A 62,883-nucleotide genomic window follows, 5' to 3' on the forward strand; every position below is an offset into this window, starting at 1 on the left:
CTGCAGTAGCTGTGGTAGCTGCAGTAGTTGTGGTAGCTGCAGTATCTGTTGTGGTTGTGGTAGCTGCAGTAGTGGTAGCTGCAGTAGTTGTGGTAGCTGCAGTAGTTGTGGTAGCCGCAGTATCTGTGGTAGCTGCATTAGTTGTGGTAGCTGCATTAGTTGTGGTAGCTGCAGTATCTGTGGTAGCTGCATTAGTTGTGGTAGCTGTGGTAGATGTGGTAGCTGTGGTAGCTGTGGTAGTTGTGGTAGCTGCAGTAGATGCGGTAGCTGTGGTAGCTGTAGTAGCTGTGGTAGCTGCAGTAGTTGTGGTAGCTGCAGTATCTGTGGTAGCTGTGATAGCTGTGGTAGCTGCATTAGTTGTGGTAGCTGCATTAGTTGTGGTAGCTGCAGTATCTGTGGTAGCTGCATTAGTTGTGGTAGCTGTGGTAGATGTGGTAGCTGTGGAGTTGTGGTAGCTGTGGTAGCTGTGTTAGACATGTTAGTTGCGGTAGACATGGTAGCTGCAGTAGACATTGTAGCTGTGGTAGACATGGTAGCTGTGGTAGACATGGTAGCTGTGGTAGACATGGTAGCTGCATGGTGGTAGCTGTGATTGCAGCTGTGGTAGACATGGTAGCTGTGGTAGACATGGTAGCTGCGGTAGCTGCGGTAGACATGGTAGCTGCGGTAGACATTGCAGCTGTGGTAGACATGGTAGCTGCGGTAGCTGTGGTAGACATGGTAACTGTGATAGCTGCGGTAGACATGGTAGCTGTGGTAGACATGGTAGCTGCGGTAGACATGGTAGCTGCGGTAGACATGGTAGCTGTGGTAGACATGGTTGCTGTGGTAGCTGCAGTAGCTGTGGTAGACATGGTAGCTGCGGTAGACATGGTAGCTGTGGTAGACATGGTTGCTGTGGTAGCTGCAGTAGCTGTGGTAGACATGGTAGCTGCGGTAGACATGGTAGCTGTGGTAGACATGGTAGCTGTGGTAGACATGGTAGCTGCGGTAGACATGGTAGCTGTGGTAGACATGGTAGCTGTGGTAGACATGGTAGCTGCGGTAGACATGGTAGCTGTGGTAGCTGCAGTAGCTGTGGTAGACATGGTAGCTGTGGTAGACATGGTAGCTGTGGTAGACATGGTAGCTGCGGTAGACATGGTAGCTGTGGTAGACATGGTAGCTGTGGTAGCTGCAGTAGCTGTGGTAGACATGGTAGCTGTGGTAGACATGGTAGCTGTGGTAGACATGGAAGCTGCGGTAGACATGGTAGCTGTGGTAGACATGGTAGCTGTGGTAGCTGCAGTAGCTGTGGTAGACATGGTAGCTGTGGTAGACATGGTAGCTGCGGTAGACATGGTAGCTGTGGTAGACATGGTAGCTGTGGTAGACATGGTAAGCTGCGGTAGACATGGTAGCTGTGGTAGACATGGTAGCTGTGGTAGCTGTGGTAGACATGGTAGCTGTGGTAGACATGGTAGCTGTGGTAGACATGGTAGCTGTGGTAGCTGCAGTAGCTTCATTTGTTTTACATTGGCTGTATTTTGATAGAAATTGTTCTATCAGCAAAGGGAAAGGGGGATACCTAGTCAGTTGTACAACTGAATGCATTCAACTGAAATGTGTCTTCTGCATTTAACCCAACCCCTCTGACCGTTTGATAGAACCATTTTAAATAGCTGTGCTTCCGGAGCGAATCGATTTTGAGAGTATAGAATCATTTATCTCCCAAAATACTCTATTTGTAAAATAAATATCCAACCACCTAGTGTAGCGCTGGCTAAATTCTGCTACAGTAAACAAGACTAAGGTAATACTGAGAAAACAATGGAGAAAATATGCAAGTAATTGAAATAAGGGTCCTCTTTCTTGCTCACCCACCAACCGTTGATAATGAACCAGATAACACATGATGGAGAGGTGAAAGAGGAGGCACAGTAGATCAAATACAAATGAAAGCCAGAAAGTGCTTCAACACCACCTGAGGTTACAACCTGAAACGGCCTAAGCTTTGTCGTTAGAAAGTGGACCTGCGTACTAGGCTACACTAAGAAAAATCTCCTTTACAAACAGGACATAGAGTTGGGGGATTTTTTTTCACATTATGCCCTTTGTCCGTCCTTTTCTTCCCCAACTTCTCCTCCCCTCCTCCTCCTCCCCTCCTTCTCTGACTTCTCTTCCCCCTCTCTCGCTCTTCTTTGTGTTTCTCCACTCTCCTCTTGCGGCCCCTCGGGCCCTCTCTCTCTCGCCAAGTTCACCAGGCCTCTCCAGCGTATTTCACTCATCTTTTGTGAAATATTATCCAGAGAGCTCAGGGATCCCTTTCATGTTACTTGTACGCCAGCTCCGGAGCTCCATCAAGCTGTCAATGGCTCTTGATGAATTTATGAACACGTCGCCTTCCACATCCGCCCGCAACACCAAACTCGCCACATAATTAAATCAGAGGTAATGACCGGCGCCAAACGGAGAGGGAGCAGACCTGAGATTACAACTTCTCCAGTGCCATTTTCAGTTTCCAGTCGGCTGGCCGGTCTCTCTCCCTCTTTCTCTCTCCGCCGGCTCGCTTTAAACAAACAAGTGGGCATAAATCGAGAACGAGCTCGAATCTCCACCACACCAAGAATGATTGTGTTTCAGTTATTCATTCCCCTGTTGTATATTTGACGAGAGTGGCCAAAGGATGCCCTCCTGGCCATGCAGATGTAACCTGTGTTCAGGAAATTACTATTAGGCTACGGACACACAGATGTAACCTGTGTTATTTTTATTTATTTATTATTTTATTTTATTATTTTATTATTATTTATTGAATATTCGAAACATACAATATACTTGCAGTGAGGCCGCTCAATAACTTCAACATACCAGTCATCCAAAAGAGCGACACACACAAGCATCCAGGGTCAATGCCCTGCTCAAGGGCATGTTGGCTGATCTAACACCAGGCCAAAAAACATGAACCTGAACCATCTAAGATCCCCCCACAGTTCCCCAATAGCTGTCCCTCAACCATTCGAGACCCCTCCCACAGTCCCCCCAGGGGATAAAAATACAATGAATTCCATTCCCCACCCCCAAGAACCCCCCAATGCACCAACAAACAAGAGAATGAACTGAAGAGAAAAAAGGGAAAGACAGAAGAAAACAGAAAACAACAAAGCCACAAGGACATCAAGGACAACTAAAATCATAACAGCAATGCCAACTGTATATGTTTGTGTGGGTGTCTGGCACTATTACAGTATGTGTGTGTTCTTGTATGTGTTTATTTGAATGAGAGCGTGTGTTTAAGCACGTGTACAAACACCTGCACGGCATCAGCCTCAGGAAAACCGGCATTAGTTGTAAAAACACTGCCACTTAGTGTCATTCAAATGTCATTCAAACTTATTATGTTTTATTTTGACTTTAAAAAACAACAACTTTATCTTTGACCATCATTATATCTCTCACACAGCAACTCTACTCCCACTTGTCTCCAATTCCACATACCAACACTTCCCTCAGCCCATCCCATCTATCTCTGCTGGCCACCCACTTCGGGTTTTTACGCAACACATATCTTTCAACTATGCTGTCATGTTTAACATACAATTTCAATCTATCTAATCAATTAGAATCCACAGATTGCGAGTTGAAGATAAATACTTTTACTAAGAGTATTAGTATATTAGTAATTGACTGACCCGGTCTCTCCAGATCTCCTATTTCTAGGGTCAATTTTAGATCAATGCTATGCATTTTCAGCCATTCCTGAACCTGGGACCAGAACCAGGCTACCTGAGGGCAATACCAAAATAAATGGTCTATTGATTCTGTATCCTCACAACAAAATCTGCAGAGCTTCGGTGATTTTATGCCCCAAATATTCAAAATTTTGTTGGTGGCAAGAATTCTATATAGTAATTTTAGCGTTGTTTTATATATCAACTCATACACCCTGTACCATGGAATCGGTACATCAAAAATCTCTTCCCAGCTAAACTCCATGAAGGACATAACTCTACCATTCCAATTTACAATATCATTTAAGAACAAAATACCATTTTCAAACATCTTTCCCATAAATACAGGTATTTTATCAACCAGCACATTTGAGTTCAGCCATAATATTTGTTGTAATATTTGTTCTATCTTTTCAGGGGGATGAAATTGAAATTGTAGCCAGCTCTGCAATGCTTGTTTGAAAAAGAGAGACACTTTGAAAAAAAGTATAATTTTCAATTAATCAAAAATGAGACATGGCAATCTGCACAAAGGCAAAAAGGCCTTTCATATTCAAAAGAATCCACCTTCCTTGCGAATCATTCCTGACTATTTGCACATTCAGATCGAAATGTAACCTGTGTTAATTTTTGATAATTGTCCCTAATTTTTTACGACACAAAATCTCTGTGTAGTCAATGCTTTATGTGAAACATTTTCGGGTTCAAACAGATGTTTTGAAATCTGTGTGTAGCATGTGCGGTACCTACCCTATCTACCATGACTCAATAAGACGGGACGTTCCCAACAGCACTCTGCACTCTGCATCATCCTCCTCAGCCACCATCAGTACCACTCAACAAAACACCATAAAACCATAAGTCCTCCTATTCAACCAGCAAGCCTCACTGTCTCTCACTGTGCAGGTCTAAACTAGCTTCGACTAGCTGCCTTCCACTACATCCATTAGACTTGTTTTATAGTCCACATTGACAGATCTTTATAACCTCTTCAATCCTCCAGGGCCACAGTGAACCTTGTAGTTTTCTCTTCTTCCCTGACACACAATAGAACAATGACAGAAGTTCCACACTCATTTTCCCAGAAGTTTCCCCAAGGTGAAAGAAGTCACTGATTAAAGGGGATGGATGCTAACCGGCTGACAATGCTACTGCCCTTAAGGACTGGAATGGAGGCTATGTTCCGCTGTCCACACTAGCTTCACATTATTAGAACGCATACCCATGCTTCATTCTGTGGTCATGTTAAAGTGGATTTTGGAACAAAGCCAATTCAGTGGCCAATCCAGCTATCCCTGATCCTGGAGAGCTGCAGAGTGTGTGTAGGCTTTTGTTCTGGCCCAGCACTGAATGACTGGCCTGCTTCCACTGAGTAAACGGCAGTCAAGACCTTGACTAGTGCTGGGCTGAAACAAAACCATGCACAGCCAGCGATCTAGATCACGAAAGTCGATGAATGTGCTTGTGAAATCCAAGGTAATGCCTTAGTAGTTCTGAGGTTCTGTCCAGGAGTTGTACTTGGAGCTGTACTTGTAGGTGTATTTGAAGATGTACTTGTAGGTGTATTTGAAGATGTAGTTGTAGGTGTATTTGAAGATGTAGGTGTATTTCAAGATGTAGTTGTAGGTGTATTTGAAGATGTAGTTGTAGGTGTATTTGAAGATGTAGGTGTATTTGAAGATGTAGTTGTAGGTGTATTTGAAGATGTAGTTGTAGGTGTATTTGAAGATGTACTTGTAGGTGTATTTGAAGATATAGTTGTAGGTGTAATCAATCAATCAGTAAAATGTATTCAGCCCTTTTTGCATCAGCAGATGTCACAAAGTGCTATACAGAAACCCAATGCAGATGCAGAAGGTATACTTGGAGATGTACTTGTACATCAAGTTGCCTCAAACACTACAGAAACAGTAGATAGGTTTTCTGCTCCATGGGCCTTTCTGTCTTACTTATTTTACTTTGTTTTGAGATAATATTTCTGAACATGAACTGTTGAAAGGACTACTTGTGTTAATAATTAATGTATCAGAATCTCCTGTTCATAGAAAAGAATCCCAAGAGTATGTTAGTTTGTCCTAATTCTGAACAACTTGATACCAATAACACAGGTATTTCGAATGATTTTCAATAATCTTTTTGTGCTTAAAGCATAGAGTACTCTCCATCATGACCAATGTCTCTGTTAATGTTTTTGAACATACAGACTGTGCAGCACCTGACTTTAAGTGTGTCTCTGTGTATGTTTGTGTGTGTGTGTGTGTGTGTGTGTGTGTGTGTGTGTGTGTGTGTGTGTGTGTGTGTGTGTGTGTGTGTGTGTGTGTGTGTGTGTGTGTGTGTGTGTGTGTCTGTGTCTGTGTCTGTGTGTGTGTCTGTGTCTGTGTCTGTGTCTGTGTGTGTGGATCAGCCAACCAGAGAGAGATGATAGGCCCATTATAAACATCATCAAAGGCAAACATTTACTCAGCATCTTCAGTGCCAATAATGAAAGAGAAAGTATAAAAGAGCCCCTCTCCTTGGATTGTAATTGGAGTATGCTCTCATGATACATAAAATAAAGAGCCCCTCTCCTTGGATTGTACATTCTCATGTTACATAAAACATTTGCTTGATGGAGAGACGTCAGAGCACAGTCCATCACCCAGCTGCTGAGTGCTTTGTTCCCTCATCGCTCACTTTTTCCACCTGCCCGCATGGAGCTGAGCAGTTGGAACCGGTTTGTTGCTAGCCGTATGTTCGGTACAGCCCTGGGTGTGTTCATTGGGCACCAAACGGAAGAAAAGGGGGCCAAACGAGGAGGGACTACCTGGACTACAAGAAATGCACATTTTTGTTTTCCTTTGTAAAACCTTTTTTAAATGTTTTCCACTGCTTAGTTCCCTAATGATCATAACCGATGTCAAAGCAGGGCAGTTGTGGAAGCTCTTACTCAGACAGTCTCGGTTTAAAAAATATACCATAAATGGGAGAGGGACATTCGTTGATTTATTAAATTGCCTGGCTTGGTTTAAAAATAATGACTATGCAATCATTAGAAGGTTCTTGTGTGATCTGCAGGTACTACGTCTGAGTCCCAAATGACCTCCTATTCCCTATACAGTGCATTCCTTTTGATCAGGGCTTGTGTTTAAATGTGTACGCTGTGAACATTCTGATGCTGTGAATGAAAGGCCTCTGCTGGTCCCCGAGGCGTCACCAGCTCTGGTTGGGTTCCTGTGTAAGTCATGATGAGTCTTTGTGATGCACTTGTTTTTGTGGTCCCACTTTCTTTCCCCACGAGGCCGTTATGTGTCAGCTTGTTTGCTGCGATAAGTCAATATTTGCTGTCTGTTGTTCCATATGCATGAGCTTTAAGCCATAGCTCTAAGTCTAGGCCATAGCTCTAAACCAAAGCTCTAAGCCGGACCTCTAAGCCAGGGCTCTACGCCATAGCTCTAAGCCATAGTTCTATGCAGAATCTCTAAGCCATAGGCCATAGCTCTAAGCCGGAGCTCCTAGCCATAGGCCATAACTCTAAGCCGAAGCTCTAAGCCATAGTTCTAAGCCAGAGCTCTAAACCATAGCTCTAAGCCATAGTTCTATGAGCTCTAAACCATAGCTCTAAGCCATAGTTCTATGCCATAAGCTCTAGGCCATAGCTCTAAGCTAGCCAGCCATAGGCCATAACTCTAAGCCGAAGCTCTAAGCCATAGTTCTAAGCCAGAGCTCTAAACCATAGCCCTAAGCCATAGTTCTAAGCTGAATCTCTAAGCCATAGGCCATAGTGCTAAACTGGAGCTCTAAGCCATAGCTATACGTCAAATCTCTACTCCATATCTCTAATCCATAGTTTTATGCAGAATCTCTAAACCATAGGCCTTAGCTCTAAGCCATAGCTCTAAGCCAATCTCTAAGCCATAGCTCTAAGCCATAGTTCTAAGCCATAGATCTATGTCGAATCTCTAAGCCATAGGCCATAGCTCTAAGACATAGTTCTAAGCCATAGTTCTAATCAAGAGGTTCCCAAACATTTTCACTCTGGGCCCCCATTCCAGCATGTCTATTTCTATGGGCACAAGCACTTTTCATGACACACACTGTTCACACCCCTCTTGTTGGTGCAGGCTTATTTCCTTATTGCAATTCTATACATTTTGCCATGTCTAATGTGTATTCGTGATATTTGAGTGACAAAAAAAATTACAACAATAGTTATGGGCAAAAAACAAAAAAACAGCTGACATGGGCTAGTTGATCTGGACTTTTCTGACAAGTACTAAATAGTTCTCAAAGGTATGCAATGACTAATATGACAAGGTGAACTGATGATGCACCTCCCGATTTCAAAATTGCACCTTGTGCATTGTACTATCAAGAGTAAGTTTAAAGCCGACTGATTTACTGTATGTCCTATAGAATTTATACTGAACACAAATATAAATGCAACATGCAACATTTTAAAAGATTTTACTGAGTAACAGTTCATATAAGGAAATCAGTCAATTGAAATTTAATTCAGTAGGCCCTAATCTATTTTTATTTATTATATTTCACCTCTATTTAACCAGGTAGGCTAGTTGAGAACAAGTTCTCATTTGCAACTGCGACCTGGCCAAGATAAAGCAAAGCAGTGTGACACAGAGTTACACATGGAGTAAACAATAAACAAGCCAATAACACAAACAAATCAATGATACAGTAGAAAAAAGAAAGTCTATATACAGTGTGTGCAAAAGGCCTGAGGAGGTAGGCAATAAATAGGCCATAGGAGTGAATAGTTACAATTTAGCAGATTAACACTGGAGTGATACATGAGCAGATGATGATGTGCAAGTAGAGATACTGATGTGCAAAAGAGCAGAAAAGTAAATCAAATTAAAACAGTATTGGGATGAGGTAGGAAGATTGGGTGGGCTATTTCCAGATGGACTATGTACAGCTGCAGAGATCAGTTAGCTGCTCAGATAGTTGATGTTTAAAGTTGGTGAGGGAAATAAAAGTCTCCAACTTCAGCGATTTTTGCAATTCGTTCCAGTCACTGCCAGCAGAGAACTGGAAGGAAAGGTGGCCAAATGAGGTTTTGGCTTTGGGGATGATCAGTGAGATATACCTGCTACGGGTGGGTTTTGTTATCGTGACCAGTGAACTGAGATAAGGCGGAGCTTTACCTAGCATAGGCTTATAGATGAGCCGGAGCCAGTGGGTCTGGTGACGAATATGTAGCGAGGGCCAGCCAACTAGAGCATACAGGTTGCAGTGGTGGGTGGTATAAGGTGCTTTAGTGACAAAACGGATGGCACTGTGATAAACTGCATCCAGTTTGCTGAGTAGAGTGTTGAAAGCTATTTTGGAGATGACGTCGCCGAAGTCGAGAATCGGTTGGATAGTCAGTTTTACTTGGGTAAGTTTGGCGGCGTGAGTGAAGGAGGCTTTGTTGCGGAATAGAAAGCCGACTCCAGATTTGATTTTGGATTGGAGATGTTTGATATGAGTCTGGAAGGAGAGTTTACAGTCTAGCCAGACACCTAGGTACTTATAGATGTCCACATATTCAAGGTCGGAACCATCAGGGTGGTGATACTAGTCAGGCGTGCGGGTGCAGGCAGCGAACGTTTGAAAAGCATGCATTTGGTTTTACTAGCGTTTAAGAGCAGTTGGAGGCCACGGAAGGAGTGTTGTATGGCATTGAAGCTCGTTTGGAGGTTAGATAGCACAGTGTCCAAGGACGGGCCGGAAGTATATAGAATGGTGTCGTCTGCGTAGAGGTGGATCAGGGAATCGCCCGCAGCAAGAGCGACATCATTGATATATACAGAGAAAAGAGTCGTCCCGAAAATTGAACCCTGTGGCACACCCATAGAGACTGTCAGAGGTCCAGACAACAGGCCCTCCGATTTGACACACTGAACTCTATCAGAGAAGTAGTTGGTGACCAGGCGAGGCAATCATTTGAGAAACCAAGGCTGTCGAGTCTGCCAATAAGAATGTTGTGATTGAGTCGAAAGCCTTGGCCAGGTCGATGAATATGGCTGCACAGTAATGTAATGGTTATGATGTCGTTTAGAACCTTGAGCGTGGCTGAGGTGCACCCATGACCAGCTCTGAAACCAGATTGCATAGCGGAGAAGGTATGGTGGGACTCGAAATGGTCAGTGATCTGTTTGTTAACTTGGCTTTCGAAGACCTTAGAAAGACAGGGTAGGATAGATATAGGTCTGTTGCAGTTTGGGTCTAGAGTGTCACCCCCTTTGAATTGGGGGATGACCGAGGCAGCTTTCCAATCTTTGGGAATCTCAGATGATACGAAAGAGAGGTTGAACAGGCTAGTAATAGGGGTTGCAACAATTTCGGCAGATAATTTTAGAAAGAGATGGTCCAGATTGTCTAGCCCGGCTGATTTGTAGGGGTCCAGATTTTGCAGCTCTTTCAGAACATCGGCTATCTGGATTTGGGTAAAGCAGAAATGGTGGAGGCTTTGGCGGGTTGCTGTGGAGTGTGCCGGGTAGTTGACCGGGGTAGGGGTAGCCATGTGGAAAGCATGACCAGCCGTAGAGAAATGCTTTTTAAATTAAAAAAATAATAATATGTTCATTAATTTACAAAAAAAAATCAAATAAAAAAGACAGCAATACTAACAATGACATTCATTGTACTGTTGAATGGGATGGCCAATTTAGATGACAAAACAAAACTTAACTCACACATACACAAAATAAAACAAAATCCTATTAGGTGGTACATGTATAAGAAGACAGCATATAGTCATTACAAGCAGTGTAGTTAAGCCAAAAATAAATATTGAGTGGAGTACAGCACAGAGTAGCAGCAGAGCGTCAGCCCAGTTATGAAGCGGTACTAGACCATTTATCCAGTATCGGCTGCCATATTTTGTAAAACATTGGACTTCTATTGGAGGTATTGTATTGAATCTTTTCCATATGTATTACATTCCCTAAATCCCGTAACCACATTTCAAAGGTAGGTACAGTCTCCAGTTTCCAAAATTGCAATATGAGCCTTTTGGCTAATAGAGTACAAAGAGAGACAGCTTTCCCTTCGTGGTTATTCCCATCAACTGTACCAAACAGAGCGGTCAATGGGTCTGGGGCTAGAACTCTATCAAAGGCTCTAGATAAGTAATCAAAAATGAGAGCCCAATAAACATGTAACTTAGGACATGTCCAGAATAAGTGGGTCAACGTCCCCTCATCCTGCTTGCAACTCTCACACAGTGGTGAGGTGTCCGAGAATATTTTATGCAGTTTCACTTTTGAGTAATGTAACCTGTGTATCACCTTAAACTGTACAAGGTTGTGTCTGGCATTCACTGAACTGTGGTTTATATTCCTGAGAGCTTCTACCCAGTCCTCATCTGAGCTTTCTGAACCAAGTTCTTGTTCCCAAGCCCTTTTAATGGTGTCTGTGGATACCTCTATCTGGGCCTGTAACACATCATACAGTCTAGAGACCGACCCTTTTGAATGTGGTTTGACAAGGATCAAGCTGTCTAATGTAGGACTATTTGGCTTCATGCCATACTGTGGGATATGTGTCCTTACGAAATTCCTGATTTGGAGGTATCTGAAAAAATGTGTTGTTGGCATGTTGAACTTTCCCTGTAATTGTTGAAATGAAGCTAACTGACCATCTATGTATAGATTACCTATTGTTGTGAGCCCCTTCTCCCTCCACTGTGAAAACACCACATCATCCAATGCGGGGTAGAAAGCATGATTCAGGCAAATCGGGCTGTCAATGTATACAGTGGGTATGTTAAGAAAATACCTCATCTGTTTCCAGATCCTAAGCATATGACAAATGACTGGGTTAGAGTCATCACATATGATGGTCTATTAACAAGTGCAGGGAGTGAGGACTGTTGACAGGAGGCCTGCTCAATCAAAAGCCATGCAGGCATATCCTTCTGTCTCATCGCAGGTAAACTTTCCCTCCAGAAAGACACAATGTTCAGATTAGCAGCCCAATAATACAGTTTAAAGTGAGGAAGGCCAAAGCCCCCCTCTATTTTGTACTTGCATAAATGCTTCTTTGAAATTCTGGCTGCCTTGTTATCCCATAAAAATGGAGTTACTATTGAAACCAGTTTCTTAAAATAGCTTTGTGGTATGAAATTGGGTAGACATTGGAAGAGGTAAAGAAACTTGGGTAGTACAACCATTTTAATAGCGTTTATACGACCAACCAAGGAGACAGGCAGAGTTTTCCAAAAATCTATATTTTGTTTAAGCTGATATATTTTCATGTCCCAATTCGCTTTCAATAGCTGATCAAGGTCTCTTGTCGTAGAGAAATGCTTATTGAAATTCTCAATTATAGTGGATTTATCGGTGGTGACAGTGTTTCCTAGCCTCAGAGCAGTGGGCAGCTGGGAGGAGGTGCTTTTATTCTTCATGGACTTTACAGTGTCCCAGAACTTGTTTGAGTTAGTACTACAGGATGCAAATTTCTGTTTGAAAAAGCTTGCCTTAGCTTTTCTAACTGCCTGTGTATATTTGTTCCTAACTTCCCTGAAAAGTTGCATATCACGGGGGCTATTCAATGCTAATGCAGAACGCCACAGGATGTTTTTGTGCTGGTCAAGGGCAGACAGGTCTGGCGTGAACCAAGGACTATATCTATTCCTAGTTCTACATTTCTTGAGAGGGGCATGCTTATTTTTTGATGGTGAGGAAGGCACTTTTAAAGAATAGCCAGGCATCATCTACTGACGGGATGAGGTCAATGTGTTACGGTGTTCTTCGTTTGTCGAAAGAGAGTCGGACCGAAATGCAGCGTGTTGGTTACTCATGTTTTTAATAGACAAATGACGATATATGAAATAACAAAAACAACAAACGGAACGTGAAAAACCTATACAGCCTGTCTGGTGAACACTAACACAGAGACAGGAACAATCACCCACGAAATACAAAGTGAAACCCAGGCTACCTAAATACGGTTCCCAATCAGAGACAACGAGAATCACCTGACTCTGATTGAGAACCGCCTCAGGCAGCCAAACCTATGCAACACACACCCCTAATCAGCCACAATCCCAATAACTAAAAAACCCCACTAAGAATTACAACAAACAATAAACCCATGTCACACCCTGGCCTGACCAACTAATTAACTAAAACACAAAATACTAAGACCAAGGCGTGACACAATGTCATTCCAGGATATACCGGCCAGGTCGATTAGAAAGGCCTGCTCGCAGAAGTGTTTCAGGGAGCGTTTGACAGTGATGAGGGGTGGTTGTTTGGTCGCAGACCCATTACGGATGCAGGCAATGAGGCAGTTATTGCTGAGATCTTGATTGAAAACAGCAGAGGTGTATTTAGAGGGCGAATTAGTTAGGATGACATCTATGAGGGTGCCCGTGTTTACTGATTTGGGGTTGTACCTGGTAGATTCATTGATAATTTGTGTGAGATTGAGGGCATCAAGCTTAGTTTGTAGGATGGCCGGGGTGTTAAGCATGTCCCAGTTTAGGTCACCTAGTAGCACGAGCTCAGAAGATAGATGAGGGGCAATCAGTTCACAGATAGACATATAGTATCGAGGGCACAGCTGGGGGCAGAGGGAGGTCTATAGCAAGCGGCAACAGTAAGAGACTTCTGGACTTCTGTTTCTGGAAAGGTGAATTTTTAGAAGTAGAAGCTCAAATTGTTTGGGTACAGACTTTGCCTGCGGAGTTCTGTATTACTTTCTATCTTTGCAGTAGATTGCAACACCGCCCCCTTTGGCAGTTCTAACTTGCTGGAAAACGTTATAGTTAGCAATGGAGATTTCAGGGTTTTTGGTGGTTTTCCTAAGCCAGGATTCAGAGACGGCTAAGACATCTGGGTTGGCAGAGTGTGCTAAAGCAGTGAGTAAAACAAACTTAGGGAGCAGGCTTCTAATGTTAACATGCAGGCTTTTACATTTACAGAAGTCAACAAATGAGAGCACCTGGGGGGTGGGAGTGAAGCTCGGCATTGCAGGACCTGGATTAACCTCCACATCACCAGAGGAACAGAGGAGAAGTAGGATAAGGGTACGGCTAAAGATTATACGAACTGGCCCTCTAGAACGTTCAGAACAGAGAATAAAAGGAGAAGGTTTCTGGGCACAATAGCATAGATTCAAGGCATAGTGTACAGACAAAGGTAAGGTAGGATGTGAGTACACTGGAGGTAAACCTAGGCATTGAGTAATGAAGAGAGAGATAGTCTCTAGAGATGTTTAAACCAGGTGATGTCATTCCATATGTAGGAGGTGGAACAACACGGTTGGTTAAGGCATATCGAGCAGGGCTAGAGGCTCTACAGTGAAATAAGACAGTAATCACTAACCAGGACAGTAATGGACAAGGCATATTGATATTAGAGAGAGGCATGTATAGCCAAGTGAACATATGGGTCCAGTGAGGGGGTGGGCTGGCTGGGAACACGGCGATTCAGACAGTTAGCAGGCTAACAGGCTAACAGTTAGTAGGCCGGAGCTAAACGAGCTTGCAGCTAGTAGACCAGGGCAAGCTAGCAGTTAGGAGGCCGGGTTAGCAAGCAAGCAGTTAGCATGGGCTAGCAGTTAGTAGACCAGTGCAAGCTAGCAGTTAGCAGACCGGGTTAGCAAGCAAGCAGTTAGCAAGGGCAAGCAGTTAGCAGACCGGGCAGGCAAGCTAGCAATCAGCAGACCAGGGCCCGGGGGGACGCCGCGATGGGAGTAAGTCTGTTTTTGCCTCTTTGTGCGGTGACGTCGATAGACCAGTCGTGGAATTAGTAGGGTTCCAAGTATCTCTAGGTAGCTAGCAGGCCGATATTGTAACCAAAGTGTATGCTTCGGTGGTAGCACAGGAGCCCTGGACGGGCTAGCTTCAAGCTAAATTGGTGCTTGCTCTGGGGTGGAAACACTAGCCAGGAGTAGTCATCCGGGATTGCGACTAGCTAGTTGTGAAGATCCAGATGAAAATGTTCCGTTTGCAGTAGGATTCCGGGGATAAAAATAACAGGTCCGTTATGCTCTGGTTAGAGTCACGTTGTTCGAGCTGGCGAGAGCTTTCCGAGCTGAAGGTTAGCTGATGACCGCTGGTAATGGTTTGCTGACTGATATCTGGTAGTTAGCTGGCTAGCTTCAGTTGAGGGATTCCAGATCCGAAGTAAATACTTTAGGAAGAAAAAGCAGATCCACGCCACATTGGGTGAGGCGGGTTGGAGGAGAGTATTTAGATGATGAGGTTTAGCAAAATATGCGACGAAAAAAGGGACACGACAGGACAAAGATGTCTGACTCCTACGCCATCTTGGATTAATCTTCAGGAACATTTTTTACTATTGTTTCCCACATTAGCCAAAGCATGATCATCATTCTGTGAAAAAACCCCAATTTAGAAAGGCCCACTGGGAATTTGCCAGAACTGCCCTATGGCCAGTCTGTCTCTGGGCATCACTATCAACTACAATATATGTGTATTATTAAATGTCAGCAAAGCACATCACACAAAGTGGCTAAAACTCTTCCACCTCCAATTAGAGACGTCAGTACAATGTCCAATATTAATGTTGATAGGAATGTTGTGAACTATACATTGATTGAAATGTAGTTAGGATCTAAGGTTAAAACCAGATCCAAATAAAATGTATGAACTCTTCATTTTTCCAATGATTCAACATTATCCCATCAGTGAAACCATAATAACATGGAGACCATGTTTATTCAACTTGTTAGCAGCCTAAGACGATTTTATGTAGTACCGACAGTAATGTGAGCTCCAAACCAAAGCATGCAGTTTGGCTGTGAGAAGAGAACAAAGAAAGGCTGTAACTTCATCAGATTGTGTTTTACACTCCAACAGACACCCTGCAGCTGTGTCATCAATGCTAATTACATTTCATTCACACTCCATGTGTGGGGAGCTCTGGAGGACCAACTCTGAAATGGCTCCACAGCTGCAGACCCGGGCCTGCAGAAATGGACTGCCAATAAATGCCAGATGGGCTGGTCCATCTTTAATCCAGAGGGCTATGATCATTATTTGTCTAATAAAAATCTTATCAAATCTAATTTTATTTGTGACATGTTTTCCGAAAACAATGGGTATAGTAGACCTTACCGTGAAATGCTTTCTTACAAGCCTTTAAACAACAACGCAGTTCAAGAAATAGAATTAAGAAATGATTGACTAAATAAACTAAAGTAAAAAATGTAATAAGAAGTAAAACAATAAAATAACAATAACGAGGCTATATACAGGGGGTACCGTATCGAGTCAGTGTGCGGGGGTACAGGTTAGTTGAGGTACTTTGTAGGTAGGGGTGAAGTGACTATGCATCGATAATAAACAACGAGTAGCAGCAGGTTAAACACAAGTGTGTGGGGGGGGTCAATGGCCATTTGATTAATTGTTTAGCAGTCTTGTGGCTTGGGGGTCGAAGCTGTTAAGGAGGCTTTTGGACCTAGACTTGGCGCTCCGGTACCGCTTGCCGTTCTGTAGCAGAGAGAACAGTCTATTACCCATGGCTGCTGGTGTGACGAGTCTTTGATCATTTTTTGGGCCTTTCCCTGACACCGCCTAGTATATAGGTCCTGGATGGCAGGAAGATTGGTCCCTGTGACGTACTGGGCCATACGCACTGCCTTTGTAGCACCTTGCGGTCGGATGCCGAGCAGTTGCCATACCAGGCGGTGATGCAACCGGTCAGCTGTATAACTTTTTGAGGATCTGGGGACCCATGCCAAATCTTTTCAGTCTCCTGAGGGGGAAAAGGTGTTGTCATGCCCTCTTCACAACCTTATTGGTGTGTTTGGACCATGATAGTTTGTTGGTGATGTGGACACCAAGATACTTGAAACTCTCGACCCGCTCAACTACAGCCCCGTCGATGTGAATGGGGCGTGTTTCAGCCCTCCTTTTCCTGTAGTCCACGATCATATCCTTTGTCTTGCTCATGTTGAGGGAGAGATTGTTGTCCTGGCACGACACTGCCAGGTCTCTGACCTCCTCCCTATAGGCTGTCTCATCGTTGTTGGTGATCAGGCCTACCACTGTCGTGTCATCAGCAAACTTAATGATGGTGTTGGAGTCGTGCTTGGCCACACAGTCGTGGGTGAGCAGGGAGTACAGGAAGCAGATGTGTTGTTGCCTACCATTACCACCTGGGGTGACCCGTCAGGAAGTCCAGGATCCAGTTGCAGAGGGAGGTGTTTAGTCCCAGGGTCCTTAGCTTAGTGATGAGCTTTATGGGCACTATTGAGTTGAACACTGAGCTGTAGTCAATGAACAGCATTCTCACATAGGTGTTCCTTTTGTCCAGGTAGGAAAAGGCAGTGTGGAGTGCAATTGAGATTGCGTCATCTGTGGATCTGTTGGGGTGGTATGCAAATTGGAGTGGGTCGAGGGTTTCCGGGATAATGATGTTGATGTGAGCCTACCGACTTGAGTGCTAGGTATCACAGACTCGGTCGGGGAAAGGATGAAAATATCAGTGAAGACACCTGTCAGTTGATCCACGCATATTCTGAGTACATGTCCTAGTAATCTATCTGGCCCTGTGGCCATGTGAATATTAACCCGGTTAAATGTTTTACTCACATCAGCTACGGTAAGCGTGATAACACAGTCGTCCGGAACAGCTGGTGCTTTCATTCAGGCTTCAACGTTGCTTGCCCCAAAGCGAACATAAAAGTAATTTAGCTCTTCTGGTAGGCTCGCGTCACTGGGCAACTCACGGCTGGGTTTCCCTTTCTGGTATGTAATAGTTTGCAAGCCCTGCCACATCCGACGAGTGTCAGAGCCGGTGAAGTACGATTCAATCTTAGTCCTGTATTGCCTCTTTGCCCGTTTGATGGTTCATCTGATGTCATAGCAGGATTCCTTACAAGCGTCCGGAGTAGTGTCCAGCTCCTTGAAAACAGCAAATCTAGCCTTTAGCTCAGTCCTCTAGCGTAGCATCCGCTTCATCTGACCACTTCCGTATTGAGCGAGTCACTGGTACCTCCTGCTTTAGTTTTTGCTTGTAACCAGGAATCAGGAGGATAAAATTATAGTCAGATTTACCAAATGTAGTGTGAGGTAGAGCTTTGTATGCGTCTCTGTGTGTGGTGTAAAGGTGGTCTTTTTTTCCATCTGGTTGCAGTTGACATGCTGGTAGAAATGAGGTAAAATTGATTTGTTTGCCTGCAGAAAAGTCCCCGGCCACTAGGAGCACCACTTCTGGATTAGCATTTTCTTGTTTGCTTATTTTCTTATACAGCTCGTTGAGTGCGGTCTTAGTACCAGCATCCATTTGTGGTGATAAATAGATGGCTACAAAAAACATAGGTGAAAACTCTCTTGGTTGATAGTGTAATGTACAGCTTACCATGAGGTACTCTACCACAGGCGAGCAATACCTTGAGACTTCCTTAATATTAGACATCGAGCAGCAGCTGTTATTGACAAATAGACATACATGCCCACCCCTTGTCTTACCAGAAGTAGCTGTTCTGTCCTGCCGATGCACGGAAAACCCAGCCAACAGTATATTATTTGTGTCGTCGTTCAGCCACGACTCGGCGAAACATAAGATATTACAGTTTTTAATGTCCTGTTGGTAGGATAGTCTCAAACAGAGATCATCCAGTTTATTTTCCAGTGATTGCACGTTGACCAATAGAATGGATGGTAGAGGCAGTTAACCCCCCCAACGAATTCTCACAAGACACCCCGATCTCCGCCCTCTGTATTTCCATTTTTTATTCACATGAATGACAGAATGTTTTCTGCCTGGTCTCGGAGATGCAGTATATCCTTCACGTCGGACTCATTAAAGAAAACATATTAGTCCAGTTCGAGGTGAGTAGTCGCTGTTCTGATATCCAGAAGCTCTTTCCGGTCATAAGAGACTGTAGCAGCAACATTATGTACAAAATGAGTTACAAACAACAGCACCTTTGGTTAGGAGCCCATAAAACAGCAGCCATCCCTTCGGCGCCTCAAGGAAAAAATGGGCAAGTGTGTTAGAAATGCCCTGGCCTATTTCTGGTCCCAGTCCGCTCCTGTGTGTCCATATTCAAAAGCGTCTTGGACTATCAGTGCTGATTTAGTACCATATCCTCCTTGTCTATATTTTTGTAGTAGGAGTGCTGATCTAGTACCAGATCCTCCTTGTCTATATTCTTGGGGTAGGAGTCCTGATCTAGTACCAGATCCTCCTTGTCTATATTCTTGGGGTAGGAGTGCTGATCAAGTACCAGATCCCCCTTGTCTATATCATCTGAATCATTGTGATGCAAAATATATCCTATATCAGCATTCCTACTCTGAGGATTAGAAGAAATGTTTCCAATATGTTAAGCATTTGCTCGAGCATGCCTGAGTGCCAGATGGGGTGGGGTTTGCACTGTTTGGGACTATTCCATTATCTCCATTGTGTCAGGCAAGCTCAATATCAAGCACAGCTAATGTATAACCGGGTCACCACAGCTGTTCAGTGTAAATGGTTCTGATGGAATGGATGCTGGGAGCTGAGATGTTTTCTCAGAAGGGTACAGCCTCTGATTTGATCAAGGACCCCAGCTTTACATCTGATTACATTTGGATTGCGTTGGAGTAATCAGATGCAGAGATCTCAGAGATGAATGCCTTCAGACAGTTGCAATACAGTATGTGGGGATATTTTTATGCTGCTTGGGGAAATGATATTTAGCCATTCATTCTTGGAGAATATAACTTGTAAATGCCTCATGAGCTTAGTTATTAACAGAACCCAAAATATACATTTGTTTTACTCCATTGATTGTAAACAATGAAATTATAAACAAACACTGTATAGCTTAAAAAAACTATAATTTGGAGCTCTATAATAACTATAATTTGGAGCTCATGGATGGTCAGTCCTTTCTACGAATTTGAGAGTGATAACCAATACATGTGGCGGGGCAGCCATTTGTTGTCTTTCAAATCGCAGAATCGAATGCCTCTCTGTGTTCTACAAAGGTTGACAGCAGACAACGTGTTTGTTAGAAATTATGACATTCATGCTTTTCTTGTATAAATATATAACATATCTCACTTGGCATCATTTCGAGGTTTTAAGTAGAGTCAGTGGAAACCATTTAGGCCATTAGGGCTGAGATTGCAGAGACCGGGCTGAAAACTGCGTTAGCAAATAAGAGCTTATGTTCAAGATTTGCTGCCAAATTACGCACTCAATGTGATTAAAGATACGAAATGAACTGTAAATGTGAACTAAAACAGTACCTCCACAGAGAAGGGCATTACAGATATTCACATTGCAGCTAAAAAAAAACATGATGTACACAGGAGACCTCTCTCATAGGATCTGGGACTGTGTCCCAAATGCACCCTATTGGTCCTGGTCAAAAGCACTGCACTATATAGAGGGAATGTATGGATCTGAAATTCACTTTAGGGCTGAATACAGTGTCTATGTAATCATGTTTTGATGTCCATGACTGCTGATATTCTTGGAATGATCAAACTCTAATTGCTTTCTACATGTAGTTCAACTAGTATTTTAACCTCATTTTGCAGTAGCTTGGTGGTCGTTGAACTAAATTCAAATCTAGGTCATGTTTACAGTAGTTAATTACTTGTTTTGCCATGTAGTGGTGTAGCTAACTACTGGAAGTACACACAGTTTTCTTTGCAAAAATATCATAAAATATGGGTGAAGTAGGTAAGAATTTCCTTTCTGTTTTGGCATCAGACCTGCCTTATTCTCACTTGAAACATAATTTTTGTGTTTAATATGCTAAATTACACATTCTGTTAACATATGACCCCAAAGTGACCTGTTCTTGCAATTTGCCATCTATGGCATTTCAGATATGATACTGTTTCACAAAATAGTTTGGATGTAGTGAACTACCTTTTTTCAAAGTAACTTTAGTTAAATAAACTTAAAGGCTAGCTTTAGTGTAATTTAACTTCTTCTAGTGTGACGTAATTGATCGCATGGTAAACTATATTTTCAGAGAAGCTTCCCCAACACTGATTGCTTCACAACCTTTTTGTAGTACCCCATTGGAAACTCTGGGTAGCTTGACGCCAACCTAAGGCTAAAAAAAAGCTAAATACAAGAGGAGTCAAAGAGCTGTTTGTTCACTGATTACACCTGAAGCCGTTTTGGATGGAATTACTCTGGCAACCATCACTCACTCTCTGCTTACCGAATGACACCCATTCCCTTTATATTCTCTATGGGCCCTGGTCAACAGTAGTGCACTATGTAGGGAATAGGGTGCCATTCTGGTCAACAGTAGTGCACTATGTAGGGAATAGGGTGCCATTCTGGTCAACAGTAGTGCACTATGTAGGGAATAGGGTGCCGTTCTGGTCAACAGTAGTGCACTATGTAGGGAATAGGGTGCCGTTCTGGTCAACAGTAGTGCACTAAGTATGGAATAGGGTGCCATTCTGGTCAACAGTAGTGCACTATGTAGGGAATAGGGTGCCATTCTGGTCAACAGTAGTGCACTATGTAGGGAATAGGGTGCCATTCTGGTCAACAGTAGTGCACTATGTTGGGAATAGGGTGCCATTCTGGTCAACAGTAGTGCACTATGTAGGGAATAGGGTGCCATTCTGGTCAACAGTAGTGCACTGTGTAGGGAATAGGGTGCCATTGGAGAATCAACTTTTCTTTCTGAGCTGACTGTTTTAATATCTGCTCAACTCTCCTGCCAGAAGCCTGGCGACAGCCAAGCAAATAACGGACATATTACAGTTTCTCGTACAAGCAATATTGGATCTGTGTTGAAACGTATCTATAGCAGGGACAGCAATGCTCAAATGCATTTACAGAACCTCTGATCATTATTTCTTTTACCTTAGTACTTGACTTGGCATATCTTAGACCACCTTTTGCAAAACTGTAAATAGAAATAGCCAGATAGCCTAGTGGTTAGAACGTAGAGGAGGCAGGGTAGCCTAGTGGTTAGAGTGTAGAGGAGGCAGGGTACCCTAGTGGTTTGAGTGTAGAGGAGGCAGGGTAGCCTAGTGGTTAGAACGTTGGACTAGTAACCGAAAGGTTGCAATTTCGAATCCCCGAGCTGACAAGGTACAAATCTGTTGTTCTTCCCCTGAACAGGCAGTTAACCCACTGTTCCTAGGCCGTCATTGAAAATAAGAATTTGTTCTTAACTGACTTGCCTAGTTAAGTAAAGGTAAAAAAAAATTAAAAAAAATGTTATTTGTGAATAAAAAATTATATTGTGGGATTGTGTTTCTGTGCGCCAATGGAACATCTACAAAACAATGAGTAATCCAGCCTATGTATTGAATACATGGACTTGAACTGTGATGATAACAAAGAATTAATCCTACACAGAAATTCCTATTTTTTTTAGGAATAATATTTGATTTGATGAGTATGAAATTGTCTGGTGAAATATGCATAAAAGGAAAGTAATAATTCAGCACCTTTGAACAGTTTTACTTCCAATTTTGATCGTCTTGATTTAGTGACTGCAAATGTTTAATTGATCTACTGGGATTTTTAAAAGACAGACTCAATTTCTGTTTTGTCTGCTTGGACTCGAGATAAGTATGGTTGTGTTAATCTTTTTGCTGACTGTCGTGTTCTTTTGACTGTATTATATATTTTGATGAATGTATTTATGTTTTGAGAAGGCAACTACATTTACTGTTTTGCAAAAGACCACAGGGTTTGGTGTCTTGTGAACTCTTTTGATAATTGACAGAATTGTTCCAAGAATCAGGAATCAAGGTAAGACCCAAGTGCAGACTGTATGAAGTAACAATGTTTATTGTAACACCAGGGGCAGGAAAACAACAGGTCAAGGCAGGCAAGCTCAGGGTCAGGGTCAGGGTAGGCAGAGGTCAATAATCCAGAGGTGGAACAAAGGTACGGGATGGCAGGTAGGCTCAGGGTCAGGGTAGGCAGAGTGGTCAGGCGGGTGGATACAAGGTCAGGACAGGCAAGGGTCAAAAACCAGGAGGACAAGAAAAGCGAGGCAGGGAAAAAGTAAGCTTGACAAACAAGACTAACTCGCCTACAGACAAACAGAAAACACAGGTATAAATACCCAGGGGATAAGTGGGGAAGATGGGCAACACCTAGAGTGTGTGGAGACAAGTATACGGACAGGTGAAACAGATCAGGGCGCGTCAGTTTAAAAAAAGATGTACTTCGCAGTGCTCATTTACACTTATGCAGACGAAAATAGATAAATTATGCCCTGATGCGATTGCTTGCCTGCCTCCTCCCCTTTCCCCCTCTCCACTTCCTGTTCCTCTCCAGCCAGCCCCACAGCTCCATAGTGTCAAGGACGCATCCCAAATGGAACCCTATTCCATATGTAGTGCACTACTTTTGACCAGGACCCATAGTGGTCTGCCATTTGGGACTAACTCAAGGTTGCCTTAATTTCTATGTGATTCAGTTAATGAGCACTAGGTGTTTCAGATCAACGTCAGCTTTCAGAGTCTGTGTCAAAAGCTTGTAAGCCCTTCTCTCTCTTGTGAGATCAGCACTGCAGCGATGAGATGAAATGTGTGTGTGTTGGGATGAGTGTGTGTCTGTCTTATTCTATGTGTGCGTGTGTGTGTGTATGTGTGTGTGTGTGTGTGTGTGTGTGTGTCTGCATGTGTGTGTGTGTGTGTGTGTGTGTGTGTGTGTCTGCATGCCTGTGTGTGTGTGTGTATCTGTGTCTGTGTGTGTGTCTGTGTGTCTGTCTGTCTGCCTGTGTGTGTATATATGTGTGTCTGTGCATGTGTGTGTATGTGTGTCAGTGCGTGTGTGTGTGTGTGTGTGTGTGTGTGTGTGTGTGTGTGTGTGTGTGTGTATATATGTGTCTGTGTGTGTTTCTCAGTCATGTCAACCTGAACCCCTATTGGTCCAAACATCACAAATTCCTAATATCAACTTTACAGTTTGTGACTTTTCAAAATGGACATCAAAGCCTTGGCCCCTGAGGGGTCCCCAAACATCAAGCCAATCTGCTGGCTGTGCATAGCTTACATTTAAATGTTTTGTCATTTAGCAGAAGCTCTTATCCAGAGCCACTTACAGGAGCTATTAGGGTTAAATGCATTGCTCAAGACCATAACAGATTTTTTCACTTAGTCAGCGCCGGGATTCGAACCAGAAAATCTTTCGGTTACTGGCTCAAAGCTCTTAACCGCTAACCGCTAGGCTACCTGCCACCCTCTCTGCGGCTCCATGGTATTTTCATAGCTCCGACTGCACCACACACACACACACACACACACACACACACACACACACACACACACACACACACACACACACACACACACACACACACACACACACACACACACACACACACACACACACACACACACACACACACACACACACACACATCACACCTGACTGGGGCCGTATGGCACCCTTTCAGGCCACGTCCGCTGCCATCTGTACATCCCTGAGGGAGCCGACTATTATATTATGTGCTATGGTGTAATAAAGCTGCTCTGCTTTTGAAATTGTTTTGAAAAATGAACATGTTTTAAGAGGGCTACTTGTGCTTACTAGTTGTATAGAGGCTTCTCTCTCAATTGATTAATTGATAAATATGTGCACAGAAGTGGTGACCTTTTAAGAGATGTACAGTTTGTATCTGTTAGGAAGGGATTGTTTTTGTGGAGTGCATTACAGTACGGCGGTCTACTGTTTCATCTGATCCCAGATCTGCTGACAGTGATTTATATTGGTCAAACTAACACTAACACAATGAACCTCACTATGATACAAATGGCTGTACCCAAGATGTAATTTAGCTTGGGTGAATGCAGCGCTTGGTTAAAAATATATATGGTCATTCCTTTAATTTTCATGCCCTTGTTTCTCCTCGTAATACTCTGATCGGGTCAGTTTTCCTCAGAAATGAGATTTGAGTCGAGCTCTGTTACACTGATATTTCCATATGTTTTATTGATTACGCCATGTTCCTTTAGAAGACAAATTATGTTTGTATTGCCGGGCAAAACCCCCAATAATGCGGCCTCTGCCCCCACTCCCTCAGCAAATTGAACAGACGGATTGACATTAGGACGATGTTTAAAAATAGTTTAATAACTAATTGTACAAACTCAGTAATTAACCCCTTACGTAATATGACATGCCTAGGGAAATGTAAGTGGTTAGGAGGCTGTAGCTGGTTATCGATGTCTCTGTTATTAATGTCCTATTATAAGATACAGAAATAGAACATTCTAAGAATCTAATATAATTCTGTCTCATTCAATGATGTATTATGGGGTGACTATTGTGATTGGTGGCGATAAACCCACTGTTTGTATAGAATGCTGGTTTGACTAAACATGTTCACATCATATAACTACTGATGCTAGACGGAGACCTTGACCTTCACGAGGCCAACGAGAGCCTTACTCATCGCCGCATGTGGAAGTAATTCATGTTTCACGCCCCGGAAAGCAATAGTAAGGTTGAAAAGTTTTAGCTCTGCCTCAAAATAGTATTAAAACGTTACAAACATAAAACCCAGCTAGCCACTATATTAAGAACAGTGATTAGGTATTTCAGTGGTTAGGTATTTCAGTGGTTAGATATTTCAGTGGCTAGGTATTTCAGTGGCTAGGTATTTCAGTGGTTAGGTATTTCAGTGGTTAGGTATTTCAGTGGTTAGATATTTCAGTGGTTAGGTATTTCAGTGGTTGGGTATTTCAGTGGTTAGGTATTTCAGTGGTTAGGTATTTCAGTGGTTAGGTATTTCAGTGGTTAGATATTTCAGTGGCTGGGTATTTCAGTGGTTAGGTATTTCAGTGGGTATTTCAGTGTATTTCAGTGGTTAGGTATTTCAGTGTTTAGGTATTTCAGTGGTTAGGTATTTCAGTGGTTAGGTATTTCAGTGGTTAGGTATTTCAGTGGTTAGGTATTTCAGTGGTTATGTATTTCAGTGGTTAGGTATTTCAGTGGTTGGGTATTTCAGTGGTTGGGTATTTCAGTGGTTGGGTATTTCAGTGGTTGGGTATTTCAGTGGTTAGGTATTTCAGTGGTTAGGTATTTCAGTGGTTAGGTATTTGTTTGTTAACACTTTATTTGAACTGTACATCTTAACAGCATCCCAATATTGTCATAAACATAACAAATGTCTGTCTTGACACTTGACACTCAGTGACAAGACATATTTGTTATGTCAAGTTTATGACAAACATAGGACTTTTATGACAAACAGTTCAATAAAAGTGTTAACATTTTGGTCAGTAAAATAATACTATATTGGACACTATATGAACATGATAATTTCATGATACTAAACACATGGGTGGCTTGGTTGCTCCCCTGCAGTAAGAGTCTCATCAAACACCAATGGCAGCTGAACATGATGTTGAACACACACTCCCACCAATCACAAGATCAAATGAACAGCGAGAGTAGCTTCAGGTGCCAGGTAAAATCTGGCAAAATCTCCAACAGTTCTCAGCTAAGCCTCCAGCAGGTGACCTGACATTTCCGATCAGTTGTGCGTCCCAGAGCCCTAGTCGAAAGTAGTGCACTATGTAGGGAATAGGGTGCCATAGGGCTTTGGTCAAAAGTAGTGCACTATATAGGGAATAGGGTGCCATAGGGCTCTGGTCAAAAGTAATGCACTATATAGGGAATAGGGTGCCATAGGGCTCTGGTCAAAAGTAATGCACTATATAGGGAATAGGGTGCCAAAGGGCTCTGGTCAAAAGTAGTGCACTATATAGGGAATAGGGTGCCATAGGGCTCTGGTCAAAAGTAGTGCACTATATAGGGAATAGGGTGCCATAGGGCTCTGGTCAAAAGTAGTGCACTATATAGGGAATAGGGTGCCAAAGGGCTCTGGTCAAATGTAGTGCACTATATAGGGAATAGGGTACCATAGGGCTCTGGTCAAAAGTAGTGGACTATATAGGGAATAGGGTGCCAAAGGGCTCTAGTCAAAAGTAGTGCACTATGTAGGGAATAGGGTGCCATTTAGGATGCAGTCGGGGCTTCGCAGATAGGAATAAAGCATTGTCCTGATTATAACCCCGAGCTACAATAACAAGCATGACATTGTATTTAAAGGAGAAAACATGGTGAATCACATGGTGAATTACTTATTGATGATATTTGGGCAGCATGGTACCAAATATATTATGTATGTGCTCTATCAAACCTGGGATTGAAGACGTTTGTCTCTGACTTCTCTCTCTCAGAGATGTTGTTGAGCCCTGCTTGGTTCGGTAACATGCAGCTATATTTGTTTTGGGATGACTGATATGAAGTCGTCCATGTTTTACATTGATGTGCAGGAACATTGTAACTAATACTTCTTCAGCATAGTAACACAATCAAGTTGAGGATGAGATACCAGGTATCTGCTTTAATAATGTTATAAGGGTTATAACGCTATTATAGCATGAATTCTGTAGAGCAGGACAGGTGATAACGTTGTCAACAAAATAAATTCCATACCAGGAGACCCCGAAATGAGGAGAGCTCTCAGCCAGAGACACCTCGGTTATGAGGAGAGCTCTCAGCCAGAGACCCCTCGGTTATGAGGAGAGCTCTCAGCCAGAGACCCCTCGGTTATGAGGAGAGCTTATGAGGAGAGCTCTCAGCCAGAGACCCCTCAGTTATGAGGAGAGCTCTCAGCCAGAGACCCCTCGGTTATGAGTAGAGCTCTCAGCCAGAGACACCTCGGTTATGAGGAGAGCTCTCAGCCAGAGACCCCTCGGTTATGAGGAGAGCTCTCAGCCAGAGACCCCTCGGTTATGAGGAGAGCTCTCAGCCAGAGACCCCTCGGTTATGAGGAGAGCTCTCAGCCAGAGACCCCTCGGTTATGAGGAGAGCTCTCAGCCAGAGACCCCTCAGTTATGAGGAGAGCTCTCAGCCAGAGACCCCTCAGTTATGAGGAGAGCTCTCAGCCAGAGACCCCTCGGTTATGAGGAGAGCTCTCAGCCAGAGACCCTCGGTTATGAGGAGAGCTCTCAGCCAGAGATCCCTCGGTTATGAGGAGAGCTCTCAGCCAGAGATCCCTCGGTTATGAGGAGAGCTCTCAGCCAGAGATCCCTCGGTTATGAGGAGAGCTCTCAGCCAGAGACCCCTCAGAGGAGAGCTCTCAGCCAGAGACCCCAGTTATGAGGAGAGCTCTCAGCCAGAGATCCCTCTCAGCCAGAGACCCCTCGGTTATGAGGAGAGCTCTCAGCCAGAGATCCCTCGGTTATGAGGAGAGCTCTCAGCCAGAGACCCCTCGGTTGAGCAGATTGACATCACGATGGGGGCAGCTGGGGCTCTCAAGCACCTCCCACTAATTTTCATTAACAAACACCATCTAAAATCCCAGCACGCTACGCCTGCTGCCAAGACCAAAAATAGCTTCATACTTCAATCGAAAAAGAATGTCTTACCAGTCTGCCACTTTTCTCTGATGTTGTTGGTTATTGGCTGTGGCAAAGCTCGTGCAAAGGAAAAGGGTTATAAATAAACCTTAAAAAGGAAGCAATCTGCAATTGGGACATCATTTTAGACTTTTAAATTAATGATTTACGCATAGCTATTGATTCTGGAAGAATATAACATAAATGCTTAATGAGCTTTATTTCAATCGTCTTACTTAATCAGAACCCCAAATATAAATACCGTATAGCTTCAAAATAGGGTTGAAACTATCATTTTGATCCTATGGATGGTCAGTCCTTGTATCCACAGCTCCGTCTATGAATTTGAGAGTGGTTACATTTCTCCAGCCCCATACCTCAGCTGCCCCCCAAAAAGTTGTTGTTTGAATCCCAAATTGCCCCTTTAAAGACAAACGTAAGAGGAGATGGTGGTAAATATACAGAGGCTAAGAAGAGTAAGCTAATTTTCCTTCTTCCCTAAATAGCACCGAGGGGCTTAAAATGCAAAGTAATTACTTGCGAGTTCACAGTAGGAGAAAATGAAGTGGTAATTGGATTTTTTCCAGAAACATATGCTGGTACTCTGCAGGTATAAGGCATTTATTATTGCTAATTATATTAAGAATTATAATCCTCTGTCTCTATTAGGCTGAACTCTAACAGCTAGCCGAATAATGAATTGTGAATAGAGGTAAGATACAGTACAGGTGAACAGCTGAACTCAAGGTAATACATTTAGCCTAGCGGGTCATAATGTCTATCAGGTAATAATGCCTAAGAGGTAATCATGCTTAACAGGTAATAATGCACACCAGGTAATAATGTCTAAGTAATAATTCCTAACAGGTAATGTCTAACAGGTAATAATGTCTATCAGGTAATAATGCCTAAGAGGTAATCATGCTTAACAGGTAATAATGCACACCAGGTAATAATGTCTAAGTAATAATTCCTAACAGGTAATAATGTCTAACAGGCAATAATGTCTAACAGGCAATAATGTCTAGCAGGCAATAATGCACACCAGGCAATAATGTCTAACAGGTAATAATGTCTAACAGGGAATAATGTCTAACAGGTAATACTGTCTAAAAGGTAATAATGCACACCAGGCAATAATGTCTAACAGGCAATAATGCACACCAGGCAATAATGTCTAAGCAATAATTCCTAACAGGTAATAATTCCTAACAGGTAATAATGTCTAACAGGTAATAATGTCTAACAGGTAGTAATGCCTAACAGGTAATAATGTCTAACAGGTAATAATGTCTAACAGGTAATAATGTCTAACAGGCAATAATGTCTAACAGGCAATAATGTCTAACAGGTAATAATGCCTAACAGGTAATAATGCCCAACAGGTAATAATGCTTAACAGGCAATAATGCCTAACATTCTTGTTAATTGGCTTAGTATTGGACTATCAAAATATGCATGTGGCTGTGCATAACCTGGTCTATTTGTATTCCACCATGTTGGTGGCAGAGCAGAGTCTAACACAAGAGGAGTTTTTTAAATACGGTAACTGTACCAACACCCATTCTCTTTGTTAGCTTTTGACTGCCCACTCCACTTTATTTTACTACAGTAGTGTATATATATATACAGTGCCTTGCGAAAGTATTCGGCCCCGTTGAACTTTGCGACCTTTTGCCACATTTCAGGCTTCAAACATAAAGATATAAAACTGTATTTTTTTGTGAAGAATCAACAACAAGTGGGACACAATCATGAAGTGGAACGACATTTATTGGATATTTCAAACTTTGTTAACAAATCAAAAACTGAAAAATTCGGCGTGCAAAATTATTCAGCCCCTTTACTTTCAGTGCAGCAAACTCTCTCCAGAAGTTCAGTGAGGATCTCTGAATGATCCAATGTTGACCTAAATGACTAATGATGATAAATACATTCCACCTGTGTGTAATCAAGTCTCCGTATAAATGCACCTGCACTGTGATAGTCTCAGAGGTCCGTTAAAAGCGCAGAGAGCATCATGAAGAACAAGGAACACACCAGGCAGGTCCGAGATACTGTTGTGAAGAAGTCTAAAGCCGGATTTGGATACAAAAAGATTTCCCAAGCTTTAAACATCCCAAGCAGCACTGTGCAAGCGATAATATTGAAATGGAAGGAGTATCAGACCACTGCAAATCTACCAAGACCTGGCCGTCCCTCTAAACTTTCAGCTCATACAAGGAGAAGACTGATCAGAGATGCAGCCAAGACGCCCATGATCACTCTGGATGAACTGCAGAGATCTACAACTGAGGTGGGAGACTGTCCATAGGACAACAATCAGTCGTATATTGCACAAATCTGGCCTTTATGGAAGAGTGGCAAGAAGAAAGCCATTTCTTAAAGATATCCATAAAAAGTGTCGTTTAAAGTTTGCCACAAGCCACCTGGGAGACACACCAAACATGTGGAAGAAGGTGCTCTGGTCAGATGAAACCAAAATTGAACTTTTTGGCAACAATGCAAAACGTTATGTTTGGCGTAAAAGCAACAAAGCTAATCACCCTGACCACACCATCCCCACTGTCAAACATGGTGGTGGCAGCATCATGGTTTGGGCCTGCTTTTCTTCAGCAGGGACAGGGAAGATGGTTAAAATTGATGGGAAGATGGATGGAGCCAAATACAGGACCATTCTGGAAGAAAACCTGATGGAGTCTGCAAAAGACCTGAGACTGGGACGGAGATTTGTCTTCCAACAAGACAATGATCCAAAACATAAAGCAAAATCTACAATGGAATGGTTCAAAAATAAACATATCCAGGTGTTAGAATGGCCAAGTCAAGGTCCAGACCTGAATCCAATCGAGAATCTGTGGAAAGAACTGAAAACTGCTGTTCACAAATGCTCTCCATCCAATCTCACTGAGCTCGAGCTGTTTTGCAAGGAGGAATGGGAAAAAATGTCAGTCTCTCGATGTGCAAAACTGATAGAGACATACCCCAAGCGACTTACAGCTGTAATCGCAGCAAAAGGTGGCCCTACAAAGTATTAACTTAAGGGGGCTGAATAATTTTGCACGCCCAATTTTTCCATTTTTGATTTGTTAAAAAAGTTTGAAATATCCAATAAATGTCGTTCCACTTCATGATTGTGTCCCACTTGTTGTTGATTCTTCACAAAAAAATACAGTTTTATATCTTTATGTTTGAAGCCTGAAATGTGGCAAAAGGTCGCAAAGTTCAACGGGGCCGAATACTTTCGCAAGGCACTGTATATATGTTTTTATCATTGTGCTCTCCAAACAACGGGATACTGACAGCTCTGGCGTCAGTGCCTTCAATGGGCATTTCTTGTGACAAAAGCTCAAGGCGGCAGTTGACATTATTTTAAAAGGTCACCCTCTCTGCCATGTTGTAGAACGTAAAAGACCGCCCAGACACATCAAGGTCAATGCTGATGGAGCTTCAGTCTGGGTTTGATCAGCTTATTCAATCAAATTGCCAGAAAAGGGTAATCAATAAAATTGGGGAAGTCAATTGGAGCGTTAATGAATCACTCTGTGGATGTGTTAACGAGAACAACGAACAACGTTCATGCAGACGAGATACATATCGATGAATGGGCACAATTAGATATGAAAGAGTTCTCTCAGGGCAAGGCAATGTTAGAGAGGCGCTGGCAACACTAACACTCCCAGAGCAAGCAGTGTAATTATCCATATGTCAAGACTACTCTTAGTGTGTTAGACGACCACACCTCTAGGTTACTGCTCATAGATACAGTATAACATGTAGGGGGAATTCAGAAAAAGTGGGACACTTATTCATATATGTATTTATATATATATAATATTTTTTATATCCGAAACATACAATATACTTACAGTGAAGCAGCTCAACAACTACATCATACCAGTCATCCAACAGACTCCCATTCAGAGCGACACACGAAAGCATCCAGGGTCAATGCCCTGCTCAAGGGCATGTTGACAGACTCCCACCAGGCCAAACTCCTGTTCTTGCAGTACTGTTACGCTGTTCAAATGACATGTATTCCAGAGTACAATGGTACTGTACCAAACAGAACTATAGTAGGGTGAATTCGGGTTTTTTAAAATACATTTTTTTACACGTTTTGCATTTCCATCTTCTGTATCCTCTTTTGACATCTTTTCAACATATTAGCCCAAGAAAACATTTCTGAAATATTCAAGATGTTTCCTAAATCACACAAATGGGACAAATTATTATATCATATTCACAGGAGGCATTACACACACATTGAGCCAAAACCATATTTTCAGTTCACGTTTGGTAAACTGGGACATCAGGTTAGATAAACTGGGACACCATTATTATAGTCCTAATTAAATTCACACTTTTTTGTTACGTTATCATCTTGATAATAAATGTATCAGAAATGTATCATGTGTTAGTATAATATGTTGGATAGATGTCGAAAGAGGTTACAGAAGACGGAAATGCAAAACGTGTAAAAAAAAATATATAAAAAAAACGCGAATTCACCCTACTATAGTTCTGTTTGGTACAGTACCATTGTACTCTAGAATACATGTCATTTGAACAGCATAACAGTACTGCAAGAACAGGAGTCCTAATGTGATTGAATGTCTTTCCTCCATTGGAAAAACCTATAAGATTGCCCCACTTGAGCTATTCCACGATGTCCTACTTTAGCTAGCTATGGTTGGTAAAGCAAGACAACAAAATGTCAACATAAAATTGGCAACTTTTTGGTGTTTATTTTGTTCATAATATGCACATTTACATCACAATTTAGTGATGACAGTTTCATAACCTTAACATCAAAACAGAAAAAAAGACAACAATTACCGAGCTTGATAAGCTAGCTAATACTGCTAAAAGTACAGTTAGCTAGCTTGCTTAACATTGACTTATGATCAGAGTAGCTACATTCTCCATATTGCTACGTTTGTAATGGTAAAACATTTGTTGTCATTGGTTGAAAAAGTAGAAGGTTGGCAGTAAAACAACGCAACTCAAGGTAACAACATTTTCTCAGATTCCCACTTGTAATTCCGATTTGGAGGGTCGTTCAAGTGAAATCTCCCACTGGGAACTAAGAGCTTCCGATAACTCAGATTGCATATGAACGTGACAGTGGTCACAGATCTCACACAAGAGATCCACATAGCAAGTTGTGGGCAATTATACAATGGGTGGGTCTAATCCTGAATGCTGATGTGTTATAACCGCATTCCAGACAGTTTCTATTCCATAAATTACCACCGGCTAAATCTAATGTATGATATTAAAATGCCTATTTACCCTGTTCTATATGACCCTGTCTCATCAGCCCAGCCAGGCAATTTATAAACTTAATCTCCACTATAAAGATGGAGATTTGTATAAACCTTGCTCTCTGTCTCTCCGACATTTACAACATTGTTTCAATATTGAAATTCGATCTCCAGCTGTCCCATAGTAATGAACGTGTCGGGAGTCGGTACAAGACAGACAGGCAGTCTGCCAGTCAAATTCATGAATCAGCTGGCATCATTTTTATGGATATATACATAGAAATGTAAACTGAAAAAAGGTCAAATAAAATGAGTAATCCTTCTCACCCCCCCCCCCCCTTAAATGATTTAGATGCACTATTGTAAAGTGGCTGTTCCACTGGATGTCAGAAGGTGTATTCACCAATTTGTAAGTCGCTCTGGATAAGAGCGTCTGCTAAATGACTTAAATGTAAATGTAAGTGCAGCTAGTTTGCAGTCTTTCTAGCTTCCGTTTGAAGTGACTGTGTTAGCTGTGTTGTTGGCTAGCTCCTCTGAACAACAGTGTCCTGACGAGTGAGCACATTTTCTCTGCCAGGCAAAATCGCGCCTCATTAGTTATTCTGGCTGCGCTTTTTTGACGTGACTGTAAGTTAGCCGTAGTTGACTAGCTAGCAAGCAAGAGATAAGAACTTTGCCAGCCAGTATGGCAATGGAACATTTAGAACGAACGACTGGGTTGCGTCCATAGCAACCAAACCGATAGAACAAACGACCAGCCGGCTTGGGTATCAAACCTAGATTTGTTTCGGGACCATATCTCGCGGAAGGATAAAATTGTATGAATAAATTAATCAGAATAACATTTTTAATGAAAATATGTCAATCATTATTTGAATATGTTGGTAACCTGTTGTATAAAAGTGATAATGCCCTCGAAGCCGGTGTTTGGAGGATATTTTGGCACGGTTTAACACCGACTTCGAGAGCATTATCCCTTAATGAAACAACAGAAGCCTGTTCATTATCAATGTTGGAAGTGGGCGGGGGGACCATTGGGCGATGCTAGCATGGGCAAAGGACATGAACAGGGCGGGACCAAATTTGGAATAAGCTGAACCTAATTCAAATACTCCGCAATGCATGGCTCTAGCAAGCGTGACTATCCAAATTTACACATTTAAAGGATCTCGGCCATTACTGTGTACTTTGTGGGATGAGCTTCCTGTTTGAAGCTTGCTATGCCCCCCTCTATGAAGGGATGTGGTTTCTCTGCAAGGGCTTAGTAGCAATAGTTTAGATTTTCCCTTGTCACACCAAGAAATAAACACATTGGCATTAAGCAGTCCCAGTTTGTATGAAATCACACTTTTTCTCAATTCACCCGACTGAAAAAAATAAAAGAATACTATGTTTTTAAAAAGAATGTGGTACCAGTTGTCACGTGCATATGTGACAAATATGAGACACAAGATGCACTGTCGTGCTGTAGAGAAATTAGAGAAAACTCATTCACATTCATAGATGTTATTGCTAATGCAAGCATGAATTAATCTCTAACGATTCGAGAGACATGTTCAACAAGAGGACAGAATGTGTTGTTTATGAAAGCCACAACAACAACCCCCCCCCGACGAGAAACCAGAGTCTGTCATTAAAACCAAACTTTGAATTTATTCAGTCTCACACTGAGAGACAGGGGTCATTTAACCTCTATATAGGTGGCTCATAAATATGGTAATGAAATGCAAAACATGTTGTAAAAGACAATCCGGGTCCAGGTGTATGACATTCCCTCTCCATTCGCTGGTTTCAAGTGAAGCCGATGCAAACAGTATGAGTCACGGTGTAGCCGGTCGTCTCCATTCGCTGACATCCCCATGACAACCAAACCTCTCTCTCTCTCTCTCTCTCTCCCTCTCACACAGGAGCACCAGGAGTTCTTGGATGTATCATCATTATTGCATCCACTCAGGGAATAGAAAGAGCGAGGGAGAGAAAGAGAGAATAAGGGAGGTAGGGAAGGAAACATTAAGGGGGGAGGGAAGGGCAAACTATTAGGAAATAAACACAATGAAGAGAACACACTTTACTGTATAAGCAGCAAATAATTAATCAATGTTTCAAGTTTGCTGTGGAAAAAAATCTAGGTATATAGCTAGCAATAATTTATCTGATTTAGTTGTATGATCAAATTTCAAATCAAATTTATTTATATAGCCCTTTGTACATCAGCTGATATCTCAAAATGCTGTACAGTAACCCAGCCTAAAACTCCAAACAGCAAGCAATGCAGGTGTAGAAGCACGGTGGCTAGGAAAAACTCCCTAGAAAGGCCAAAATCTAGGAAGAAACCTAGAGAGGAACCAGGCTATGAGGGGTGGCCAGTCCTCTTCTGGCTGTGCCGGTGGAGATTATAACAGAACATGGCCAAGATGTTCAAATGTTCATAAATGACCAGCATGGTCAAATAATAATAATCACAGTAGTTGTTGAGGGTGCAGCAAGTCAGCCCTTCAGGAGTAAATGTCAGTTGGCTTTTCATAGCCGATCATTAAGAGTATCTCTACCACTCATGCTGTCTCTAGAGAGTTGAAAACAGCAGGTCTGGGACAGTTAGCACATCCGGTGAACAGGTCAGGATTCCATAGCCGCAGGCAGAACAGTTGAAACTGGAGCAGCAGCACGACCAGGTGGACTGGAGACAGCAAGGAGTCATCATGCTCGGTAGTCCTGAGGCATGGTCCTAGGGCTCAGGTCCTCCGAGAGAGAGAAAGAAAGAGAGAAAGAGAGAATTAGAGAGAGCATACTTAAATTCACACAGGACACCGGATAAGACAGGAGAAGTACTCCAGATATAACAAACTGACCCTAGCCCCCCGACACATAAACTACTGCAGCATAAATACTGGAGGCTGAGACAGGAGGGGTCAGGAGACACTGTGGCCCCGGACAGGGTCAAACAGGAAGGATATAATTCCACCCACTTTGCCAAAGCACAGCCCCCACACCACTAGAGGGATATCTTCAACCACCAATTTACCATCCTGAGACAAGGCCGAGTATAGCCCACAAAGATCTCCGCCACGACACAACCCAAGGGGGGGGCGACAACCCAGACAGGAAGATCACATCAGTGACTCAACCCACTCAAGTGATGCACCCCTCCTAGGGACGGTATGAAAGAGCACCAGTAAGCCAGTGACTCAGCCCCTGTAATAGGGTTAGAGGCAGAGAATCCCAGTGGAAAGAGGGGAACCGGCCAGGCAGAGACAGCAAGGGCAGTTTGTTGCTCCAGAGCCATTCCGTTCACCTTCACACTCCTGGGCCAGACTACACTCAATCATATGACCCACTGAAGAGATGAGTCTTCAGTAAAGACTTAAAGGTTGAGACCAAGTTTGCGTCTCTCACATGGGTAGGCAGACCATTCCATAAAAATGGGTTTACAGTAAAACCTTGAAATCAGCTCTTGCCTTGACAGGAAGCCAGTGTAGGGAGGCTAGCACTGGAGTAATATGATCACATTTTGGGGTTCTAGTCAGGATTCTAGCAGCCGTATTTAGCACTAACTGAAGTTTATTTAGTGCTTTATCTGGGTAGCCGGAAAGTAGAGCATCGCAGTAGTCTAACCTAGAAGTAACAAAGGCATGGATTAATTTTTCTGCATCATTTTTGGACAGAAAGTTTCTGATTTTTGCAATGTTGCGTAGATGGAAAAAAGCTGTCCAAAAATGGGCTATTCATGTAGGCTACTACAGATGGACATTGCTTTCGAGACTGGACTCACTGGGGTGGCTCCCGAGTGGTGCAGCGGTCTAAGGCATTGCATCTCAGTGCTTGAGGCTTCACTGCAGTCCCTGGTTCGATTCCAGGCTGTATCACAACCGGCTGTGATTGGGAGTCCCATAGGGCGGTGCACAATTGGCCCAGCGTCATCCGGGTTTGGCCGGGGTAGGCCATCATTGTAAATAAGAATTTGTTCTTAACTGACTTGCTTAGTTAAATTATTTTTTTTTTTAAAGATGTGTACCACGACTATCTAGCAATCCAAAGGTTGTGTGTTCAGGTCGCATCAGGGGGACATAGAACTGTAACATCTTCACTAACCCTTCCTCTAACCCCTTTTGTAACTTTAATCTAATTCACCTAACCTGCTATGTACATTCTCCTAACCTTTGTGGTTAGTTCTCCTAACTAGTAACATAAATTATGTCTGTGTAACTCCTCTGTTATTATTGCTCAACAAGAAGCCTGGTCTCAGAGAAAGATGTGTAATACTGTACTTTCTCCCTCAGTTACGTCATCCAATCCGTATGATATTGTACGAACGCGTGAGACATATGATACGGATACTATAAGTCCTCTAATTAATTTGATATTGTACAAGCTATATTTTTCATTCATAATGTAGATATATTAAATAGAGAGAAACAAATTTACATGCCAAATCTTACGAATTTCCATGATGCCAGGCTGTGCTTTCAGAATTTCAATGAAGTACTGTACAGTAGCCCAGGGCTACATCATTATGTAAAAACTATCACAGTTATCCAAACGTTGTCCTTATACCAGTCAATGAATTCACTTCTTTTTCCAACCCAAATGATAATGGTAGTCTGTTATTACTGGCCTAATAAGCTACTTAATAATAACCACAATCATGAGAAACATGCCAGCAAACAATATTTCTGCTACTGTCGTCATTATGTGAAATGGCACTCCTTTTACTCCTTCCTATGAAAGAACACAAATAACTAGTAGGACTACCAATAACATGAACTCTATTGTCATGGACTGAATGCTGTTGATTTTCTGAATGGACGGGTATCATTTTAAATTGCGCTGGCCCTGGTCTGCAGTGTCGATACCCGGTGATCTGTGCTCGTACAGTATGCCACAGCGTGCATCACACCAGATAAAATTATCACCTTGCCATCGGTGTTGCTCTGGCAATTAAAGAGTGACGCAATCGAGCGGGCAGGGATGTCAGGTGCTTTGACAGCTATCCATTGTGTTCCCTGTCTATGTTGTTCTAAAGCCAGAGATAGACTCTCGTTCTGATCCGTTCTTTATCTGAGCTGACCAGAAGCAGGACAGGGGTTTGGAATACACACGGAGGCCAGTGATGAGTTTATTTGTGGAGGGGGTGATGTGTATGTGCATTGTTTCAGCCCCAAGGCCAAAGCCCAGAACCCGCTGGGCCGCTACTGTAGACGCGCGATATATAAATAGCCAGCTGAAGAGAAGAGGGGCACTCTTTTTCTCTTTCCTTAGGTTAATATCCCATGCAAGCCATTTTAGAGGTCTCCTGTGTTCAACATTTAAAAGAGACTAGAGAGAAAGAAATAGATAATGACTCCCACAGAATAACAATGTTTTTCCGGCCCACTCAGTCGATCCTCGGGAACAGGTTCAGTCTAAATTCACTTATCTCTCAGTTAAAACCAGTGCTTATTGACAGTGAAGCATGCTCAGTCTGCCATCTGTTTCCTTGTTTTTTTTTCATATTTTCAAGCATCTCTTTTTAGGTTATCATAAAGAGGAATATGTACTTAGTTATAATAATAGGGCTGTTGTTGGAACAGTCATCTGAACAGTCTATCATATCAATCAATTTGTCTCTATTTGTCTGCTCATTTGAATCGGCAGTCCAAGCTTTGTTCTGGAACTTTTTCAAACAGTGACCTATATTCAAAGCACCAGATTGAAAAGGCTATTTGGATGTAGACATGCAACAATGGAATGCACCTCCATCACTTGATGATCTGGCCAAGAGAATACATATCTTTTTGCAAAAAGAATTGGTTCCAACACCGACCCTTGCGGGACATCAGAATCTCAAGCTGACTCCTCACATCTGGCCTAAGCTTGAGTGACAGGTTGAGAAATAGAGGCCATTAAAAGCTGAGCTATGGAGACACTTTTCTAGTCCAGTAGGACTTATTGATCAGTGACAAGCCATATGAGAGAAGCTGAACAAGGTTACAGACGTGATCGGGAAAAGGTTTTAGAGAACAGCAGGTGACTTATTTTTCTGTTCTCCAAATACTTGTAGCTGTCTACAAAAGAAAAGTCAGATATACCCAGTAGTCCTTAGGGGAGCTTGAAGAGTTATTATGCTTGTACCATAGGACATGAAATCAAATGAAGTTTTATTGGTCACATACACATATTTAGCAGATGTTATTGCGGGTGTAGCAAAATGCTTGTGTTCCTAGTTCCAACAGTGCAGTAGTATCTAACAGTGCAGTAGTATGTAAAAAAAAAAAAAACGATTCACAACAATACACACAAATCTAAAAGTAAAATAATTAAGAAATAGATAAATATTAGATTGAGCAATGTCGGGTGGCATTGACTAAAATACAGTAGAATAGAATACAGTATATACATATGAGATGAGTAAAGAAGTATGTAAACATTATTAAAGTGAGAAGTGCTCCATTATTAAAAGTGGCCAGTGATTCCAAGTCTATGTATATAGGGCAGGAGCCTCTAAGGTGCAGGGTTACGGAACCAGGTGTAAGCTGGCTAGTGATGGCTGTTTAACAGTCTGATGGCCTTAAAGATAGAAGCTGTTTTTCAGTCTCTCGGTCCCAGCTTTGATGCACCTGTACTGACCTCGCCTTCTGGATGATAGCGGGGTGAACAGGCCATGACCTTTACTATCTTTTTGGCATTCCTGTGACATCGGGTGCATGTAGGTGTACAGGAGGGCTGGTAGTTTGCCCCCGGTGATGCGTTGGGCAGACCACTATTGTTGGGTAGGTATTCCCACCCAGGGGTACACGCAATGCCGTCGGGGATACGCCAAATAACAATGTGATTCAAAATAAAAAAAATATAAACATTTCAAACAGTCCATTTATATTTTCCGTCGGGGCTATAGATTTGGGTGAGTTTTTTTCTCGCCTGAGTAACCTCGTTTCACTGCCAAAAATCGAATAATTAACATCCAATCACATTAACCATTGCTCTCTCACGGGAATTCCACTAACGGTCTGTATGTAGCCAAACGTAGCTGCTGTTCATATTGGTATCTGTACTGATGGAGCAAAAGCCATGACAGGGAGACATAGTGGAGTGGTAACGCACGTGCGCAAGCAGTTGCTCCCAACACCACTTGGGTACACTGCAGCATCCACCGAGAGGCTTTTGCTGCCAAGGGAATGCCTGACAGCTTGAAAGATGTTTTGGATACTACAGTGAAAATGGTTAACTTTGGTAAAGCAAGGCCCATGAACTCTTGTGTATTTTCTGCACTATGCAATGATTTGGGCAGCGGCCATGTAACGCTTTTACAACATAAAGAAGTGCGCTGGTCATCAAGGGGCTAAGTATTGACACTTTCTTTTTTGAGAGACGAGTTTAAAGTTTTCTTCACTGACCATAATTTTCACTTGTCTGACCACTTGCATGATGATGAGTTTCTCACACGACTGGCCTATCTGGGTGATGTTTTTTCTCACCTGAATGATCTGAATCTAGGGTTACAGGGACTCTCCGCAACTATATTCAATGTGTGGGACAAAATTGTGGCTATGATTAAGAAGCTGGAGCTCTTCTCTGTCTGTATTAACAAGGACAACAGACAGGTCTTCCCATCATTGTATGATTTTTTTGTGTGCAAATGAACTCAAGCTTACAGACAATGTCAAATATGATATAGTGAAGCACTTGAGTGAGTTGGTTACGAAATAACACAGGTAATATCCCGAAACAGATGACACCAACAACTGGATTTGTTATCCCTTTCATGTCCACCTCCAGTCCACAGCCTCATCGAAATTACAACAAGCGGTTCTGTGAAAATTCTATTTAATCAGAAGCCACTGACAGATTTCTGGATAGGGCTGTGCTCAGAGTATCCTGCCTTGGAAAATCGCGCTGTTAAGACACTGATTCCCTTTGCAACCACGTACCTATGTGAGAGTGGATTCTCAGCCCTCACTAGCATGAAAACTAAATACAGGTACAGACTGTGTGTGGAAAATGATTTAAGACTGAGACTCTCTCCAATACAATATTGCAGAGTTATGTGCACCCTTTCAAGCACACCTTTCTCATTAACCTATGGGGAGATATTCACAATTTTTTGTTTTATATGTAAGATGGTTAAATAAGAGCAAAATTATTGATTATTATTATATTATTATTTGTGCCCTGGTCCTATAAGAGCTATTTGTCACTTCCCACGAGCCAGGTTGTGACAAAAACTCACACTCATTCTTATGTTTAATACATTTATTGTATAGTCTGTGTGTGGCAGGCTTACAATGATGGCAAAAACAACAATTGAGAGTGCACTGACCCTGGTGCTAGAGGGGTTACACAGCTGGAGGTTGAATGTTTCAAGGGGTACGGGACTATAAAAGTTTGGGAACCACTGCTGTAGGGGATACCTAGTCAGTTGTACAACTAAAAGGTGTCTTCCACATATAGATGTCTTCCACATCTACCTGCCGCCCCTAATACCTGAGTGAAATGATCAATTGCAGCTGTGGATATGTACCTGTGACGTCACTTTGCTTGTGATGTACGCTTACAGCTCACACACCGTACTGCTGCTATCCCCTTGGGTTTCTTCAGATGCTTAAAGTAGAATGAGACGGTAGCCTGCCTACCATAACGAGTGAAACAATTAAGCCTCTCCCACATACTCATATCACATCCACAGAAAGACTGCTATTTCGGCTTTAAACTCAGAAGCCGATCAATATGCCGATCAATATGCCGATCAATATGCCACCCACAATATGCCACCCACAATATGCCACCCACAATATGCCACCCACAATATGCATCTCATTGAAAGGCAATGTCCATTTCAGACGGTTGCTGAGGTTGTACTGTATCAATGTGCCTCTACTACATAAGTGAATTGCTTAAAGTGTATTCAATTGCACCATTTAAGAAGTAAAACAAAATATGTATTTTTGTTGTGGGCATTGCCTTGTGTAGGCTAATTAAAGAGTTAACGAGGAAGATTGTCACAGGCTCTCTGCTCTATTTTTGTGTTAGTCCTAACACAGGAATGGGGTGGGCTCAATCCCCTGACAAATCTTTTTAAAGCGTTTGAGAAATATCACTTTACTTTGTGGCTGGAATTATACAGATACACTAGACTGCAGTAACCCAGCAGTAAACCAGCTCGCTGTGCGATTAGCATAGATTCAAGCTGTTTTCCATCACACAAAGGAGAGCATCTGACTGTCAGACAGGGCCAATACAAGGTTCCTTTGTAGTAATTCTTCTTTTTTTCAGCATAGAGAATATATGACGAGAGTCAAAGAAATATTATAAATTCCTAGACCATCTTCCGACGAGTTGCATGGCTAGCTTTTATCTATTAGCTTTGCCTCTGTTCCTCTGGGGCTTCAAGAAAGGCAATAACATGTTGAGACCATCTGCCAACTAGCAGCATTTTTGGGTGTTTGGGTGTGTGACCAGTGACCACCGGCTGAGTCACTAGCCCTCCTCCCGCTGACATTACCCAATGACTTTCTCCCTCTGAGCTGCAAGAAGCATGGACACACTGGTCTCCATGGTCATTCTTAATCTCCACCTGGGTTTGGCCTCGCCCTTGGTCCCACTGGCTGCCTTGTACGCCTGTGAGCGTGCTAGCTAGCGCTGCCTGTGCAACAGCCAGAGTGGGCAGGATTCAGAAATGAGCAACAGCGATTTCAGCCGAGTGCTATGGCTGGGACGTCAGAGCTCACAGCTGATCATCTGTAGACAACATAGGGTTGTTTGGTAATCTGATCTCATCTCAGCCATGTGTCAAGATAATTGATGCCATGTACACTGTATTTTATGCTGTATTCTCCTTCTATATATTGCCAGGTCTCCTTGGAAAATAGGTTTTTAACCTCAAGGAAATTTATCATGATTAAATAAAGATGAAAATAAAACTATTTCTAAAAAAGTAATTGTATTAAAATTAAAAATTAAAAGTATTTTGAAGGATTATTTGCATTGCAGGTAAACAACTCACCTATGATAAACTTAGACTTTATGAGAAAATGTACCATCAATGAGCTGAAATGTATCTCAAACTAAACCTCAACAGCTTCACAAATATAAAGGTTCCTGCTTTTTAGAGCCAACATCAAAAGCAATAAAAACTTCCTTATAACAAAACGTTATAGGCGTAGCGGACATAAAAGGCGTAGCGGACATTTTGATAACAGGAACCCCCCCCCAGGAGAACAAGTAAATATAGCCTAAATAAATCTCACCTTCATTCACAATCACTGAAGGTCAATACATGCAGGCTTATGATTCAGTATTCACTGACACAGTCATCTACTGACACAACCATGGAGGGAAACAGTCTCTGCCTTGAATTATTCAAATCAAATTAAACGGGAGTGAGTGAAGAAAGGCAAAAAATGATCAAACGCTCGTCTCATTGCTTTGACATACCCGAGTGGCCAGACAAGCATCTGGAGATATACATCACTGACACTTGAGACACCAGGCTGTTGTTTGAGACACTAGACACCAGGCTATTGTTTGAGACACTAGACAACAGACTGTTGTTTGAGACACTGGACACCAGACAGTTTGAGGCACTGGACACCAGACAGTTTGAGACATTAGACACCAGACAGTTTGAGGAACTAGACACCAGACTGTTGTTTGAGACATTAGACACCAGACAGTTTGAGGAACTAGACACCAGACTGTTGTTTGAGACACTAGACACCAGACAGTTTGAGGCACTGGACACCAGACAGTTTGAGGCACTGGACACCAGACAGTTTGAGGCACTGGACACCAGACAGTTTGAGGAACTAGACACCAGACTGTTGTTTGAGACATTTACATTTACATTTACATTTAAGTCATTTGAGGCACTGGACACCAGACACCTTATGACATCCAGTGGAACAGATGGCACGCAGACTGGTTCACCGTGGTGAGAAAATAAACACAGACATTAGACACCAGACAGTTTGAGACACTAGACACCAGACAGTTTGAGACACTAGACAACAGACAGCTTGAGACACTAGACACAACACAGTTTGAGATACTAGACACCAGACTGTTGTTTGAGACACTCGACACCAGACAGTTGCAGACATGGGCAGGAAATGGTCATGTGACTACAATCAAATCATGGTGAGTCAGTGTACCTGAGTTGATTTGAACAGCTGAGATGTGGAAGTGATGTATTCCGTTTTAGATTGACATTTTCAGATAGTATAACGCCATACATAGATCTTGAATTGAGCATGTTTTTTCTGTTAGTTGTACGTTGGAATGACTGTGAATTTAGCCATTTCGTAAGGCTGTTCCATTCAATTCCTTTCAAGGGCATGTAGAACCAGATAGACAACCATTTCAGTATTACACACTCATTCCTCTCCCTTCATCAGGACACACTGAGAACCTACCGTACTGCAGCAAATTGCTTATATTGAGCCATCTGAGAGGGTTAGCATAGCATTAGCATTTCCCCATCATAAAGTGGCCCATTCTGCCTGCCAAGCGGCCACCACAATACAGGCATAAGCACTTGGTGCTGGCAGGTGTTCCATTATATCCTCATAGGCACTTCACTTTGCCGTAATGAGCCTCGCTCTCTGATTACACACACACACACACACACACACACACACACACACACACACACACACACACACACACACACACACACACACACACATACACAAACTAAATTGTACAGCTAACCTTGTGGGGACACACAATTCAGTCCGATTCAAAATTCTATTTTCCCCAACCCCTAACCCTAACCCGTACTCTTACCCTAACCATAACCCTAACCTTAACCCAAAAACCTAACCTTAACCCTAACCCTAACCCTAGCTCCTAACCCTAAAATGAACCCTAGCTCCTAACCACTAGCTCCTAACAACCAAACCTTAATGTAATTCCAACCCTAACATTAATTCTAACCTTAACCTTAAACCCCCTAGAAATACCATTTGACCTCTTGGGGACTAATAAAATTCCCCCAGTTGGTCAAATTGTGGTTTGTTTACTATTCTTGTGGTGACTTCTGGTCCCAAGAATAGTTAAACATGTCCACACACACACACACACACACACACACACACACACACACACACACACACACACACACACACACACACACACACACACACACACACACACACACACACAAACGCACACACACACACACAATCCAACCAAACCATGGCAATACTGCAGCTGTTCCTGCTGCCTGCTCCCTTTAGTGTCTTTTGCTCTCCTCCTGTTCCCAGGGCTAAATGCAGTACGGTAATTAACTGCCTCTTTCAATTGGGGACACGCAGGAAAATGGCTAGCTGGTCATCATCTGACCGCTGGTAACATGGTTTGGGAGAGCGGTAAGAAGTATGGAGATATCTCCACAAGGTTCAAGGTCCATATTCATAAAGCATCTGGGGCGCAGGGTAGCCTAGTGGTTAGAGCGTTGGGCTAGTAATCGGAAGGTTGCGAGCTGACAAGGTACAAATCTGTCGTTCTGCCCCTGAACAGGCAGTTAACCCACTGTTCCTAGGCCGTCATTGAAAATAAGAATTTGTTCTTAACTGACTTGCCTAGTTAAATAAAGGTTAAATAAATCTCAGAGGATGAGTGTTGATCTAGAATCAGTGTTTGGCCTTTGATATCATAATGAATAAGATTTATATGGACATGGGATGACATGGCCCAGAGATTAGCACTTTGTACTCTGAGATGCTGGTAGTTTGAGAACAGTATGATAAACTTTGAGAACAGCATGATGAACTCAAATCTAAGTCAACAGTAGAGCTTTTCCCAAGTGAGGTCAGGTAAAAATAAAAATAAAACTGAGGGAGTGATATTCAAAGGTTGCACTTTACAGAGAGCGACAGAAAGCTTCTATTACTTAAAAGGACGGCAGGTAGCCTAGTGGTTAGAGCAGACTCGTAACCGAATGGTTACAATATTGAATCCTTGAGCTGAAAAGGTAAAAATCTGTCTTTCTGCCCCTGAACAAGGCAGTTAACCCACTGTTCCTAGGCTGCCATTGAAAATAAGAAATTGTTCTGAACTGACTTGCCTAGTGAAATAAAGGTAAACATTTTAAAAAGAATGTCCCTATCAAGTTGCTTTGATAGATACTGTATTGTCTAGGTCAGTTCATGTTTCACGGAATCAGTGATTAATAATGGTATTTCAGTGCCTCTTGCCCCAGTTTAAATAAAACATTTTTTACATATTATCCTATTTTATTGACTTAGTCTGCCTGTAAGCTGTAGAATATTGGCACTAGCAATGAACATTTGCTTCCATGAGATTGAGGTCAATGGTGTAGTATTCCAATAGCGTAGCGTTCATACTCATGCATGAAACATTCATTTTCATATCAAGTCAAAAAACATGTACAAAAATAGGGTTTAATAAAAGGACAAGTGCCGTGTTAAATGCATAATTTCCTTTATTCTTGTGACTCAATATATACAATTAAATATAAACATGTAGGCACACATGATGTCTATACAGGCATTTGATTAAAACAGTGTTAAGTATGAAATTCAATAATTCTGGCTTTGAAGTCGACTGAAAATAGGCTTGAATTCTTGTAGCATTGGTCTTGAAGCACTTTCCTAACGCACGTAACACTTTCCTAACCCACGTAACACTTTCCTAACCCACGTTACACTTTCCTAACCCACGTAACACTTTCCTAACCCACGTTACACTTTCCTAACCCACGTTACACTTTCCTAACCCACGTAACACTTTCCTAACCCACGTAACACTTTCCTAACCCACGTTACACTTTCCTAACCCACGTTACACTTTCCTAACCCACGTAACACTTTCCTAACCCACGTTACACTTTCCTAACCCACGTTACACTTTCCTAACCCACGTTACACTTTCCTAACCCACGTTACACTTCCCTAACCCACGTAACACTTTCCTAACCCACGTAACACTTTCCTAACCCACGTAACACTTTCCTAACCCATGTAACACTTTCCTAACCCACGTTACACTTTCCTAACCCACGTTACACTTTCCTAACCCACGTTACACTTCACTAATGATGTTTTACTGTACTCCAGATGATCCACTTAATTTATGTAAGGAAGGTATTTGAACTGTCATCCTCTAGTTACTTTGGATGACCCTATTTGCATAAACCTATCTAACTCGATTTAACAACATTATTGACTTGTCCAATATCTTAGTTTCTCTACTCACTTGCTCTGTATACAAAGCTAGCCAGTGGCAGCAATACAAGCTAACTATGAACCCAGAACGCACTGCTTATAGTAACACCCCGCCGTACTGAAAATATCTACACACATGCCATTCCTTTCATTTCAATTGTCTGCCAAGGTTTTAACAATAAATATAATGTAAAATACACAGTTACATATTGAGTATGATTCTCCAAAATAAAATGGATGAAACAGATATATGTTCAATGTGTACATACGTGACACAGGTCTACTGAAATGGATAAAGTCAGCTAGACACATTTGCTTTCCGTGTGAGGGATATTTTAATATGTTTAACTCTCATTCTGTCTTTATCATAACACACTGATAAATACCACAACTGCCAGTATATAGTGTTATATGTTTGCTCTGCCATTTTGTGACAGTACCTTATTTTGAAAAAGATAAGACAAGTTGTCGACACAGACATGTTATGTTTACACTTCATGTTTTCTAGGAGCAATGAAATTTTGATTAGTTGAAAAATTGAATCTATGCTTATTTCCTATTTTAAATTGTCTTCCTCCAATTTATGGTAATATATCATTCCTATTATAAAAATGTAATAAGAAAAACCTTAAGCTATGTTGACACAAGACATACACATTTGCATATAATGCATGATGATGGTAATAAATATGGTGGTGACAAGGAAATAAATTTAATGGCAACCCAATACCTCCAAAGGAAGTGACATCACAAATCACACAGTTTATCTACGTAATATTGCTGTGAAGCTCCTATCTCCCTCTGCCATTGCCCCTGATAGAAGTCTATCGAAAACATCTCAAATGATAACTAACAATGTATATCAATTCGACTGCAACGCAATCTACAACTATGATCTATGATAAAAACTAGTCTCAATACTAAGGAATAGTCTTAGCTAAACAATCTTAAAAGGTTTATAGTGCCTTTTTCCATTGTAGTTAATTGTAGTTCTCCTTGTCAAATGGACTATAACACTATAAATATTGGTAAAACATATATTTCTAAATGCACGTCACACCACCATCAATGGTACAGATCTGACCATAAATCCATGTATGTATAACTTCTCTTGGGGATATTGGGGATACATTGGCCATAACTTCAAACAGTATAAATAGAAAATATAACCTTCACAAAAAAAAATACTAAACTATAAAAATAGAAATAAAAAAACAATAGAGTAAAACATTTGTATTTTGTGTAAGTACCTAACAGACAGCCTGACAGGTTGACTTAACTGCCACGTCCGCTCCTAAGAGTACTGCTCCTGTATAGCAATAATCTAGGGAGCAAAATATGAGTTGGATTCCATTCTAAAACATACTTTTCCTGGTCACCATTTTACTCCTTGGCTTCTGTCAATGTTTTTGCAGACATAAAAATCTAGTGGTTTCTAAAATGTCAGCTATGGGATCCATGCATCTCTCGGACTGCCTCTGTTTAGCTCAGCTCTGTCTGTCTCTGGGGTTTTCTGAGGTTAGGGATCTCTGGGGGCTAGGGGAAGGTTGCCAAGCACTGGTGATGATTAGTGTTGAGACCTCGAACGGGTGTAATTCTACAGTAGGTTCAATTAAAGAATCCTCTTGGTTGCAAACTTGGAATAAGTATGATTTCATTCAAAGCGTCTCTTTGTGTATGTGGCTGAAAAGGAGAAATCTTCTTCACGGGGCCTCTTCCGCTCTGTTTGATTGGCTGTTGGATGTGACAATGAGTCAGGCTGAATAAATCTTAGTGTAGTAGGCATACCCTTGTTCCACTCTTTCTGTTGGATGTAAACTTCCAGGTATGTTAGCTTGTCTGCAGGAGTTTGTCTTACGATGCACAGTCTGCCCCATGGCAAGAGTCCGAACCCCCTCCAAACCTTGTTTCTCCCTCGCTCCTTGCCCTTCGTCCCTTTGAGATTTTTCGGGTCTCCTGCACTTCCACCTCCTTCTCCTTAAGTCCACGTCACATGACCACACACTTGCCCTTGAGCTTCTCGGCGCGTTTCTGCTGCTTCGATTTGCCGTCGATCTGGAGGCTGACAGTCCTGCGTTTCTCCAGGTTGAGCAGCTCCTGGAAGAGCTCCTTGACGTTGTGGTTGGTCTTGGCCGACGTCTCCATGAAGGCACACTTCCACTTCTTGGACGTGGCGTCGCCATCCGTGGTCTCCACCTCGCGCGCCGACGTCTCGTCGCACTTGTTGCCCACCAGCATGATGGGACAAGTCTCCACTTCGCCCTTGATCTGACACACCTGCTCATAGATGGGCTTGAGCTCCTCCAGAGACTGACGGCTGGTGACAGAGTAGACCAGGATGAAGGCGTGGCCCTTGGAGATGGACAGACGCTGCATGGCGGGGAACTGGTGGCTGCCTGTGGTGTCTGTGATCTGGAGCGTGCAGATGCTCTTGTCGCAGCTAATCACCTGTCTGTATGTGTCCTCCACGGTGGGGATGTAGCTGTCGCGGAAGGTCCCCTTGACGAAGCGGAGAACCAGGGAGCTCTTCCCCACACCTCCGGCGCCGAACACCACCACGCGATAGTCGTTGCTCTGCTCCGGCATGATGACTGTTTATCTTGGATCTGTATGGGAGCAGGCAGGGAGACAACAATTGGCTACCTCTTGTTTAAAAAAATAATACTCTCTTGATTGATTAAAAAATATTTGCATTTCTTACAGTGCTTGGTATTAGTTGTACACCATTAATTCTTCCTTTTAGAATTGAAAAAGTGATTTAGTACGATGCACCTGAATGGGCATTATTTTAACAATGCACCAGAGATAGGCTGGCACTCCATCAAAAGCAGCAAAATAGGGCCAGTTTGTTGCAGTATTTTTTGTTTATTTTTTTTACATCATGATAGGGTCTCTTGGACATTTTTGTAAATCTTACTCCAAGTCCTCAAACCCTCTTAGAAAAATGGTACTATCTAGAACTTAAAAGGGTTCTTTGGCTGTCCCAATAGGAGAACCCTTTGGAAAAAAAACGTTGGTTCCATGTAACCCTGTCCAAGGAGAGGTCTACACGGAACCAAAAAGGGTTCCACTTGGAAGCAAAAAGGGTTCTCCAATTTTTTTCTATCAGTGTACAGACTACTGCACCGCTTCAATTCAGGAAGGATGAGGAAGATGGTCCTGTGAGAAAATATGTAGACCCGCATGTGCCGACCCGCAGGTGTTCCGATTTTTGAGCCCATCAATTCTACCCATACCCGTAACGGTTTTAGATTCCCTGCAAAAATGACCCAAGTGTTAAATGCTAACTCAGCATTCCCATTGGATCAAAGAGAGGGAAGTCAATGACTATGCAAGACCACCACAGGAAGGAAAAACGGAAATCATTACTGTCATTATAGTCTCAAAAGCCTTTGGCTTTAATTTATTTCACTACATAAAAGTGTTTGTAGCGTCATTGAGAGTAATATCTGCTAATGTCGTTCTTTATAGCCTACAAAATTATAAGGTCAGGAGTAGTCCATGTCAGTGACTGGTTGACATAGCATCTACATCTTGAACCATACCCGTGCTTAAGGTGAGTGTTATGGTGTTCCTTTTAATATCTGAATAAATAACTAGATACTACTTTTGAGCGGACTATTTTAATCTGCATGGCTTTTAACGAGAACTGCTTGGTTCAGAGTAGACGTCTATAAATTCCATCCCTTTCGCGTTCAATTGAGAAGGCAAGGAGCCGCTGACGTGCCAAAGATGCAGGCTGGATGCAGGCAATTAGATGCGGTCAAAAACTACCGCATAGTGGGAACAATGGGCTATACACCGCCCACCATCCGTATCCCCTCTTTTGTACCAATGTTATTTTATCGAAAATAATTAGATTAAGACAGGAAAAACAATAGATAGCCTATAGACACGCGGATGTCAATGCGTGCCTGCATAAAGATTACATACTAATTTGGCACAGAATACTCACATATCAACACAAACGATGAAAAGATGAACCTTTAGACTGTTGATCTCATGTTGTATCGAACGGATTGAAATATCAGATAGTGCATGTCGTTTCGTCCGCATTGAGGTCTGCCTCTAAAAATCCATCTGTGTGGACTCGGGTATTTAATGCGCAGCTTGCAGGAGAGGAGATTTGAGTCTCTGTAGATTTTGCTCTTCGTGACGTAGGGTGGAACATCGCTGCTTTGCTGCTCCGCCTGCTGCAACAGTCAAACCCCTCCAAGAAACCCCGCAGCGTGGGCAGCCTTGTGAATCATGGATCCATAACATCAACATCTATTCCATACAGACACGTGTTTTTTAAACACATTTATTACTGAACAGTTGATCATCCACAAATTGGCTGCTCAGCCTAGGTTAGTCTATAGGTGCCTGGGCAGTAGGACATTATTACAGTATATTGTAAAATGTACTATTAAAATTATAAATTGAGTCATTGAATCTTCTGATTAAATATAGCAAACTAGGCTGTTGCATTATTAACATATAACTTGAATCCACTCAATTATACATTACTGTTCTTAATTTCTCGTATAGAAAACAGGTAGTACACAACATTATATGCCGACTGCTTGTATTGCTACAGGCACATATTAGGCTACTTAATAGTTTTTAAAAAAAAAAAAAATTGCAGCCTTGCTCTGTATCAGTGTACATTGTCTACAGGGCCAGGCAAAAGCAACATAAGCAGCCACTTAGGGCACCCTGCCACTAGCGGGCCCTCAATAATTTTTGGGGAAGTCGGCATCTCAACTTACTATGTAAATGTGGTTTTGTGCAATTTTTCTCTTCTAATGTCAGTTGACATGGCTAATTGTCAGCTATCTAAACTTGTAGTAATCATATCCGAATACCAATCGGGCACGTACGACACGTGCCCAGGGTCCCTGACCTCAATGGGGCCCACATTGATTTTGTTAGTCATTCTCACTCAGCTATCATATTAACATGGCAAAAGTCATGGCAAAATGTGCTGAATTGTAGGAATTTTGTTATAAAGGTCCCCACCAGAAGGCAAAGTAGCGGAATTTCTCATTAAGGTTCCACCTCCGAAAAATGACTTAGGCTGCTAATACATATTCACGAACTGTGGTTGGGAAGATTGTGGGGATTTCCATGTGGAGTGGAGAAATAACAACTAGTAGGGCACTAACAGCTGTCAGTGTAGCTAGCTACGTAGCATGCTAACCCTCCCCAGCTAGCTTATGTTATATGTTGTTGCTAGACAGTATTAAAAAGATTAGCCTACTGATTAGGCTACTGAATGGCTGGTTCTGGAGCTATATTTGTCAGATGTATTTATGGGAAAACTTTGCCACAGATGGATAGGGGAAACCAGTATATTTGACTTTGACATCTATTGTTATCTCCCAAATTTTTGTCATGTTCCATGGGGCTCCTTAGTGGTGCAAGGGGCATCACTACAGTCCCTGGTTCAAATCCAGGCTATATCACATCCGGCCGTGATTGGGAGTCCCATAGGGCGGCGCACAATTGGCCCAGTGTCGTCCGGGATAGGCTGTCAATGTAAATAAGAATTTGTTCCTAACTGACTTGCCTAGTTAAATAAAGGTTAAACAATACATTTCAGCTATGAAACTACCATAGGAAGATCAAGGGGAACCTCTGGTAATATGGATAACCGAACGGTTTGAACAAGATTCTACATTGTAATGGACACTACAGCAATGCCAAGTCAGCCTGTGCTCATGCCATGGTTCTCACAGCCAGGGGAAGTGAAAGAAAAGGCTACAATGACTTTGCTCATGATGTTTTATAAAATTGCTAAATGTCTCTCTCTGCCCCATGGCAAAATGTATAGAAATCCAGGAATTGAACTTTGATTTTTTTGATTTTCTGCTGTCAAGAGAGGCGCCACTAAAATGTTTTGCCACGAGATGGAGGGGCCCCCCAAACCAAATCTTGCTTTGGGTCCCCAAAAGGCTAGGGCCGGCCCTGATTGTTTACACTGTAGTGCTGGAGAGTGGTTGCCAGGTGCTTGCATATATAATGAGAGGAAGTGAAATAACAGGGGGACTGACATAGGCTTGCAATCCCAAATGGCACCCTATTCCTATTTAGTGCACTATGGGAATAGGGTGCCATTTGGGACATTCCCATAAAAATGCCAACATTGAAAAACTGTTTTGACTCTTGTACACTCTTAGAAAAAAAGGGTTCCAAAAGGTTATTCAGCTGTCCCCATTGGAGAATCATTTTTGCTTCCAGATAAACCCTTATTGGTTCGAGGTAGAACTCTTTTAGGTTCTATGTAGATCACACTGTGTAAAATGTTCTACATGAAACTCAAAAGGGTTCTACCTGCAACCGAAAAGGATTCTTCAAAGGGTTCTCCAAAGGGTTCTCCTATGGGCACAGCTGAAGAAGCCTTTTAGGTTCTAGACAGCGTCTTTTTTTCTAAGAGTGCACTTTTGTTGACACCTTGACTCGTGTTTTATTCAGTACTTCATCCACAACTTCTACATTTTCTAATCAGGGGATGTAAGCTTGTTGTGTTGTCAGGGGGTGATGGGAGTATGCATCACTATGGTTTGAATATTTGTACGGCTATTTATTTTGGGCTGAAAATACATGCAGTACAGTTTCAATTCCCTTTTTGTAGATTGATACACCCTATGAGATTCATTTTGTATCTGCAATTTCAAGGAATAATTTTGACACTAAAAACAGAATTCAGACAAGGTTTTTCTAAGTACTATTTCTCTCCAGAATAGTCAAATATGTGAGTAGAATATGAAGTGGCATAATGAATGCACTTATATTGTAATATATGAAAAGTGCTTAGCATATCAAGTTGTCATTATGCATTGTTACAATAGGAGTTCAGTTGTTTGAATCCATAGTAAAATGACAAATCAGAGTAAATAAAACCAAGTGAAACACACATCTTTATCCACATCCACCTTTGTCAGCTTTAGCTCATCCAATCAAAACCCCAAAAACCTGTAAGCCCTTGAAACCTATTTTAATTATTGTATAATGCATGGAAGGTTTGTTCAAGATTAGAAACGATATTGTTAACACTGATAAAGGCACACAGTGCAACATAATGTCATATCCCACAGTTCTATTGATTGTTTTACAAAGACAAACCAAACTGCACACTGTAGGTGCGCCAATTCTCAGGGCATGTTCATTAGGCACCAAACAGAAGAAAACAGACTAAAACAGAGAGGGACTACCAGACGTTTAGAAAATAAGAAACTCAACTTTTTTTCATTTACATTTACATTATTTTTATTTTTTTTATTTTTTTTGGGGGGGGTGGCGTATTCCGTTGTGTACCCTAATGAATACAAACCACCTCTCATCTGGAACAATGAACCGTCTTCTGCTGCTTTGCTGGCATTGGAGCCTGTATTGGGTTGTGTTAGTCTGTCCCGTTGGTTATAGGAGTTAAAGGAGGAAGAAATAAACATAGTGTTGAGATGGGGCTAAGGTAGAAGTTGCTCTTAATGTTACATAACAAATGCTTTGCTTCTGGGAGGTACTCCTGAGTCAAAAAGGCTCCCCGAATACTCTTTACATACATTTAATCCAGCATTTGACAGAGAGGGGCACACCTTCCCACGCCCATGAACAAAAGCTTATTGCAAAGGTTTGTTAGCCTAAAATAATGGATTGCGTGGTTAAATGAGGTAATATATGGAGTAGGATTTTTATTTAACCAGGCAAGTCAGTTAAGAACAAATTCTTATTTTCAATGTCGGCCTAGGAACAGTGGGTTAACTGCCTGCTCAGGGGCAGAAGACAGATTTTGTATCTTGTCAGCTCGGGGATTTGAACTTGCAACCTTTCGGTCACTAGTCCAATGCTCTAACCACTAGGCTACACTTCCACCCCGATGATATTAGGTTGTATATAAACCATACAGTTCAAATTTAAGCCAAATCTGAGGTAAAACAATTAGCAATTAAACTTCCATAGTGTACCTTTAACTACTGATACGTGGTCAGATTGTTTTCGTTCTCCTGCTGGTACAGATTAGGTTTGAAAGTACAGTAATCTGATCCTAGATCTAAGTGCATTTTATACCTAGTTTCAGATACATTAGCAATGAGAGGAAGAAATGTGCTTCCTGCACGTGTTTGAGTGACATCACTTCTGGAATTTGGAACATAAAAAAACTTGGTCAGTGCTCTCCTAAAATAGCTTTCAATAGCTTGCAGATGTGATAGTGTATGAGATGACACTGCCAATGCGATCTTAACCTGAAACAAAGAATCCCACTCTATACCTTGAAAATGTTTTGACAACGTTCTGTGGTAAATGTTACCATGCTAGGCTGAAATGTCAAAAGGTTGTGTAATATTTCAACATGTTCCTGTGCTCTTGTTTTTAGGTCTTTCTGTTTAAGTTCACCTCTCTCCCACATTTCACCAGATAAAAGTAATGCACTTTGAAATGAAGCTTAAATGTTTGTATTTTCTTATAGGTAAATCATGTTCAACATGTTACTGATAGTGCTGGACAAATGAAGGCCAACAACCAGGTATAGGACAAAATTGGACTATGATATCTGAGTGCTCGCTGAATCGTCTTGAGAACCGATATATTACTGCATGAAAAATAATGCATGTGACTCAGCTTTCCAATTCAGACCACAAACAGATGCTCTTGTGACACGTCACACCCTAACCAATCCTAATATTAGATCAATGTACAGTAAGTATATTATTGTATCGCCCCCACAGTATATTCATTGGTTGAAGCGCAATGTTAAATTTGAATCTCCCTATAATCATATCTAAGCAAATATGACACCAATGTCTATTTCAAAATGTGCAAATCCACTTGAAGGTACACAACACACTCCCCACCTCTCATCATCAGCCATCTGGCCGTTACCGAGAACCACATACTGGATTTTTTACAGGGTCCTTGGCATTAGGAAAAAAGAACGTTTCTTGCCCCTGCCTATCTCAATATCTAGACGTCGGATAAGAACGAGACTAAATCAAATGAAATCACAAATACAACAGGACCTTACAGTGAAATGCTACTTACAAGCCCTTAACCGACAACACAGTTTTACAGCGTCCATAATTTGGCAATTAGACTTGCCACCTTTCGGACTGAATACGTTTTTTTTTTTATTGAACAGTTTTGATTAAATGTATAATTCATTGCTCTCACATGCTAATTTCTGGCCATTAAGAAAGAACAGTGTGCTACCTTTTGGTAGCAGTTTTGACTATGCTAACATAGTTGTGCAGCTAGCTAACCGCAGTCAAATCAAATCAAATTGTATTGGTCAAATACACTTGGTTAGCAGATGTTAATGCGAGTGTAGCGAAATGCTTGTGCTCCTACTTCCGACAGTGCAGTAATATCTAACAAGTAATCTAACAAATTCACAACGACTACCTAATACACACAAATGTAAAGGGATGAATAAGAATATGTACATATAAATATATGGATGAGCGATGGCCATGCGGCATAGGCAAGATGCAGTAGATGGTATAGAGTACAGTATATACATATGAGATGACTAATGTAGGATGTGTTATGGCGTTATATAAAGTGACTAGTGAAACCTTTTTTATTAAATCCATTTATTAAATGTATTAAAGTGGCCAGTGATTTGAGTCTGTATTTTGGCAGCAGCCACTCTGTTAGTGGTTGCTGTTTAACAGTCTGATGACCTTGAGATAGAAGCTGTTTTTCAGTCTCTCTGTCCCAGCTTTGAAGCACCTGTACTGACCTCGCCTTCTGGATGATAACGGGGTGAACAGGCAGTGGCTCGGATGGTTGTTGTCCTTGATCTTTTTGGCCTTCCTGTGACATTGGAGGCTGTAGGCATTTGGATTGTTTATCCGACTGGATTAAAAACAAATATATTATGTCCCCCCACATCTAAAATCAAAGTTGTGTCCCTGAGCCATACACTAGTCAACCTGGTTTGCTTAGCAATGTAGCTAGGTAATGTTACAGCCCTTATCTTATGCATTGATTCAGTACGCTCCCTCCTCTGTCAATGCAATTTTCTCATTGTCATTATAATCTCAATGTGCGTTGACTGATCAACACAGGGTCAAGTTACTTTTGAATGAATTTCCCGAAGACCTAAAGTCAACATCCAGGTAAAAAGCAGCACACCACCACGTGATGCTTGCGTCACCTTTGTGCGGTCAAAAGAAAATGCAATGCTTGCTAACTTTTCAACACAGTCACATTGTTTAAGACTATTTTTTTTTACCAAGAGAAATAAACATTCAATCAGTACTGAGTGAATGAACAACAACAAAAGCTTCCTGTAATCACCCCAGACTGTCTATTTAAATAGAGTGTGAAGATAATGCATTCATGACCGGGTTTCTAGCGTAAGCGTTAATGTCACCGCCATGGAATCTGGAGGTCCTTGGTTCACTTCTAAGAGATTCTACTGCATGAAGTCCTCCTAGATAGCTAGCTAGCACACAGTATCCTTTGCTCCCACCGACCGAACACCTGCGCTCACGGTTGTTTTTAACAGAACTCAAATCAAATCAAATGTTATTTGTCACATGCGCCGAATACAACAGGTGTAGAGCTTACAGTGAAATGCTTACTTAGCCCTTAACCAACAATGCAGTTCAAGATATAGAGTTGATAAAATATTTACTAAATAAACTAAAGTAAAAAAAATAATTAATCAATCAAAAAGTAACACAATAAATGTACATAACAATAACAAGACTCTATACAGGGTGTATTGGCACTGAGTCAATGTACAAGGTGTTCCAGCTAAAGAGTCAATATACAGGGGTACAGTTACAGAGTCAATATACAGGGGTACCGGTACAGAGTCAATATACAGGGGGTACCGGTACAGAGTCAATATACAGGGGTACCGGTACAGAGTCAATATACAGGGGTACCGGTACAGAGTCAATATACAGGGGGTACTGGTACAGAGTCAATATACAGGGGTACCGGTACAGAGTCAATATACAGGGGGTACTGGTACAGAGTCAATATACAGGGGGTACCGGTACAGAGTCAATATACAGGGGGTACTGGTACAGAGTCAATATACAGGGGTACCGGTACAGAGTCAATATACAGGGGTACCGGTACAGAGTCAATATACAGGGGTACCGGTACAGAGTCAATATACAGGGGTAATGGTACAGAGTCAATATACAGGGGTACCGGTACAGAGTCAATATACAGGGGGTACCGGTACAGAGTAAATATACAGGGGTACCGGTACAGAGTCAATATACAGGCGTACAGGTACCGAGTCAATATACAGGGGTACAGGTACAGAGTCAATATACAGGGGTACAGGTACAGAGTCAATATACAGGGGTACAGGTACAGAGTCAATATACAGGGGTACCGGTACAGAGTCAATATACAGGTACCGAGTCAATATACAGGGGTACAGGTACAGAGTCAATATACAGGGGTACAGGTACCGAGTCAATATACAGGGGTTCCAGCTAAAGAGTCAATATACAGGGGTACCGGTACAGAGTCAATATACAGGGGGTACCGGTACAGAGTCAATATACAGGGGGTACTGGTACAGAGTCAATATACAGGGGTACAGGTACAATATACAGGGGGTACTGGTACAGAGTCAATATACAGGGGTACAGGTACAATATACAGGGGGTACTGGTACAGAGTCAATATACAGGGGTACAGGTACAATATACAGGGGTTCCAGCTAAAGAGTCAATATACAGAGTCAATATTCACCTTTATTTAACTAGGCAAGTCAGTTAAGAACAAATTCTTAATTTCAATGACGGCCTAGGAACAGGGGTTAACTGCCTGTTCAGGGGCAGAACGACAGATTTTGTACCTTGTCAGCTCGGGGATTTGAACTTGCAACCTTTCGGTTACTAGTCCAATGCTCGAACCACTAGGCTACCCTGCCGCCCCATATACAGGGGTACTGGTACAGAGTCAATATACAGGGATACAGGTACCGAGTTAATGTGGAGGCTATATACAGAGGGTACCAATACAGAGTCAATATACAGGGGGTACCGGTACAGAGTCAATATACAGGGGTACAGGTACCAAGTTAATGTGGAGGCTATATACAGAGGGTACCGATACCAAGGCGCAGGGTGAAAGAAAGACTGCGAAGCCCCAATCAAAGACTGGGGATGAAAGCAAAAAGCCCCAATCAAGCGGCAAAACTCCCTCCAAAATTGAGACGTGAACTGCGGAGAGTCAATATACAGGGGGTTCCAGTACAGAGTCAATATATAGGGGGTACCGGTACAGAGTCAATGTGGAGGCTATATACAGGGGGTACCGGTACAGAGTCAATATACAGGGGTACAGGTACAGAGTCAATATACAGGGGGTACTGGTACAGAGTCAATATATAGGGGGTACCGATACAGAGTCAATATACAGGGGGTTCCAGTACAGAGTCAATATATAGGGGGTACCGATACAGAGTCAATATACAGGGGGTTCCAGTACAGAGTCAATATATAGGGGGTACCGGTACAGAGTCAATGTGGAGGCTATATACAGGGGGTACCGGTACAGAGTCAATGTGGAGGCTATATACAGGGGGTACCGGTACAGAGTCAATGTGGAGGTTATATACAGGGGGTACCGGTACAGAGTCAATGTGGAGGCTATATACAGGGGGTACCGGTACAGAGTCAATGTGGAGGCTATATACAGGGGGTACCGGTACAGAGTCAATGTGGAGTAGAAAGACAGCTGGAGGTCCCGAAAGGAAGAACCCGGTATTCAAAGTGCCCTAACGAAAACCTATACAGGGGGTACCGGTACAAAGTCAATGTGGAGGCTATATACAGGGGGTACCGGTACAGAGTCAATGTGGAGGCTATATACAGGGGTACCGGTACAGAGTCAATGTGGAGGCTATATACAGGGGGTACCAGTACTGAGTCAATGTGGAGGCTATATACAGGGGGTACCGGTACAGAGTCAATGTGGAGGCTATATACAGGGGGTACCGGTACAGAGTCAATGTGGAGGCTATATACAGGGGGTACCGGTACAGAGTCAATGTGGAGGCTATATACAGGGGGTACCGGTACAAAGTCAATGTGGAGGCTATATACAGGGGGTACCGGTACAGAGTCAATGTGGAGGCTATATACAGGGGTACCGGTACAGAGTCAATGTGGAGGCTATATACAGGGGTACCAGTACTGAGTCAATGTGGAGGCTATATACAGGGGTACCGGTACAGAGTCAATGTGGAGGCTATATACAGGGGTACCGGTACAGAGTCAATGCGGAGGCTATATACTCGGAAACCCTGGAAGTGGGCGGTGGATCGAGGTGGAGTTGGTGAGGGGAGACTACCGGTACTGAGTCAATGTAGAGGTTATACACAGGGGGTACATGTACATAGTCAATGCAATGTGGAGGATAAATACAGGGGGTACATGTACCGAGTCAAGCTGCGATAGTGGAGGTAATTTGTAAAGTAACTATGTATAGATAATAAACAGTGAGTAGCAGCATTGTAAAAACAAAGGGGAGGGGGGGGGTGTCAATGTACACAACTGTCTTGGTGTGTTCGGATCATAATAGTTTTGGTGATGTGGACACCAAGGAACTTGATACTCTTGACCCGCTGCACTTCAGTCCCGTCGATGTTAATGGGTGCCCTTATAGTCCACGATCAGCTCCTTTGTCTTGCTCACGTTGAGAGAGAGGTTGTTGTCCTGGCACCACACTGCCATGTCTCTGATCTCCTCCCTATAAGCTGTCTTGTCGTTGTCGGTCATCAGGCCTACCACTGTTGTGTCGTCAGCAAACTTAATGATGGTGTTGGAGTCATGCTTGGCCACACAGTCATGGGTGAACAGAGAGTACAGGAGGGGACTAAGCACGCACCCCTGAGGAGTCCCAGTGTTGAGGAACAGAGTGGCAGATATGTTGTTGTCTACCCTTACCACCTGGGGGCAGCCTGTTTGGAAGTCCAGGATCCAGTTGCAGAGGGAGGTGTTTAGTCGTGGGCACTAGGTGTTGAACGCTGAGCTGTAGTCAATGAACATCATTCTCACATAGGTGTTCCTTTTGTCCAGGTGGGAAAGGGCAGTGTGGAGCGCAATTGAGATTATGTCATCTGTGGATCTGTAGGGGCGCTATGCGAATTGGAGTGGGTCTAGGGTTTCTGGCATGAGGGTGTTAATGTGAGCCATGAACAGCTTTTCAAAGCACTTCATGGCTACTGACGTGAGTGCTACGGGGCGGTAATTATTTAGACAGGTTACCTTCACTTTCTTGGGTGCAGGGTCTATGGTGGTCTGTTTGAAGCATGTCGCTATTACAGACTCGGCCAGGGAGAGGTTGAAAATAATCAGTGAAGATACTTGCCAGTTGGTCCGCGCATGCTCTGAGTACATGTCCTGGTAATCTGTCTGGCCCAGCGGCTTTGTGAATCTTGACCTGTTTAAAGGTCTTGCTCACATTGGCTACGGAGTGCATGATCGCACAGTCATCCGGAACAGCTGGTGCTCTCATTCATGCTTCAGTGTTGTTCGCCTCGAAGCGAGCATAAAAGGCATTTAGCTCATCTGGAACGCTTGCGTCACTGGGTAGCACGAGGCTGGGTATCCCTTTGTAGTCCATAATAGTTTTCAAGCACTGCCACATCCGACGAGCGCCAGAGCCGGTGTAGTAGCATTCAATCTTAGTCCTGTATTGACACTTTGCCTGTTGTATGGTTTGTCTGAGGACATAGCGGCAGCTCTAGCCTTTAGCTTGGTGCGTGGTTGTTGCCTGTAATCCAAGGCTTCTGGTTGGGAAATGTACGTATGGCCACTGTGGAGACAACGTTGTCGATGCACTTATTGATGAAGCCGGTGACTGAGGTGGTATACTCCTCAATGCCATTGGATGAATCCCGGAACATATTCCAGTCTGTGCTAGCAAACAGTTCTGTAGTGTAGCATCCACTTCCGTATTGAGTAGTCACTGGTACTTCCTGATTTAGTTTTTGCTTGAAAGCAGGATTCAGGAGAATAGAATTATGGTCAGATTTGCCAAATGGAGGGTAAGGGAGAGCTTTGTATGCTTCTCTCTGTGTGGAGTAAAGGTGGTCTAGTGTTTTTTTTCTCCTCTGGTTGCACATGTGACATGCTGGTAGAAATGAGGTAAAATAGATTTCAGTTTGCCAGTTTGTCAGTTAGGATCACCACTTTATTTTAAGAATGTGAAATGTCAGAATAATAATAGAGAGAATTATTTATTTCAGCTTTTATTTCGTTCATCACATTCCCAGTGGGTCAGAAGTTTACATACACTCAATTAGTATTTGGTAGCATTGCCTTTAAATTGTTGAATTTGGGTCAAACATTTCGTGTAGCCTTCCACAAGCCTCCCACAATAAGTTGGGTGAATTTTGACCCATTCCTCCTTACAGAGGTGGTCTGAGTCAGGTTTGTAGGCCTCCTTGCTCGCACACAGTTTTTCAGTTCTTCCCACAAATG

The 62,883-nt window shown here is 42.4% G+C and overlaps 1 protein-coding gene across 1 annotated transcript; it reads right to left on the reverse strand.

Annotated features, from left to right (window-relative positions):
• Positions 1–46,677: 46,677 nt before the first annotated feature.
• Positions 46,678–51,613, reverse strand: LOC135518384 (GTP-binding protein Di-Ras2). The gene is made up of 2 exons (XM_064943547.1): positions 51,393–51,613; positions 46,678–50,043 (listed from the first exon to the last, which is right to left on the reverse strand). Exon 2 carries the CDS (start codon positions 50,021–50,023, stop codon positions 49,427–49,429), a length of 597 nt encoding a protein of 198 aa, XP_064799619.1. The 5' UTR covers positions 50,024–50,043; positions 51,393–51,613; the 3' UTR covers positions 46,678–49,426.
• Between the last annotated feature and the right edge of the window lie 11,270 nt (positions 51,614–62,883).

This window comes from Oncorhynchus masou, chromosome 28 (assembly GCF_036934945.1).
Source record: "Oncorhynchus masou masou isolate Uvic2021 chromosome 28, UVic_Omas_1.1, whole genome shotgun sequence".
Taxonomy (NCBI): Eukaryota; Metazoa; Chordata; class Actinopteri; order Salmoniformes; family Salmonidae; genus Oncorhynchus; species Oncorhynchus masou.

What these genes read in the sequence shown, in the direction of transcription:
- LOC135518384 (XM_064943547.1), bottom strand. Translation starts at nt 50,023, where the DNA reads ATGCCGGAGCAGAGCAACGACTATCGCGTGGTGGTGTTCGGCGCCGGA.